Here is a 72,089-nt window from a genome sequence, read left to right on the forward strand (position 1 = left end):
TAGCAACTGCATCTATTCACCTGGCCACTGGCCACAAATACACACTGACCGTGGAGGTCATACATTCATGCTAACCATATAGGCCACCCACGCACCCATACTGCATGCTAATGATACATCGGGTTTGGCCTTTAGAGCTCTCTCTTCCTCAGCCACCCTTAACACTTATATTTGGGAGGTTCACTCCCCCTCGGACCTTCTGATATTCAATCTACGCCATTGACTACCCTTAGTTAGTTGAAATCTAAGCACTCCGGCGCGTTCATGCCACACACACACACCACCCAATTAGAAATTATACATTTCAATTTAACAGAATTCAACGCTTTCTTCTCATGTCTTGGAATCCTCATTAAACTACACTATCACTCCTGTCCTTTGTGACTCCCTAGTTGCCTCCCTTTCTATGCACATGGGGTTTTAAGACTATCCTATCATCACTGCCAATCGCCGGTTATTAGACCCTGAAAGAATGATCCACCTGAAAGTATTTCCACTCACCATCAGCACGTTCTAGTTAATCTATCACGCAGACATTCTTTTCTTCCTTTTTTTTTTGTTTTCTGCACCTCTCTGTAATATTCATCCCTCAATCGATGTTCTCTCTATTTGTCTCTTACTTTCATCCTCGCTAAATACTACTTACTTTAAACAGTCACTCCCAGACTTTTTGGTTAATCCCTCTCTGTTTTACACTTATGGTGTCACTCTTATAGTGTCATCCAAGTTCTTCCTCTCTGCCTATCGTTCGTCCCTAATCTCAACAAAAACCCCATCCATATAACACCCATCAGTATATATATATAATTATGATCATGATTAGTGTTCCTTATCGCCTGCTCTTGTCCATCTTCAAGGGGGCCGCTCCTAATATGATTAAATGAATTTACATACACTTTAATTCAAATTCAGGTTGAAAGAGCTTAAATGAACTTACCTTCTTGGTTTGTGAGCATAACAGGTCGTGTTGATTCCCCTTCTATTCTTTAACTTCCTTCCCAGCCCACGGTGTTTCCTTCTGTTGGCTCCCGCTCTCCCCTCCTCTTCCCTTCTCTTCGTCCTCCCCTCCCCTTTTATAACGAATTTGGAATTCTCGCGATCCTTCTACAAGATGCTCCATTCTGTTTTAATCGATCCCTCTTGTAACAGTTTTTGGAAGTTCGCACTCCTCTACAGAGGGCCCTATTTTGTTTTAATCAATCCTTCCTGTAACGATTTTTGGAAGCCTCTTTGGCTCTTCTGTAGGGTTTCATCATTATTTTCCCCAATTTTGGCAGTCTCACAATTTTGTGAAATTATAGATGTCGAGTCTCCATTCATTATAATAACATATACGCAACATTAATTTTTCATTACAATAATTTTCAGAATCACAAAGAACAGAAGTGGTAGTGTAGTTGTAACGGTCCCGAAAATTTAAATGAAGTATATGTATTAAAAATCTCAAATACGGAAGCGTAATAAAAATTTTGATTAACATCCCTTACACAATAACCAAAACGTACTCAAAACATGAGGAACAAACTAACTAAAAGAGATACTCGAAATAAAAACTATAAATATAACTATAAAGTCTTTAGGCGTCCCCTTCGGCGTCTTCTTGCGGAACGGGCTCGGGAACAACGTCTTCCTGATCTGAAATGGTTAAATAAGGGATGAGCTACACCAGCCCAGTAAAGACATCACACTATCTCACCGCCACGGAAGTAAAGGTGGGTAGAAAACAAAAATGACCAATTGAGCATAATTTATAACAAACTCGTTTATTAACATAAAAACCTTTACTGTCCACTTACCTCGATGAGATCTGGGCCGTCCGTACGCGTGAATCTGGGTCGTCCGTGCGCGCGGGAACGGATCTGGGTCGTCCGATCGCGCGCACGCGGATCGCCCACATGGCTCGTCCCCTGGTCAGCGTTTCCTTACCACGCAGCGTGTCCTGGTTGGCCGGGGCTGCTGACCGGGCCGCTGACGTGGCTGCTGACGTGGGTGCTGACGTTGCACAACTTTTTTAAATTGCGTTTTGACCCCCGGTTTCCAATTTTCTTTTCAAAAACACCCCCAGAATCCAAATTTTCACCCCTTTTTCCCAAAATCAATTTCAATTAAATTCAAATAATATTTTTACCCAATTTTATCATTATTATTATTTATATTTTTATTAAATTAAATTAAATTAAATCAAATTAAATTAATTAAAAATCTAAAAAATTCAAATACAATACAAAAAAAAGGAAAATAAAATAATAATAATAATAATGAGAATAAAAATTAAAATACTTTGGTATTACAACTCTCCCCCCCTTAAAGAAATTTGGTCCCCCAAATTTGCCTCTTACTCTTGGTCGAACAAATGGGGATACTGGGCTCTAAATTCTGATTCTGGTTCTCAGGTAGCCTCCCTGGGCGTGTGGTTCTGCCACACGACCTTTACAAAAGATATTTTTCGGTTGCGGAGTATTCTGCTCTTTCGGTCCGTGATACCGACTGGTACTTCTTCATAAGACAAGTCCTCTTGGAATGGAAGCGGTTCATGAGCCAAGACATGAGAAGGGTCCGGGTTGTACTTACGTAGCATGGATACGTGGAACACGTTGTAAAGCCAGTACAGGTGCAGTGGTCAGCCGCTTCTTTAATTCTGAAAAACTTCTTTCGCAGTCTTCATTCCACTCAAACTTAGCATTCTTCTTTGTGAGTCGGGTTAGAGGAGCTGCTAGATTGGAGAATCCTTCAACGAATCTGCGGTAATAACCCGTCATTCCCAAGAAGCTACGGATTTCCTTAACTGATGTCAGCTTCTCCCAGCCAAGTACCGCTTCAACCTTTTCGGATTCACTGATACCCTTTCCTTCGATATGATGTGTCGTAGGAAGGCGGTCTGCTCAAGCCAGAATCCACACTTACTCAACTTCGCATATAATCTCTTGTTTCTAAGGACCTACAAAACTTGGGCAAGATGGTGAACATGTTCTTCTCTGCTTTTTGAGTAGACAAAGATATCATCGATGAACACGATGATAAATTGATCCAAGAACTCTCTGAAGACCCTGTTCTTCATATCCATAAAGATTGTCGGGGCATTGGTTAGCCCAAATGGCATGACCAGGAACTCATAGTGTCCGTACCTAGTTCGGAAGGCTGTCTTGGGGATGTCTTCTGTTCTTTTCTTCACCTGATGGTAACCCGATCGTAGGTCTATTTTAGAGAAGACCTGTGCACCCTGCAGCTGATCAAAGAGGTCATCAATCCGGGGAATGGGATACTTGTTTTTTATCGTAACCTTGTTCAATCCTCTGTAATCAATGCACAGTCTCAACGTTCCATCTTCCTTCTTTGCAAACGTGATTCCGGCACCCCAAGGGGATACACTGTGTCTAATAAAACCACTGTCTTGCAATTCAGTGATCTATTTTCTCAGCTCTTCCATCTCAATGCGGCTCATGCGGTAAGGAGCAATCGAAATAGGCTGGGTACCGGACTGTAAGTCTATAGTGAACTCGACTTCTCTGTCCACTGGCAGACTGGGCAGTTCATCCAAAAATACATCTAGGAAGTCTCGCACTACCAGAATCTCTTGAATACAAATTTCCTTCTTGGGTTTGCCTAGTCAGAGAAAACAACAAGATTAAGGCACTAGAAGTTAAAAAAACTTGCCATCAAGGAATAAGTATTGAATAATTTTATTAATTTGTAAATGGCTCCTCGTTAGGAGGGTTAAATATAACTTTCTTGTTAAAGTAATCTATGGTGGCGTGATACACCGCTAGCCAATCCATTCCTAAGATTACATCAAAATTCCCCGTGTCTAACCCTATCAAGTCTATACTCAGTTTTCTATTTGCTATCTCCACGGCACAAGCCCTATAGATAACTTCCCCTAGTAGTGTTTCACCCCCGGCAGTAGACACAAACAACAATGAATCAAGTTTATCAGGTGATACATTAATTTTGGAAGCAAAAGCATGTGAAACAAAAGAGTGCGATGCACCAGTGTGAAATAAAACATGAGCAATATGGTCACATATAGTATACATACCCTGTACTACATCCGGGTCGACGTCGGCATCCTACTGGGTAAGGTTGTAAGCTCTGCCCTAGATAGGAGGCCTCCCTTGATTCTGGTTCCTCGGGCATTCTCTCGCATAATGCTGGGCACTGCCACAAATGCGACAAGTGTTGTTGAGGCGGTAGCAGGGTCGGTCCCCGTGATCTCTGCCGCAGTGCTGACAGATCTTCCCACGTGCTGCCCTTGGAGCCTGAGGAGGGGCCTGGATGGCTGGTATGGGCCTCTTATTTGGTTGGGCAGGCGCAGTAGGTGCTGGCTTGCGGAACGGAGCTGAGGGTCGGGAACTCCCTCCTAGCTGAGGACGGGTGCTGAAGCTTCTTTCCACGATTTGTGCCTTTGCTAGGACTGCTGAATATGTCTTGAGCTCCAGTACTAACAAGTGTTGCCTGATCTCCAAGCAGAGACCCCACTGGAATCTTCTGACCTTTCGGCCCTCATCCATCAATGTCTCCGGGGAGTATCGGCCCAGCTCTAGGAACTTACGAGCATATTCTGATACTGTCATGTTTTCCTGAACCAGTTGAACAAACTCCGTTTCCTTTAGGTGTCGGATGTGCTCGAGGAGATATTCCGCATGGAAAGCCACTAAGAACTGCTCCCAAGTGACTGGTGTAGGTAGGGTGGTCTGCTTGAGCTCCCACCAACGTCCTGCTTCCCCTACCAGCATGTAGGAAGCAAGGGCAGCTCTCTGCTCAGGAACTACTCCCAAGGTCCTGAAAGCTCTCTCAGTCTCCGCCAGCCAGTACTAGGCCTCTTCAAAAGATGATCCCCCTGCAAAGGTGGAGGGGTTCAGTCTCCTGTACCTCTCTATGTAGCCCGAGTCGATCAAGGAAGGAGCGGGGTCCCGTGGAGGAGGGACTGGACCCGGCTGGGGATAGACTGGGGGGTCCTGTGGTGGCACCTGCTGATATGCTGGGGGCACTGGGTCGTGCTGTGGCGGTGCCAGGTAGTACCGTGGCTGGGGCACCGGGTTGTACTGTGGCAGTGGTGCCGGGTGGTACTGTGGAAGAGCAGGCTCGTGCCGGGGTGGCTCGGGATCAGCCTGCTGTAGCAGAGGCTTAACCTACGGTAGTGGAGGAGGGTTGGGTAACTCCCTTCTCTCCTCTCGCCCTTGCTGGGCAGCTATGAATCCTTCTATCATTTCAAATAGCCTGTCTACATCCTCCCGAAGTGAATTATCCCGGGCTACTCGGTTTAAAGGGGGTCTTCCTCTCCTCGTCTCTCTGCACCTGCATTTCATAAGGAATGGTTGAGTAACGGTTTATCGATGAATATTTCTCTAATCATTATTGTGTAAGGGATGGGTCCGAGGAACGCGGCTCTGATACCAACTGTAACGGCCCCGAAAATTTAAATGAAGTATATGTATTAAAAATCTCAAATGCGGAAGCGTAATAAAAATTTTGATTAACATCCCTTACACAATAACCAAAACGTACTCAAAACGTGAAGGAACAAACTAACTAAAAGAGATACTCGAAATTAGAACTATAAATATAACTATAAAGTCTTTAGGCATCCCCTTCGCTGTCTTCCTGTGGAACGGGTTCGGGAACAACGTCTTCCTGATATGAAATGGTTAAATAAGGGATGAGCTACACCAGCCCAGTAAAGACATCACACTATCTCACCGCCACGAAAGTAAAGGTGGGTAGAAAACAAAAATGACCAATGGAGCATAATTTATAACGAACTCGTTTATTAACATAAAAACCTTTATTGTCCACTTACCTCGGTGGGATCTATGAAAACAATAACCTTATAATATCGTGAAATCATACACACTTTATAACATAACACATATCATACCTTTACATTTCAATCATCAGAAAACAGATTTCCTCTTTTACCAACCTGCTAGTATCCATGGGGATCCATAGGGGGACCCCGCTACACGTTAACCATTAACATTTACAACTTGATTCCAGGGCCGTCCCCATACCCCGTCCGGTATGGGCGCCAAAACCATGAACTTCAATACCCCGTCCGATATGAGGGTGAAACGGGCTGTCCCCATACCTCGTCCAGTATGGGCGGCAAAACACATAAGGTCTCCATATCCCGTCCGGTATGAGAGACCACGTTCCCAGTAGGGTTCCCTACGGACCCAGTCCGTCCACCATCTCCTAGGATATCTAGTCAGGCTGTTCACATTATCCATTTATCAATTCTCATAACTTTTTTTTCCTTTTTTCTTGATCTCAATCATCCAACCATACACAACATGTAAACCAGTAATTGACACCAAATAAGACAACACAGTATCGGGTTCACCATAATACAAACCATAATAAAAGAAACCATGATTCATGCATACGAGACCATAACATAATTACATCAAACATCATGCTACATTTAATACTGAAAATTAGATCAAACAATAACAGACCAACACTGTATCAGACTCGGGCCCCATTGGCAACCTAAATCAATTATACATCTATAAAGTCACACACTGCAGTTTAATTATTTATTTAGCTTTAATACCGTGATAGGAAATAGGGCGAGGGGTCCTTACTTGTTTCGGGGTCTGAATTCGACTCTACAGTGTGCCTACAGGTTGTCCCTAATTTTCCTGAATTTTTCTCAGAAAACTGAAACGCACTACCGGTACCTGCACGTATCCCAAAAAATTCCAATCAGACCTAAGGCCCCTTTCAGCCAATATCAGAATTCTGGCACGGTGGCTCCGCCGTGCTCCGGCGACGGCGCCGCCGCTTGCGGTGGCGATTCACCTCGGGTTGGCCGTTTTCGACTGAATTCGGCCACACTTGCATCGGTCCCTGTGATAAAATAACCCTAGGGCCCTCGGTGGGCCAAAAAATCATGAAAAATTAAAACTTACCGACGATAGTGCTCTCGGGTGCGGCAGCTCCTCCGGCGTGAGTCGCGCTTTAATGTTTGGCTCCGATCAACCTGTAGAGAAAAGAACGGTGATCACAGTGGTATAAAATTTGCATCGAACGGAGGCCGGGAAGGGCCTCATCGGAGGCAAAAACATAGGGGGGGCGCGGCAGCGCCGCTGGACTTCGGCTAGGTTTTTCGGCCGTTTAGCCAGTGGTTTGGCTCCAGTTTGGCCATAGGCGGACTCAGCATCGAAAAACGAGCCAGGAGAAGAAAATTTACCTCGATCGGCAGTCGGAAACTTCCCCAGTGCTGCGACGGGTGGCGGCGGCCGGCTCCTTCGGCGTCTGGTTCTTCTTCTCCGGCGAGGCACTGGCGGCTAGGGTTTTGTGGTCAGGTGTGGGTGGGGTTATTTATACCCTTTGCCTTTTAATCTCAACCGTCCATCAAGATTAAATCTGGACCGTCTGATCGCGATTTAATTGGGATTAAATCTGGACCGTCCATCGCGATGCAATCTCGACCGTCCGTGCCTGATTGAATCTGGGCCGTCCGTACGCGTGAATTTGGGTCATCCGTGCGCTCGGAAACGGATATGGGCTGTCCGATCGCGCGCACGCAGATCGCCCACATGGCTCGTCCCCTGGTCAGCGTTTACTTGTCATGCGGCGTGTCCTAGTTGGCCAGGGCTGCTGACCGGGTCGCTGACGTGGCTGCTGACGTGGGTGCTGACGTTGCACAACTTTTCTAAATTGCGTTTTGACTCCTGGTTTCTGATTTTCTTTTAAAAAACACCCCCATAATCCAAATTTTCACCTCTTTTTTCCAAAATCAATTTCAATTAAATTCAAATAATATTTTTACCCAATTTTATCATTATTATTATTTATATTTTTATTAAATTAAATTAAATTAAATTAAATCAAATTAAATTAATTAAAAATCTAAAAAATTCAAATACAATACAAAAAAAAGGAAAATAAAATAATAATAATAATAATGAGAATAAAAATTAAAATACATGGGTGTTACAGTAATTTAATGGGGATTTCGGGACATGAGAAGAAATCGTTGAATTCTGTGAAACTAGAGTGTATAATTTCTAATTTGGTGGTGTGTGTGGCCTGAACAGACTGGAGTGCTTGGAATTCAGTTGACTAAGGGTAATCAGCGGCGTGGATCGAATATCAGAAGGTCCGAGGGGGAGTGAACTTCCCGAACATGTGTTAAGGATGGCCGAGAAAGAGAGAGCTCTGAAGGCCAGGCCCGATGTATCATTGGCATGCAGTATGGGTGCGTGGGTGGCCTATATAGTCGGTGTGAATGTGTGACCTCCACAGTCGGTATGTGTGTGTGGCTAGTGGCCAGGTGAATAGATGCAGTTGCTGAAATGACCATTTGCAGGTAGAGAGACAACATGAGAGGTCGAACTAGAATTTTAGGTAGGAGGGGGAACCAAACCAAAATAGGATAAAAGAAAAGAGGGCAAAAGAATAACATGAAAATTAATAACTTGAGAGTGAACATAAAATTAAGAAATACAAATTAAGGGGAAATAGGTAATATAAATGTTGGAATTTGGGGTAGATGAAGGACACTTGACTGAAGTCGAGGAAAAGCACTCATCAGGGTGGATGAAATTACTACTCTATACTGCAAATTCTGGTTGCTGAAGATACTGTGCTGAACTTGTTGAACATCTTAGGCTCATTCTATTACTATATATATATATATTTTTCAGATTATGTAAAACATGAACAAAGCCTCGAAAATGTAAAGGTGACCCCATAAGATTAAAAAAAAGAGAGGTTGAAGTATGAACACGAATGAGGGAAATAGTGAGTGAAGGAATCCTTACAGCCCTAGAGATGAACTGAAAAATACAGCAGCTGAATTGTAATGCCCAGGCCAGAATTTGACCGGAATTAATTTTAACATTTTAAAATGTATAAAAATTTATTTTTAAAATTATTTTATTGTAATTTAATGTAGAATTATGAAAAAATAGGTTATGCATGAAATTGAAATTAATTTTGAGAAAAAAAGGCAAAAAATTAGATTTTAGAGGTGTTTTTAAATAAAAAATCAGAACAAAGGGGTTAGAGTGCAAATAAAAAAATTTGGCCACGTAAGACCACCCAGTCATTAATCTCGACGAATCAGAGCGTGCCGCGTGGCTTGGCAAACTGACTCGGTGCCACACGGAAGGCCATGCTAGCGATCTGCATGCCCCGCGATCGAACAACCCAGGAGTGATTCCATGCGCGTGGATGATCCGGATCCATTTCTCCCTTAGGCGTGATCGGACAGTAGAGATCAACATGATAAACAACCAAAATTTATTTCCTCCTTAGGCACAATCGGCCGATCGAAATTAATTGCGATATACAGTCCAGATTAACGCGAGATGAATATAAATATTTTTCATCACACTGAACTTGAACCCTAGCCACTAACCCCCCCCCCCCCCCCCTCCAACCAGAGAAGAAGAACCAGATGCCAGAGATGGGAGCCGACCGCTAACCGTCAACCACCGTTGCATCAGAGCCATTTCCGACTGCCAAAAAAAGGTAAAAATTCTTATACCTACTCGGAATTCAATTCTGAGCACCCCTGTGGCCATATCAGAGCAAAACGAACAACGGGTGAGCTGATAACCGCGGACAAAGTCCGGCGGAGCCGCTGTAAGTAAAACCCACAACATCCTCCGATGAGCCCCTTCCTGTTTCTCATTTTGTGTAATTTTTTTACCATTGTGTTCGTTGTTCTGTTTTTTACAGGTTGACCGAAGAAGAAATCCCAGCCACGAAGGTGAGCCGGCGGAGTCGCCACACCTAGAAACCCAGCATCAGTAGGTTTTTGTTTTTTGATTTTTTTTAGCCAACCGAAGCCCCCTAATGTATTTTTTTGCAAGGACACGTATAAAGTCAATGGCTAGGTCGAGGAAAACCGCAGCTGTAGACAGTGGTGTCGTCCCTGGAACACGATGGTGCCACCTTGCTAGAATCCCAAAATTGACCGTAAAGGATTTTTAACATCGATTTTAGGTTTTTTGGAGTGTTTTAGGTACGTGAAGCGTGTTTAATCTCTGTAGAAAAATTCATAAATCCGGGGACTGCCAGAAAGTACAGTAAAAATTTTGGTATTTTAAACATCGATTCGGGTAAAAATCCCTCACCCTATTCCCTGTTATAGAATTGAAACTAAATAATCAATGATATGCTATTTGAGAATAATTACAGGTCACTAATGGAGCCGAAACTGTTTAGTTATTTATTTATCCTGTTTAACTAATTATTTAATTTTACAGCTTTAAATATATGATAATATATTGGAATAGTTAAATGATTCAGTTGTACCCTCTTGATGAATATATCGCTTGTCTTGCGTGATTTATGATTAATTTGTGAAATTTGAAATTAATATGTAAATGAAAAATTACTTGACTATGTGAATTAATAAATGGTTGTCTTACTGGATATCTTAGGAGATGGTGAATGACTGAGTACATAAGAATCCTACCGTGAAAGTTACCTCATACCGGACGGGGTATCAAGGGTTGGTATTTTTTACGCTCATACCGGTCGGGGCATGGAAACGGCCCGATTCACCCTCACACCGGATGGGGTATCAAAAGATGGTATTTTTGGCTCTCATACCGGATAGGGTATGGGGACGGCCGGTTAGTTGACAAGTTTAGATATTGGGTTCACGCGTGGTGGGACATCTCTATGGAAACCTAGAGATACCAGTAAGCAAATAAAAAGGAAAGTTATTATTTTTGCTCACTTAAATATGAGATCATAATATTATTTGAGTTATTGTCTCTATAGATCGATTTTGAAAATCTTATAATGATAAATATGCAATAAATTATTTTTCTTATGCTAAATAAACTTACTTAAATTAAAAGCTCTATCAGTTGTTTTATGATTTTTACTAACCTTTAGTCTCTGTATCGGTGAGTAGTGTGATATTCTTATTGGGCTAGTGTAGCTCACCCCTCTCTTCTATTAACCATTTCAGATCAAGAAGATTAAGATTCAGATCCTGATTAGCAGGAGGACTGTGAGTAGGTGTTCCCCCGATCCTATCAAGAGCTAGTGGAGGATAACATCTCTACAATATTTATTTACTATTTTCATATGTTACTACGTTTTCTTTATGAACTGTTGTGAAAGAGACATTTTTGTATCCCTATTGGATATGCTAATTTATGTGTAAGGAATGTAAATCCTAATGTTATTATACGCTTCCGTATTTAATTTATGACTTTGTTTTTATATAAGTTTCGAGTCTTTACAGTTGGTATCAGAGTGGCATTTCTCGAAACCATTCCTTATACAAAGACTTAAAAACACCCAATACGAACCATCGCCCAACCCTTCCTGATGAAAAAAAATAAAAAATGTACCAGGACATGAGGAGAGGAGGGCCCCTACTGAATAGGGCAGCTCGAGACGGGTTGCTTCGAAAAGATGTCGATCAGCCATTCGATGAGTTAGAGAGACTCATTTATGCCCAGCAGACTAGGGAAGAGAAGAATGAGTTGTTTGACCCTTCACCACTGCCACAATATGAGCCACCCCTACAACGAGAGGATTTAATATCATCTCGATACAATCTTCTCCCTCCATCATATCATTTAGCATCGCCATAGTATAATCTGGTGCTCCACCATATAACCAGATGCCACCACAAGGTCACCTAGGCCTTCCTCAGTAACATCTGGTCCCTCTTCCACGAGACTCGGTTCCACCCATGATGGACCTGATAGAGGTTGACATAGGAGACTTTGATGTAACCCTATGAATGAACTGGTTAGCGGCATATCACGCCACCATGGATTGTTTCCATAAGAAACTTATATTTAAGCCTCCTAATGATGAGTCATTTATAAGTTAATAAAAAGCTTTGAATGTAATTCCCTCATTTCATAGTGTTTAAACTTTGTTGTCTTCTCTACATTAGGCAAACCTAATAAAGAAGTTTGTATTCAAGAGATTTCGGTTGTCCGAGACTTCTTTGATGTGTTTCCTGATGAACTACCTGGACTGCCAGTGGATAGGAAAGTTGAGTTCACTATAAATCTCCAGCCTAAAACCTAGCCTTTCTCGGTGGTCCCTTACCGCGTGAACCGTGTTGAGATGGAAGAGCTGAGGAAACAGATCAATGAGTTGCAAGATAGTGAGTTCATCTGACATACTATATCTCCTTGGGGTGTTGGAGTCACATTTGTAAGAAAAGGGGACGGGATGTTACGACTATGTATTGACTACATAGGATTAAACACAGTCACGATCAAGAACAAGTACCCCCATCCCAGAATTGATGATCTTTTTGACCAGTTGCAGGGTGCCTAGATCTTCTCCAAAATATATTTGCTTTCGGGATTACCACCAGGTAAAGATCAGGGTAGAGAACATTCCCAATACAGCTTTCAGAACCAGGTACGGACATTATGAGTTCCGGGTCATGCCCTCTGGACTAATCAACACACGAGTCACTTTTATGATGAATAGGGTTTTCAGATAATTCCTGGATTAGTTCGTCATTGTGTTTATCGATGATATTCTGATCTATTCAAAGAGCAGAGAGGAACACGTTCACCACCTAACTCAGGTTTTGCAAGTTCTCAGGGAGAAGAAATTATATGTCAAATTGAGCAAGTGTGGTTTCTGACTCGAGTAGACTACCTTTCTAGGACACATCATATCAAGGGATGGAGTATCAGTGAACCCAAAAAGGTTGAGGCAGTACTTGAATGAGTGAAATTTTCCTCAATTAAGGAGATTCGTAACTTTCTAGGAATGACAAGCTATTATTGCAAGTTTATAGAATGATTTTCTAGTCGAGCTGCTCCTTTGACGCGACTCACAAAGGAGAATGTTAAGTTTGAATGGAATCTGGACTGCGAAAGGAGTTTTACAGAACTCAAGAAGCAGTTGATTACTACATCCGTGTTGGCCTTACCGAGTGGGACAGGAGAATATACAGTGTACAGTGTGCCTCCTGTCTGGGGTTGGGTTGTGTTTTGATGCAACATGGCAAGGTCATAGTATATGGGTTCGGATAATTAAAGAGTCATGAGAAGAATTACCCCACCTATAATTTGGAACTTACTGCCATTATCCACGTCTTGAAGACTTGGTGTCACTACCTGTATGGGGAGATTTTTGAGATTTTTACTGACTATAAGAGCTTGAAGTACATATTCACTTAAAAGAATTTCAGCATGCGTAAGAGGTGTTGGATAAAGCTCTTCAATGATTATGATTGTAACATCTTGTATCACCCAAATAAGGGCAACGTAGTAGTTGACGCGCTCAACAGAAAAAGTGAAGGTATGTTAGCTCACCTAATGGTTCCTGAATGCAAGGTAATAAGGGTCGCACAACAAATACAGCTTCAGGACCTGAAGAGAGTTACATATTTGGTCCACCTAACTGTTCAACTTGAGTTGATCCAGAGAATAAAGGAAGCCCAATCCACTGATTCCACCCTAATAGCTCTCAGGAAAGATGCAGAACAGGGAGTAAATTCAGAATTTTGAGTCTCTGCAGATGGGTTACTCAAATTTTTTGGACAAAGTGTGTGCTCCATATAACAATGAACTTAAAAGGGACATCATGACAGAGGCTCATAGTTCAAAATTTGCCATGCATCCCGGAAGTACTAAAATGTATCAAAGTTGTGACCCGATTTTGATGGAACGGGATGTAAAGAGAGGTAGTCGACTTTGTTTCTAAGTATCTAGTGTGTCAGTAGGTCAAAATAGAGCATCAACGCCCAGGCGAGCTACTTCAGCTATTACTGATTTCAGAGTGGAAGTGGGAACACATCGCAATAGATTTTGTGACAAAATTGCTTAAGGCATGCTCAGAACATGATGCCATTTGGGTAACTGTTGACCGACTTACCAAGTCTTCTCACTTCTTAGCCATCAAGATGATCAACCCTAACAAGAATGTATATCCCAGAGATAGTCAGGTTACATGGAGTGCCAATGATAGTAGTATCCAATAGGGACCCCAGGTTCACTTCTCGGTTCTGGTCTAGTTTTTAGCAAAACATGTAAACAAAACTGTCTCTTAGTACCGCATTACACACTCAGACTGATGCACAATCAGAAAGGACGATCCGCACACTGGAGGATATGTTCTGAGGTTGTGTTCTTGATTCTGGGGTTCATTTGGGATAATCATTTACCCTTAATAGAGTTCGCTTACAATAACAACTACCAGGTAAGTATCGGTATGGCTCTGTATGAGGCGTTGTATGGCCACCTATGCAGATCGCCGATCTGCTGGGAAGAGGTGGGTGATAGAAAATTATTCGACCCAGATCTTATGGAGGAGACTACAACTAAAATAGTTAAGATCAGGAGAACATCCAGAGGCCTTAGAGCAGGCCTAAGAGTTATGCGGACACCTGAAGGAGGGATTTAGAATTTGAGAAAGGTGATCGAGTGTTCCTCAAGGTCATCCCCTTCAAGGGAATCAATAGGTTTGGTAAGAGGGAGAAACTAAATCCTCGGTTTATTGGGTCATTTGAGATCCTAGACAGAATTGGTACTGCCGCCTACAGACTGACCTACCTCCAGAACTATCCAGATTCCATAATGTGTTTCATGTGCCCATGCTACGCAAGTATAATTCAGACCCCTCTACATCTTGGCCCACGAGCCCCTTTCACTCCATGAGAATATGTCATATGAGAAGATACCAATGGGCATTATAAATCGAAAGAGCAGAGTATTCCACAACCAGAAAATTCCTTTCGTTAAGGTCTTATGACAGAATCACACACACAGAGAGGCCACATAAGAGCTAAAATCAGACTTCAAAACCCAGTATGCCCAACTGTTTGATTAAGCGAGAGGAAGACAATTTAAGTGACCAAATTTCTTTTAAGGGGGAGAGTTATAATACTCCAGCCCGAAATTTGGCCCGAGATTAATTTTAACATTCTAAAATATATAAAAATTTATTTTTGAAATTAATTTATTTAATTTAATGTGGAATTATGAAAAAAAAAAATAGGTTAGAAATGAAATTAAAAATAATTTTGGAAAAAATAGGTGAAAATTTAGATTGTAGAGTATTTTTAAAAGAAAAATCAGAACAGAGGGGGTTAGAGTACAAATAAAAAAATTTAGCCACGTAGGACTGCCCAGTCAGCAACCTCGACGAATCAGAGTAGCCCGCATGGCAAGGCACGTTGACTCGGTGCCAACAGGAGGCCACACTGGCGATTTGCGTGCCCCGCGATCAGACGACCCAAAAGTGATCCTGCGCACGTGGACGGTCCGGATCTATTTTTCCCTTAGACGTGATCGGACGATCGAGATCAAACACGATGAACGATCCAGCTTCGTTTCTTCCTTAGGCATGATCGGACGGTCGAGATCAAATCCGATGGACAGCCCAGATTAATGCGAGATGGGGATAAATATTTCGCATCACAATGAACCCGAACCCTAGCCGCCAGCCCTCTCGCTAGTGGAAAAGAACTAGACATCGGAGAAGGGAGCCGACTGCCATCCGTCGCCACACCGGAGCTACCTCTGACCGCCAAAAAAAAGGTAAAAATTCTCTTACCCACTCAAAATTCGATTTCGAGCACCCTATGGTCATATCGGAGTAAAACATATGGTGGGTGAGCCAGAAACTGATAGCAAAGCCCGGCGAAGCCGCCGCGAGCAAAATCTGCAATCTCCTCTGATGAGCCCCTTCCCGTTTCTCATTTTGTGCGATTTTTCTACCGTTGTATTCACCGTTCTATTTTCTACAAGTTGACTGAAGAAAAAATTCCAACCACGAAGGTGAGCCGGCAGTGTCACCGCACCCGGAAACCCCCCACCGGTAGGTTTCTGTTTTCTAATTTTTTGGGTCAACTGAGGCCCCTCAATGTATTTTTTCATAGGGATACATATAAAGTCCGCCAAAACTGGCCAAAAACGGCTAGGCCGAGGCAAATCGCAGCTGCGGGCGGTGGTGCTGTCGCTAGAGCACGGTGGTGTTGCCGTGCCGGAATTCCAAAATTGGTCGTAAATGATTTTTAACACCGATTTTAGATTTTCTAGGGTATTTTTAGGTACGTAAAGCATGTTTAGTCTCCGTATGAAAATTTAGAAAATCCGAGCACTGCCAGTAGGCGCAGTAAAAAGTTTGGTGTTTCGAACACCGATTCAAGTAAAAATCTCTCACCCTATTTCCTGTTATGGAATCGAAGCTTAATAATCAATAATATGGTATTTGTGAAATTTAGAAAACTTTGAGAATAATTACAGGTCACTAATAGAGTCGGAACCGGTTAGTTATTTATTTGTCTTGTTTAACTGATTATTTAATTTTATAGCTTTAAATATATGATAATATATTAGAATGGTTAAAATGATTCAGTTGTGTTCCTTTGATGCATATATCACTTGTCTTACGTGATTTACGATTGATTTATGAAATTTAAAATTAATATGAAAATGGGAAATTATTTGACTATGTGAATTAATAAATGGTTGTCTTACTAGAGATGGTGGACGGACCGAGTACAGTGAGAACCCTAATGTGAATATTACCTCATATCGGACGGGGTATCGAGGGATGGTATTTTTGGCACTCATATCGAATGGGATATAGGGACGGTCCGATTCACTCTCATATCAGACGGGGTATCAAAAGATGGTATTTTTGGCGCTTATACCAGACAGGGTATGGGGATAGTCGGTTAGTTGACAAATTTAGATATTGGGTTCACACGTAGTGGGATATCCCTATGAACCCCCAGAGATACCAATAAGTAGATAAAAAAAAAGTTGTTGTTCTTACTCACTTGAATATGAGATCATAATATTATTTGAGTTATTATTTTTATAGGTCGATTTTGAAAATCTCGTAACAATAAGTATGCAATAAATAATTTTTCTTATGATAAATAAATTAGTAAAAATCATAAAATGACTAATGGAGCTCTTAATTTAAGTAAGTCTGCAATAAATAATTTTTCTTATGATAAATGAACTTACTTAAATTAAGAGCTCCATTAGTCATTTTATGACTTTTACTAACCTTCAGTTTCTGTATCGGTGAGTAATGTGATATTCTTATTGGGTTAGTGTAGCTCACCTCTTCTTCCCTATTAACCATTTCAGATCAATAAGATCAAGATCCAGATCCTAATTCACAGGAGGGCTGTGAGTAGGTGTTCCCCCGGATCCTATCAAGAGCTAGTGGAGGGTAACCTCCCTATAATATTTATTTACTATTTTCATACATTATTACATTTTTTTTATGAACCCTGTGAAAGGGACATTTCTGTAATCCTATTGGACATGTTAATTTATGTGTAAGGAATGTAAACCCTAATACTATTATACCATTCCGCATTTAATTTATGACTTTGTTTCTATATAAGTTCTGGGTCTTTACATGAATACCAAAAGACACATTAGATGGAGAATCCAGGGAAGAGACAATAGATAATTATTAGAAACTACTTTTTCAATAAGTAGAAACAAAATTAGCCACGATTGTAAGTGCCCATGAATGTTATTATGACTCTGTTAATTTCACATATGCATACAAGTAGAACTCACCTTAACTGACCTGTATGACTGGCTGGTTGGGTTTTTATATTTGAATTGTAACATATAATGATAAAATTTATGTTCGTATAAAATTTTATGTGCAAATAATTAATGTATTATGAATTCTATTAAGTTTAATTGAATTTAAATTGCATTGAACTAATTTCATATGAGATAGTTTACCAACTCAATTTTTATTATTTCAGGTAAAATCTTCATTGTCTTTTTAGTTGAAACTATTGCAAATTTACGAATGAGTTTCGTACAAATTTTGGTTTATTTAGGTGTATTTTTTAAAATGAAAATTTATATTTCTCCATAATTTTTTTATTATATCGTAGATGAATGATTTATCCATTTAAGAATATATCTAATTTGAAAGATTATAAAACATCCAATGATTTTGAATATATCATGAATAGATATTGTATTTAACATTATTATCTAATTAGTAACAAGATATATTTTATAAATTATATCTAAATATTTTTTTAACTTTTACGATATATATATCAACCTAGACATCTCACAATTAATTAATTAAAACTTAAGTTGTTTATATTAAAATTACAATAGTCCAATCCAATCATTGCATTCTAATAAATTTTTTTTTTCTGTTTTTTATTTAAATTTGAAGACATTCAAATATAATTTAAATTTAAATTTTAAAAAATAAAATTATATTTAAATAAATAAAAAAATTGAAGCATAAATTGTAACAAAAAAAATTATGAACCGAATTATAATTATTGTATAAAATTAGAAACGCCCATAACAATTTTTATAAAAAGACACGATTTTTCGTGAGTGTATAAGGAAGAAACTATAAAGGCCCAGAACTTAAAAGAAAATAAATCATAAATTGAATAAGGAAGAAAAATAATAGAGTTAAGGTTTACATTCCTTACACGATAATTCAGAATACCCAATAGGGTTACAGGAATGACCATTCTAAAAGAACAAGCAAAAAATCAAAAAAATAAATAAAAAGTAAATAACTGGGCATCCTAGGATGATCTTCAATAGCTTTTGAAGGGAGTCTGGGTGGTGGGCTATTCATAGCCCCCTTGTGGATCGGGATTTGGATCTTGGTTCTCTTAATCTGAAATGATTAATGAAATGGTGAGCTACATTAGTCCAGTAAGAATATCACACTACTCACCGATACAGAAATAAAGGTTGGTAAAAATTATAAAACAATCAATAAAGCTCTTAAATTAAGTAAACTCATTTATCATAAATAAAACCATTTATTACATATTTACCATTGTGAGATTTTCAAAACTGACCTATAGAGAGAATAACACAAACAACATCATAATTTCATATTCAAGTGATCGGAACAATAACTTTTCCTTTTTATTTGCTTACTAGTATCCTTGAAAGTTCATAGAAATGTTCCACTGCGCGTGAACCCATATCAAACCTTGTCAACTAAACAACCGTTCCCATACTCCATCCGGTATGAGCGCCAAAAGTATCATCCCTCAATACCCCATCCGGTATGAGCGCCAAAAATATCATTTTTCGATACCCCGTTTGGTATGAGATAACGTTTATGGTAGGGTTCTCGATGTACCCGGTCCGTCTACCATCTCCCAAGATATCTAGTAAAACAACCATCAATTAATTCACTTAACCAAGCAATTTTTCGTTTCCATTTCAATTTTTAATTTTCACAAATTAACCGTAAATCACGCAATACAAGTAATACATGCATCAAGGGAACACAACTAAATCATTTTACTAATTTATATTATCAAGTATTTAAAGTTGTAAAATCAAACAATCGGTTAAACAGGACAAACAATAATAAATGTCTGGTTCTGCCTCCATTAGTAACTTGTAATTAATTATTGAAGTTTCCTAAATTATGCAAAATATTGCATTATTAATAATTAAACTTCAATTCTATAATAGGAAATAAGGTGAATGATTCTTACCCGAATTGGTGTCTGAAATACTTAACTTTCTATTACGCCTACTGGCGGTCCCCGTATTTTCTGAATTTTTCTGTGGAGATTAAAACACATTTTACGTACATAAAAAATACCGAAAAATCTAAAATCAGTGTTAAAAATATTTTTTTGGCCAATTTCAGGGTTTCGACACGGCGACACCACCGTTCATGACAGCGGTTTGCCTCGACCTGGCCGTTTTTGGCCAATTTTGGCCAGTTTCGGTCGGTTTTATACTCATCCTTACGAGGAAACACGTTGGGGGTCTCGGTTGGCCGAAAAAAATTTAAAAAATAGCAACCTACCAACGGTGAAATTTTTCGGTGCAGTGGCTCCGCCAGCTCACCTTCGCGACTGTGTGTTTTTTTTTTTTTGTTAACCTGTAGAAAACAGAACGATGAACACAACGGTGAAAAGTTCACATTAAATGGGAATCAGGAAGGGGCTCATCTGAGGCGGTTATGGGTTTTGCCTGCGGCGGCACCGTCGAACTTTGTCCATGGTTTTCGGCTCACCCACAATTTATTTTGCTCTGATATGGTCACAGGGGTGCCCGAAATTGAATTTTGAGCGGGTGAGAGAATTTTTTACCTTTTTTGACAGTCGGAAGTGGCTCCGGTGCGGCGACGGGTGGCGGTCGACTCCCTTCTCCAGCGATTGGTTCTTCTTCTCCGGCGGGGGGCTAGCGGCTAGGGTTTGAGTTCTGTGTGAAGCAAAATATTTATACTCATCTCGGACGAATCTAAGTCATTCATCGCGTTTGATCTGGCTTGTCCGATCGCGCTTAAGGAGGAAATAAATATGAACCGTTCATCGTGTTCGATCGTGATCGTCCGATCGCACCTGATGAGGGAACGGTCCGGACCGTCCACGCGCACGGAAAGATGTGTGGGTCATCCGATTGCGGGGCATATAGATCGCCAGCGTGGCCTCCCGCATGGCACTGAGTCAAAGCGCCTTGCCACATGGCGCACTCCAGTTCGTCGATGCTACTGACTGGGTGGTCCTATGTGGTCCAATTTTTTAAAATTGTGTTCTAACCTCTAGTTTTCAATTTTTCTTTCAAAAACATCATCCGAACGCAAATTTTCACTCATTTTTTTCAAAATTATTTTCAATTTCATCCATAACCTATTTTTTCATAATTTTAAATTAAATTAAAATTTATTAATTTCAAAAAATAGATTTTTATACATTTTATAACGTTAAAATTAATCTCAAACCAAATTCTGACATGGTTGTTACAAAAACTCTTTAAGTAAAAAGATATGACTCTTAGTAAGTATATAAAGGAGAAAAAAATTACTTCTGTTAATTAAGGAAGAAAATAACACAAAAAATAATAAAATATTACCATTCTCTTTCTCACATTGAGAAAAAACCATAAACAGACTTGAGTTTTATGATGTAAAAATTACCCGAAACTCTAATAGTATATAAGAGAAAACAGAGACAATTAAGAGCATTAACAATTAATGATTATTTTTCATGAATAAAAAAATAAGCATCTTATATTATTACTTCTGCATTCTAATTAATCCTAATTTTTTAACAATAATAGATATAAAATTTTAAAAATTATTTTAACAATATACCCTTAAATGAATAAATTCAATTTTGAGTGCACGGTTACAACTTCTTTGAAAGCAATAAGCAAAAGTGATCAAAGTATATATGGAAATTGACACTTTTTCTTTTTTTTTTCTCTCCCAAATTACCCATACTAGATAAGTAATTTTTTTTTTTACAATAGTATATTAGTATTGGCTAATTATATTTACCTCTTGAGAATTGTAATAATTTGAGAAATCTACATATATAGAAAAAGTTATAATCACTACAACATTGCACATTTTACTTAGTCAAGTAGATTAATTATACAAAGAAGAAAAACACATATAGGATTCTTAAATTACCCAAAAGAACAAAAGGATTATTAACCAAGTAATTACATGCTTTTGACTTTAAAAGAAAAAAAATCATTCAATGAATTATTCAAATTTGAAATTACTTATTGCTAATTTATGAGATTTTCAATTTTTTTATATAAAATATTCTTTAATTTTACAGTGATAAGGGTGTTGTTTCACCCATTTTCGTTCTTAAGAATATATTTTATACCACGAATTTAGTACATTTAGAATTTAATAATAAAATTAATAACAAAAATCATAGATGAAGAGTTAAAATATAAAACATATTTAGTTTATCAACAACAACTATTGATATATATATATATATAAAAATTAATTGATGAGTTACATTATATTATCATCACCAATAATACCCCTTAGAAATATATTAAACCATATGTATATTTAGAAATTCTTTGTGTGTATGTTCTTTTTTTATTCTTTCTTTTTCTTTTTTGGCCTATAACCTCTTCATTCTTTTTTGAAAATTCCCAATAGGACTCAACTACTCAAATTCACAAATTAGAAAGTCCTGAAAAAAAGGTAATTTCGCCTACTCCCAAATTGTCATTTATGGGTTACGATTAGGTTAGTATTTCCTTAATTAATATAATTAACTAAAAATGTTAAACAATTAAATATAAATAAACTTTCTTTCCCACAACATATTTATGTATATAATATAAAAGATAAATAACTTAACAATTTAATCCCAATCAAAGTGGAATATGGGCAAATCACAAAATAGGAAAGCCGAAGAAAAATTAGTAATTGGGAGTAGTAAAGTAATTTAGCAATGACCAAATATGGATATAATTAGGCTTATATATAAATATATACACATATATATAAAATAAGTATTCTATCTGTCAACTTTCGCTCACATATCCTAATCTTGCTCCCACTTTTCCTTCATTAGCCCTCAGAATCCCTTTCATTCAAGAAACATTGTTTCATCTATATACATACCCATATTATATATATATATATACAAGTATATTATGAATTCTGTTGAAGAAATAAAAGAAGGGCAGTTATAATAACCTTTTTTTTTATTTTTTTTTCAGAAGAGAACAATATATAGAGATATATCATATATGGGTAGAGGAAGAGTTGAGATGAAGAAGATAGAGAACTTGAGTAGCAGACAGGTCACCTTCTCCAAGAGACGCAATGGGTTGATGAAGAAAGCTAGAGAATTGTCTGTTTTATGCGATGCTGAGGTTGCTGTCATCGTCTTCTCTAGCTCTGGAAAACTTTACGAATATTCGAGTACCAGGTTACATACATCTATTTCTATCTGTACCCATCATTTTTATAAGAATTTTACTTAATTTAAACTTTTTGTATTTGATTTTTTAAATTTTTTTGAAAATATTATGAAATAAAAGGGGTTTTAGGAATTAAGTAAGTTAATCAATTTCTGTGTTCTTCAATTCCAGGAATCAATTTAGTTAAGGTTAAATGATAAATTAAGATAATTTCATAATTTGGAATCAATTAAGATTAATTAAGTATAGATTAAAGAAACCAAAAGTCCCGGGGAGGAAAAAAGAAAGCTGGGAAATCTGGAGAGTTTATAGGGAGTTGCAGTTTTTGTTTTGGCAAATTACGTTAGCAAAATAAATGGGAATAAGAAAGTGGCCCCATAGTTTAGTAAATTCTCCAAGTTGACCACATATTTTTTCCTTTTTCTGAATAAACCCCCAATTTTTCGTTGGATTAACTTTATGGCCCAAAATTTTTAAGAGCGCAAGGCTGATCTTAACTTGGATTAAATGGATTTTCGGCTCATCAAAAAAATTTACATGGGCTTTTGACCATTGCCGATATTGTATCTAAATACAATAAGGTTAAAACTGTAATATTACTATTTTATTTGGGATTGATATGTATATATTGAGGACTTGAGGGGTAAACTGTTATAAATTTTACTTTTAGGGTAACCCTTACTAATCATCCAAAAGGCTTGGCACAAACTAATTTCGCCATAATATAAATGTATTCACAAGTTATAACTATTGTATAAATTATAATTTATTTTATTTATTAATTTAAATTTAAATATATTTATTTTTTAAATATCAAAGTTTATCTTTTAAAAAAATTTGATGAAAATTTAAATTTTATTCAACTGAAAAAATTCCAACAATAGCATATATAGTTAACAGATTTTAATTAATAATTATTTTTGTTATTTTGAAATTTTTATCTAGTACAAATTGATTATATATTGTGTTGTATTGAAAAAATTATAACATAAACTATACCCTTATATATAATTTATTTAATTTTGTTTGTAAAATCTTTTATATGTTTTAATATAAAATCGTGTTGCATATAATTGAATTTAGTTAATTGGTCCTAATATTTTGTAGTATAATTTTTATATAAACATTACTAAATTACTATAAAAGGCTTTTTTTTAATATGCGTATTAAATATTTTTGTTTTTGTGAAGTATGGAGAGCGCTATTTCAAGATTGGGAAGAGGTTTGGAGTCCGAATGTAAAAAACAAAGTCACCCCATCACTCGTGGGACAGAGGTATATATATATATATATATATATACAATCTATTTCAATATTAACAGTTTAGTATAAATTTTCAATTTACTTATTTAATTAGGTTTTTCTATTATACTTGTTGACATCTATAAAATTACAATTTATTTTTACTTTTTATAAAATTTAAAGTTTATAAGAACTGAGGAATGATTTTAAGATATCATAATTGTAACGACCCCGAAAATTTAAAATGAAATGTGTATTAAAAATATCAAATGCGAAAGCGAAGTCAAAATTTTGATTAACATCCCTTACACAATAACCAAAACGTACTCAAAACATGAAATTACGAATTAAATAAGAGAGATAATCGAGATAAGAACTATAAATATAGCTATGTAGTCTTTAGGCGTCCCCTTCGTCGTCCTCCTGCGGAACGGGTTCGGAAACAATGTCTTCCTGATCTGAAATGATTAAATAAGGAATGAGCTACACTAGCCCAGTAAAGACATCACGATATCCCACCGTCACGGAGGTAAAGGTGGGTAGAAAACACAAAAAGACCAATGGAGCATAATTTACAACAAATCCTTTTGCCAATAATAAATCCTTTACCATCCACTCACCTCGGTGAAATTCATAAAACAATATACGAAAGCAATAACATTATCATCATCATGAAATCATATAAACTGTATAACATGATATTTATCACGCTTTTTATAATTCAATCATTACACAACATATTTTCCTCATTTACCAGTCTACTAGTATCCATGGGGATCCATAGGGGTCCCGCTACCCGTTAACCCTTAACACTTGAAACTAGATTCCAGGGCCGTCCCCATACCCCGTCCGGTATGGGCGCCAAAACACATAAGGTCTCCATACCCCGTCCGATATGAGAGACCACCATCCCAGTAGGGTTCCCTACGGACCCGGTCCGTCCACCATCTCTCAGGATATCTAGTCAGGCTGACCACATTATACAATTATCAATTTACATAATCTTTCATTCTCCTTTTCCTCAGTCAGCATCATCAATTTACATACAAACAAGCAAACAGTAATTTATGCCAAACAAGACAACATACAACATCGGTTTCTCAGTCATTCAACCCATAATCAATAAAACAGTAAAATATGCACGCGAAACAATGAAATGAAAACATCAGACCTCATACTGCATTTAAAACTGTAAAATATGTCAAATAACAGTTAACCGACAAACACACTAGACTCGGGCTTCATTAGCGACCTTAAGCAATTTCACACATTCGTTGATTCAAGAAATACCGTTTTATCATTTTTGAACTTTAATACCGTGATAGGAAATAGAGTGAGGGGTCCTTACTTGTTTCGGGGTCCGAACACGGCTTCACAGTGCGCCTACAAGCTGTCCCTAATTTCCCCTGAATTTTTCCCGGGGAACTGAAACGCACTACTGGTACCTGCACGTGTTCCAAAAAATCCCAAATTAGGCCCAGGGCCCTTTTTTAGCCAATATCGCAATTCCGGCACGGCGGCTCCGCCGTGCTCCGGTGACGGCGCCGCCACAAGCGGCGGCGATTCGCCTCAGTTTGGCCGTTTTCGGCTGTTTCTGGCCAAATTCGGCCACATTTGCATCGGTCCTTGCGATAAAACAACCCTAGGGCCCTCGGGGGACCAAAAAATTACGGAAAACTGAAGCTTACCGGCGGCGATGCTCTCGGGTGCGGCAGCTCTCCAGTGAGGTTCGTGTTTTGGTGATTCGGCTCTGATCAACCTGTAGAGAAAAGAATGGTGATCACGGTGATATAAAAATTGCATCAAACGGAGGCCAGGAAGGGCCTCATCGGAGGCAAAAACCGAGGAGGGGCGCGGCTGCGCCGCTGGATTTCGGCCGTGTTTTTCGGCCGTTTGGCAGGGATTTTAGCTCCGATTTGGCCACAGGGAAAATCAGCGTGGAAAAACGAGTCGGGGGTATGAAATTTACCTCGATCGGCAGTCAAAAATCTCCCCGGTGCGGTGGCGGGTGGCGGCGGCCTTCTCCGGCGAGGACATGCGGCTAGGGTTTTTGTGGTCAGGTGTGGGGGTTCTATTTATACCCTTTTGCCTTTTGATCTCAGCCGTCCATTTTTGATTGAATCTGGGCCGTCCGTGCGATTGCATCTGGGCCGTCCGTGCGCACGCTTGATATGGGCCGTCCGATCACGCGTACGCAGATCGCCAACGTGGCCCGTCCCCGGTCGACGTGGTTTTGCCACGTGGCAGGTACTGGTTGGCCAGGACTACTGACTAGGTCTGCTGACGTGGCGCTTTTTTTTTTTTAAACTTAATAAAAATATTTAATAATAAAATAATAAATTTTTCCAAATTTTATGGACGTTACAATAATTATTATTTTATTACATTTAGATATTATATATATATTGAAATGCATACATTTGGATGCATGCAAAATGTTGCACAAATTAAATGATAAGTAATTAATTTGTACGACTGGTTATTTCATGTCAAGTTTTGTCCTCTTGTATATGTTTTTTATTTTTATTTTAAAGTTTTTGAAATTAATTAATTAATAATAATTTAGATATATATTAATATATTATCGTTTGATAGGTACATCATGAACATCAAATAAGTTTACCTGAAACGAACACCTTAAAAGAGGAGGTAGTTAGATTAAGGTCGGCATACATGTAAGTTATTATATATATATATATATATATAAATTGATAGTTATTAAATTTAATTATTGTAATAATTTTATGAATTAATTAATTTGTGATTTACATTAATAAACTCACAAAATGAATTTGTATTTGCAGGAAAATGAATGGGAAGGAATTGGATGGATTGAGTTTCAAAGAACTGCAGCAATTAGAGCATCAATTAAGTCAAGGGTTACTATCTATTAAGGACAAAAAGGTACCATCATACATATATATATATATATATGTGTGTATATAATTCAAAATTAATAAATCAAATTACCTGTCAAATGGTTAATTAATTAAGGTTATGTTATTATTTTTTCCTTATAAAATTAAATCAATAGTTATAACAATAGAAGATCTATGAATTAAAGCCCATATATATATATATGCACATAAACTTATATGCATATATATATATATATAGGTAGAAATGGTGATTGAAATTCTTGTTTAAGCAGGAGCAAGTTATACTGGAGCAGCTTAAGAGATCAAGGTTACAGGTAAATTTCTAAATTATATTAAAAGGGAATAAGTTTCATTTACCAAATTTTATTATCTTCTTTAATTTATTTATCTGTTATATAATTATATATTCTCAGGAACAAAAGGCAATGTCAGAGAATGAAATATTACGCAAACAGGCAAGTGCTATATATGTATGTATGTGTGTGTATATATATATATATATGTATGTATGCTACATTTATGTTTATAATGTTATTAATATTATTGTATAAACAATGCAGATAGAGGAGCTTGAAAGAAAATCAAAGCCAAATAGCCAGGAATTAAATCAAGGTTGTTTGGTTAAGGAGATAAGAGCATTCTCATTAACAGTCTCCAAACCCGAATATGATATCTCCTCAGCCGATGATTATGATCGCGATGATCATTCCGACACCTGCTTGCATTTGGGGTAACGCCAATTTTAATTTATTATTATTATTTTAAGATTCAATGTCGAATTCTAAATGGGCAAAAGATTAATCCTTGTTTTTAATAATTAATTTGAAATTTTTATAATTAACAGTTGGAGATTATAAGAAACACAAATATTATATGGTGCAATCGGACTAAAATAATTATAATTAATTATTAATTGTAGTATATTAATCGATTTATCATTAATGTGTAACTTTTTGATCAGATTATCAACAAATTATCATCGGAAAAAGATCAAGGTAGATAAAATTGAGAGTGTAAGTACTCCTTGCAACAACTAGCATATACATATATATATATATATATATATGTATTACCCTATATTTGTGATTTTTGTTCTTCTGAATAATTTAATAGTGTGTATTTTCTAATAGTTAAACATCTATAACCTTTACTCACAGGGTATGAGTATAAATTCATACCACTTCCTTGAAACAATGGTGGTCGGTAATTTATAAGATTAAAATATTTTATAATTTAATTTATAATCCAAATTTTAAAATTAAATAATTAGTGTGAGTAGTTAAACAGCCCTCCTAGGGATTCATATGGCCGCATGTTTTTATCTGTGGATTATTTAATAATTATATAACAATTAGATTAATCTGCATGATATCAGTAAAACTACTAATTGTTTCCACGTGGAATAATTTGTGGCCATTCTATGAAGCATGATAATTATTTAAATTAATGATAATTATTATAATGATTAGTTTAGTAAAGCAATATATATATAATTTTGTAAAGAGGTGTTTAGGTTTCCAAAATTGATAGGGACAAATTGCAAAGTGGCCTCTCATCAACATAATTTTTGCATTGACTTTTGATAATCACGCACGCTTCAAATTCTTTAAATTAAAAAATTAATTAAGAAATATTAATGGAGCTATAAGTACGTAATTTCATTATTATTTAAATTAAACAATTAATTAATTAGTATGTTAATATTCAGTAAATATTGAATATTGAATAAATATAAATATTAAATAATTAGTAGTTTTTTTTTTTTTTTTTTATTGCTGTAAATGTAAGTACTGTTTGGGCATTGACTTTGGACTATTTTTTTCTGTCCCTTCCAACTATTTGGGTCTCCACGTTGTTTCAATTTTCAACCACTCTTGATAACAGTCACGACCTCATTGATTCTCATCCGACGGTCAGAATTAAATTAATAATATTTTTTAAGTAGAAGAATAATGTAAGTATAAGTTGGAAACCATAATATTACTTATAAATAATATTAATTCAGTAATCAAATTATAATTTTTTAAATATTAATTACCTACCACTTAAAATATTATCATAATGAAATTAACTTCAAATACCTTTATGACGTGTGGTTCTTATTAATGAAAACACAATTTATTTGGAGTATTGGTTAAATAATTACGTACATCTCTTTAATTAATATATGTAGACAAATTTAGTGATTACATTTTTTTTCAAAAACTTATAAATTTTATTAACTAAATAATATATGCACATAATATTAACACATTAATTTAATAAATAAGATCATAAAATTATATTTAAAAATTATAAATTTAAATTTCAATAATAATATATAATTATTATTTTGCGTCTACGTTACAAATTAATAAATATTTAATTTAATGAAATATTTGATATATAAATATCTTACAACCATAACCAAAATATCCCAAATATACGTACACATATATATATATATATATATATATAAAGAGAGGGCTGAGGTTTGGTCGGAAGAGAGAGAAATATCAATAATGACGATGAGCACAAGCCTCCATAGTCTTCCTTTATATTGGCCTGTTTAAAAACAGTAATCATCATCTTTGTCGGCCGCTTTCTTCATTCTCTCCTTCTGCTTCTTCTTCTTCTTTAATTTCTCTTTCATTCTCTTCGTCATTTCTTTTCTTTATCGCAGACCTTTCTCTTCTACCGTCCCCCACCTTCGCCGGACATCGGTAGCCTCATGCTTCTCAATTCTTTTCCGCACAAAAACCCATCAACCCAACCTCTCTTCTCTCTCTCTCTATATATATATATACATATATATATATATTATAGCATATATAGATATATACCATGAGCAGACATCACCAAGAAATGGCTCTGCAGAGAAGCACCACCACATACAGAGCCAACAGAAAAGTCACCCCTTCAACTTATACCCGATCTACTTCATCTATTGCCTTTCTCCACTCCCAAGAAATCGACTCCCATAACCTCATCCTTCGTCCCACGCAGTCCTCCCCCATCTCCTCCTTCCAACGCCTCAACAAACTTCACTTAACATTCTCCTCCGTTCTCCGTTCTCTCTTCAGCTTCGTAGCCTTCCCCACCATCATCTCTCCCACCACCTGCAAATGGATCACTGTACCATCTCAACTCTCTCTCGGCCGCAAAGTCACCGGAACTCTCTTCGGCCACCGCCGCGGTCATGTAACCTTCGCAGTCCAGGACGACCCACGGTACGACCCCGTCCTCCTTCTTGAACTCGCCATGTCCACGTCAACGCTGGTGAGGGAGATGTCTTCTGGTCTGGTCCGGATTGCTCTGGAATGCGAGAAGGTTTCGCAGAACGGCGGTCGGTCGGGAGGGAAGTTGTTTCATCAACCCTTGTGGACCATGTACTGCAACGGGAGGAAGTGTGGGTACGCGGTGACGCGCACGTGCACGGAGACGGACTGGCACGTGCTGGGGATGGTTCGGAGCGTCTCGATCGGGGCAGGGGTTATTCCGGCAGTGGAGGACGGGCGGAAGAAGAACGGTGTTGGTGGCGATGGTGAGTTGGTTTACATGAGAGCCAAGTTTGAGCGAGTCGTTGGGAGTCGTGACTCAGAGGCGTTTTACATGTTGAATCCGGATAACAACGGAGGCCCTGAACTCAGTATTTTTCTACTTCGAGTGTGAATGTAGAAAAGTATTAATAATTTTAGGTAATAATTAAATTAATAGTTGAAGATGATTAATGGTTGTTTGGTCGCTTGTACGATTTATTATCTTCTCTCTCTCGTTTTTTTTTTTTTTAAATTTTCATTCATACGTATCATATGGATTGGGTCTCACCCTTGTTTTCTCTTGTTTAATTAACAACTGTAGAAATAAATTTTACGACGAAAAAAAAGTAAATAAATTTATTTTGAATTTAAGGATTTTACAACAAATTATATATATATATATATATATATATTCATATGCATGTGAAGTGGATATATAGGATTACTCCATACACTAAAAGCAACAAAATGGTATTTTATCGATTAATCTTGCTAACTTATTAATATCTACAAAGTATATGAGGAAGGAAAGTAAGGAAATATCTTGAATCCCTACAAGAGGCGCAAAATTGGATAGTTGCCATGCGAGAGAAACCCTATTAGGGGTTCAAAAAAATGTTCCAAAATAATCGACTTAGAGGAAAAGAAGTTATTTATACCTTGATTAAATTAGGTACACGAACACCATAGCTCTATAGTTGCATTTTCTTCTTACGGGTTTAATAAGATGGTGCGTTTTGATTTCTTCAATAAAATGGGTTTACGCACACAATCCATGCGTCCAACATAATGTCCAATAATTTGTCCATTGTCATTTGTTAGTTACATATAGTTACTGCACTTCTATATTAAATTTTCTCTCTAATGAGATGACAATCTAGCTCAATATTTAGTTACTTTGTGGAATATAGGATTAACAACTATATATATAGTTGCTGTATTGTCACAATAAAATTTTGTCCCTTCCTCATGCTTTACTTAAAGGTTATTTAAGAGATATATGATATATGTGAGTTCACAGTATACACTGACCATAACTCTGTATTCTATTTCCACTGATGATTTAGACACTGTATATTGTTTATTAAATTTCCAAGATACTAACGAATTTTCAAGCAATATAAACTATCATGTAACATATTTTCTAGTGTCATGGAAACCTGATAAGTTACTGTTAGTGTAGGCTTTAGTTTAATTTAGACATATTAGAATAAAACAAATACTGTTTGGACATTCCTTTAACATACTTCAACTGTAAATGCCCCAAAAATACCAACAAAAAAAAGATGATAATTTAAGTGCGGAAGCAAAATAAAAGGGTTAAGGTTTACATTCCTTACATAATAACTTAAAAATATTAAATAGTATTACGAAATTCACTTTTTTGAAAGAAACATAAGAAATAAGGAAATAAATATAAAAGAGAAAATATATATCATCTATTCGCAATCTTCATACGGATTGGGCTCCAGAACTTGGTTCTCTTGATCTGAAATGATTAAATAAGGAATGAGCCTACACTATCCTAGTAAAAATATCACATTATATCACCGATACAGGAATAAATGTGAGTATAAAAATAAAAACAATTAATGGAGCGCTAAATTTAGTAAATTCATTTATCAATCATAAAATTATTTACTGTTCATTTACCACAGTGGAATTTATGAAAACAACCTATGCAGATAATAATATCATACGGATCATAATTTCATGTAGGATCGGCAACATAGCACATATCATAAATCTATACACATCATCAAATAACTAAATAATAACTGTCACCTTTTCACCAGCCTACTAGTATCCATGAGGATTCATAGGGATGTTCTCACTACACGTGACATCTTTCCTTTAACAATCTCAACTACAGGTCGTCCTCATACCCCATCCGGTATGAGCACCAAATTATTAAACCTCAATACCCCGTCCGGTATGAGGGTGAAACAGACCGTCCCCATACCCCGTCCGGTATGAACACCATATTATCAAGTCTGTATACCCCGTCTGGTATGAGACAACGTTCACGGTAGGATTCTCTATGTACTCGGTCCATCCACCATCTCCTAAAATATTTAGTAAGGCTGTCGTTCCATCTGTTTATTTAATCACACAACTTTTTCATTTTGCTCCGGTCAACCTGTAGAGAAGAACATGGTGATCACAACAGTGAAAAAATTACATAGAACGGAAATCGGAAAGGGCCTCATTGGAGGCGTTTTGTGAAATTCCCTGCAACAGTGCCACCGAGCTTTGCCGACGCTTTTCGGTCAATTGGCTGGTCATTTTCTTCTGATTTGGCCACGGGTGAGCTTAAAATTGAATTTTGAGCAAAAGAAAAAGTTTTTACCTTTTTTGGCGGTCGGAAAGGGTTCCGGTGCGGCGGTGGGTGGTTGCAGCTCCTTCTCGGCGGCCAGGTCTTCTTCTCCGGTGAGGAGTTCTGGCAGCTAGGGTTAGGATTTGGTGCGAATGGGGGTTATTTATATCCGTCCGCTTTTGATTTGGGTCATCCATCGCGTTTGATCTGGACTGTCCGATTGCGATTAAATAGGGAGTGAATCTGGACCGTTCCTCGCGATCCAATCTAGGTCATCCATTGTGATCCACTCTGAACCGTCCGATTGCGTTCAAATCTGACTGTCCGAGCGCGTGGGAATGGATTTGGGCCGTTCGATCGTGGGCACGCAGATCGCCCGCGTGGCACTGCGTCAGCGTCTGTTACCATGCGGCGTGTCCTGATTCACCAGGCCTGCTGACCAAGCGTCTGATGTAGCGAAACTTCCCAAAATTATATTTTGATCCATTTTTTCTGTTTTTTCTTTAAAAAATACTCCCAAAACCTAAATTTTCACCCCTTTTTTCCTAAAATTATTTTCAATTTAATTCTCAATCAATTTTCCTTCATTTTTATTCTAAATTAAATGAAAAATAAATTATAAAAATTATATTTATAAATTTTAAATTACATACAATTTATTTTAGGATGTTATAACTCTCCCCCCTTTAAAGAAAATTTGGTCCCTCAAATTTGTTTCTCACTTTCAATCAAACAGTTGGAGATATTGGACTCTAAAGTTTGATTCTATCTCCCACGTAGCCTCCCTCGGTGTGTGATTCTGCGATATGACTTTTACAAAGAGAATTTATTGGTTGCGGAGTAATATGCTCTTTCGATCTACAATGCCGATCGGTACTTTCTCGTAGGATAGATCCTCCTGAAGTGGAAAAGGATCGTGAGCCAAGACATGAGAGGGGTCCGGGTTGTACTTGTGTAGCATGGACAAATGAAACATATTATGGACCTTAGAAAATTCTGGAGGCAGTGCTAGTATGTAGGCAGCAGTACTAATTCTGTCTAAGATTTCAAATAGTCCAATAAATCGGGAGTTCAGTTTTCCCCTATTATCGAACCTACTGATTTTCTTTAAAGGAGTGACCTTAAGGAACACCCGATCGCCTTTCTCAAATTCCAAATCCCTCATCCGGGTGTCTACATAACTCTTCTGTCTGCTCTAAGCAGTCTAGATGTTTTTTCTGATCTTAACTATTTTGGATGTAATCTCATCTACCAAATATGGGCCAAACAGTTTTCTATCACCCACTTCTTCCCAACGAATTAGTGATCTGCATGGGCGCCCACATAACGCCTCATACAGAGTCATGCCAATACTCGCTTGGTAGCTGTTGTTGTAGGCGAACTCTATCAGGGGTAGATGGTCATCCCAATAGCCCCCGAAGTCAAGAACACAAGCTCGGAACATATTCTTAAATGTGCGAATCGTCCTTTCTGACTATCCATCGGTATGAGAGTGGAATGCAGTACTAAGAGACAACTTCGTTCCCATGGCTTGCTGAAAGCTATACCAAAACTGAGAAGTGAACCTGGGGTCTCTGTCGGACACTACTGTCACTAGCACTCCATGTAATCTGACTATTTTCCAGATATACATTCTTGGTAATTTATTCTAAGGGATCGGTCATCCTGATGGCCAAAAAGTGAGAAGACTTGGTAAGTTGGTCAACAATTACCCAGATGGCATCATGTCCTGAGTGTGCTTTAGGTAATCCTGTCACGAAGTCCATGGTGATATGTTTGCACTTCCACTCTGGGATTAGCAATGACTGAAGTACCCCGCCTGGGCGTTGATGCTCTGCCTTGACCCGTTGACATACCAAACACTTAGAAACAAAGTCAGGTATATCTCTTTTCATCCAATTCTACCAAAATCGGAGTCGCATACTTTGGTACATCTTAGTGCTTCCAGGATACATGACAAACTTTGAGCTATGGGCCTCCGTCATAATGTCCTTCTTTAACTCACTGTCACTTGGAACACACATCCTGACTTGGAACCTAAGCAACCCATCGGCGGAGACTCAAAATTTTGAGTTAGCTCCTTGTTATACATCTTTCTTAAGGGCTGCTAGGGTGAAGTCGGCGAAGTGAGCTTCCCTTATTCTCTAGATTAACTCAGGGTGAACGGCTAAGTGGCCCAAATATGTGACTCTCCTTAGGTACTGAAGCCATATCTGTTGTGTGACCCCTATTTGCTTGCATTCTGAAACCATTAATTGGGCTAATATACCTACATTTTTCCTGCTGAGTGGTCGGCTACCACGTTGCCCTTACCCGGGTGATAAAAGATGTCGCAATCATAGTCCTTGAGAAGTTCTATCAACCTTCTCTGATGTATGTTGAGATCCTTTTGAGTGAATATATATTTCAAACTCTTATGATCGGTATAAATCTAAAAGGTCTCCCCATACAATGGCGCTAAGTTTTAAAGGCGTGTATGATTGTGACAAGCTCTAAGTCGTGGGTGAGATAATTTTTCTCATGACTTTTCAATTGTCTGAACCCATAGGTTATGACCTTCCCATGCTGCATCAACACACAACCCAGACCTAGGTAGGAGGCATCACTGTAAATTGTATATCCACCCGATCTGCTCGACAATGGCAACATAGGTACAGTAGTCAGCCACTTCTTTAGTTCTAAAAAACTTCTTTCACAGTTCTCGTTCCACTCAAACTTGACATTTTTCTTCGTGAGTCGAGTCAAAGGAGTAGCTAATTAGAAAATCCTTTCACAAACTTGCGATAATAACCCGCTATTCTCAGAAAACTATGGATCTCTTTAACTGATGTCAACTTTTGCCAACCGATAACTACTTCAATCTTTTCAGGGTTCACTGACACTCTATCTTTTAATATGATGTGTTCCAAAAAGGTGGTCTGTTCAAGTCAGAACCCACACTTACTCAACTTTGCATACAGCTTCTCTTCTCTAAGAACTTGCAAAACTTGAGTAAGATGGTGGGCGTGTTCCTTTCTGCTTTTTGAATAAATCAAGATGTCATCAATGAACATGATAACAAACTGATCCAGGAATTGTTTGAAAATCTTGTTCATCAAGTCCATGAAGATGGCTGGAGCGTTAGTTAATCCAAAAGACATGACCAGGAACTCATAGTGCCCATACCTGGTTCGAAAGGCTATCTTAGAGATGTCTTCTGCCCTAATTCTTACCTGATGGTAACCTGAACGCAGGTCTATTTTGGAGAAAATCTGGCACCCTGTAACTAATCTAAGAGGTCATCAATCTTGGGGAGGGGATACTTGTTCTTGATTGTGACTCTGTTCAGACCTCTATAATCAATATATAACCTCAACATCCCATCTCCCTTTTTAGCAAAGGTGACTCCGGTGCCCCGAGGGGACACACTATGTTGGATAAACCCATTGTCCTGCAATTCAGTGATATGTTTTCTCAGTTCTTCCATCTCAACATGGCTCAAGCGGTAAGGAACAACTGAAATGAGCTGGGTACCTATATGAAGGTCTATGGTGAATTTGTCTTCTCTGTCCACTAGCAGTCCGAGTAATTTATCCGGAAACACATATGGAAAGTCTCGAGCTACCAGAATCTGTTGAATGCAAATCTTTTTCTTGGGTTTGCCTAGTTAGAGAAAATAGCAGGGTTAAAGTACTTGATAATAAGAAAATTTTTCGTAAGGGAAAGATGCTAAACAATTTTATTAATTTATAAATGACTCCTCATTAGGAGGATTGAATACAATCTTCTTGCTAAAATAATCTTCGGTGGCGTGATACATCGTTAGTTAGTTCATTCGTAAAATTACATTAAAGTCCCATATGTCTAATTCTATTAGGTCCACACTCAATTTCCTATCTGCTATATCAATGACACAGGCTTTGTATACAGCTTCTTCCAATAATGTCATACTCCCAGCAGTAGATACAAACAATACAAAATCAATTTTATCAGGTAATACATTAAATTCTGATACAAAAATAGGTGAAACAAATGAATGTGATACACTAGTATCAATCAAAACATGAACAAGATAGTTATAGATAGTGTACATACTTTATATCACGTCCGGGTTGGCTTCTGCATCCTGTTAGATGAGATTGTAAGCTCTACCCTGGATAGGAGGTCTGTCCTGATTCTGGTTCCTTGAGCACTCATTCGCATAATGTTGGGCACTACCACATATGCAACAGGTGTTGTTGAGGTGATAGCAGGGTTAGTCCCCATGATCCATACCACAATGCTGACAGATCTTATCGCGTCCTGCCACTGGAGCCTGAGGGGGAGCCTGGATCACCAGCCTGAGCCTCTTGTTCTGTTGAACAGGCGCAGTAGGTACTGGTCTGTGGGGTAGAGCTGAGGGTCTGAGGTTCCCTGCTGCCTAAGAGAGGGTGCGGAAGCTCTTCTCCACTAGCTGTGCCTTAGCCAGAACAGTCGAATAAGTCCTAAATTCCATCACAAACAAATGATGTATGATCTCTAAGCAGAAACCCCACTCGAACCTTCTAGCCTTCCTGCCTTCATCCAACAATGTCTTAGGGGAATATCAGTCCGATTCTAAAAACTTGCGAGCATATTCTGACACAGTCATGTTCCCTTGGACCAATTGTATAAACTTCATCTCTTTCAGATGTCAGAGATGCTCTGGAAGGTATTCTGCACGAAAAGCTGCCAGAAACTGTTCCCAAGTAACTGAAACAGGAAGGGTGATCTGTTTGAGTTCCCACCAGCTGTCTGCTTCTCCCACTAGCATGTAGGTAGCAAGGGTGACTTTCGGTTCGGGAGTCACTCTTAGAATCTTGAAGGCATTCTCTGTCTCTGCTAACCAGTACTCGACATCTTTAAAAGAGGATCCTCCTACAAAAGTAGATGAGTTTAATCTCTTATACCACTCTATGTAGCCTGCGTCAATCATGGGAGAAGCTGGGTCCCGTGGAAGAGGGACTGGGCCATGTTAAGGATGGACTGGGTGGCCCTACGATGGTATTTACTGATACGATGGGGGCACTAAATTGTACTGTGGCGGTGCCAGGTGGTACTGTGGCTAGGGAACCAGATCATACTGTGGTGGTGTCGGGTGGTATTATGGAGGACCAGGGTCGTACTGGGGTGGCTCGGGATCCTCTCGTTGCAGGAATGGCTCAATTTATGGTAGTGGGGGAGGGTCAGGTAGCTCCCTCATTTTCTTCTGGCCCTACTAGGTAGCAATGAGTCTCTACAGTATCTCAAATATCCGGTCAACATCTTCTCTAAGTGAGCCATCAGAGACTGCTCGGTTTAGTGGGGGTCTTCCTCTCATCATTTATCTGTACTTGCATTTCACAAAGAGCGATTGAGTGATAATCCATTGTTTTAGTGTTCCCTAAGAATTTTGTGTAAGGAATGGATTCGAGGAATACAGCTCTGATACCAACTGTAAATACCCCGAAAATACCCACAAAAAATAGATAATAATTTAAGTGCGGAAGCGAAATAAAAAGATTAGGATTTATATTCTTTACACAATAACTTAAAAGTATTAAACAGCATTACAGAATTCACCCTTTTAAAAAAAATACAAGAAATAAGGAAATAAACGGAAAAAATAAAATATTTATCATCTACTTGCAATCTTCTTGCAGATCGGACTCTGAAACCTAGTCCTCTTGATCTGAAATGATTAAATAAGGAATGAGCTACACTAGCCCAATAAGGATATCATATTATATCACCGACATAAAAATAAAGGTGGGTATAAAAATAAAAACAACTAATGGAGTGCTAAATTTAGCAAATTTATTTATCAATCATAAAATCATTTACCGTTCACTTACCGTAGTGGAATTTATGAAAACAACCTATGTAGATAATAATATCATACGGATCATAATTTCATGTAGGATCGGCAACATAGCACATGTCATAAATCTATACGCATCGTCAAATAACCAAACAATAACTGTCATATTTTCACCAGCCTACTACTATCCATGGGGGTTCATATGGATGTCCCCACTACACGTGACCCATTTCCTTTAACAATCTCAATTACGGACTGTCCCCATACCCCGTCCGGTATGAGTGCCAAATTATCAAACCTCAATACCCTGTCCGGTATGAGCGCCAAATTATCAAACCTCAATACCTCGTCCGGTATGAGAGTGAAGCGGGCCGTCTCCATACCCCGTCCGGTATGAGCACCAAATTATCAAGTCTCCATACCCCGTCTGGTATGAGACAACGTTCACGGTAGGATTCCCTATATACCCGATCTATCCACCATCTCCTAGGATTCTAATAAGGCTGCCGTTCCATTTGTTTATTTGATTGCACAACTTTTCCGTTTTTCTTTAGTCTCTATTTTTTAAATCAACTATGATCACATAAGCAAACAAACATGTATCAGGGAATGCAATCATATCTCAAATTTTCAATTAAACAGTAGTCACGTAAGACAACAATTTATGCATTCAAACCATAAAATTGTTATACCAGATACCATCATGCTTTTAGACTATAAAATAAATCATCAGAAATTAACAGTGAACAAATTCTGGTTCAGGCTCCATTAGCAATCCGTAATTAATTATGCACATTTATTTAATTTGCATAAATATCATATTATTATTTATTTAGACTTCAATTCTATGATAAGGAATAGGATGAGAGATCCTTACTTGATTTGGTGTCCGAAAAATTAAGCTGTTCGACTGCGCCTATGGGCGATTCCCGGGTTTCCTGATTTTTTTTTTTTGAAATTAAAACGCGATGATAGTACCTACAAATATCCCAAACAAATCCAATATCAGTCCCGGGGCCCACTTGGCCAATTTTAGAATTCTGGCACGGTGGCTCTGCCGTGCTCCAGCAACGGGCGGTGGTGGTCTGCCTCGGATCGGCTGTTTTCGGCCATTTTCGATCAAATTCGGCCGATTTTGCATCGATCCCTGTTAAAAAATACGTTAAAGGGCCTTGATTAGCCAAAAAAATACAAAAAACTGAAACTCACCAGCGATAGGGCTCTCCGGTGTGGCGGCTCCTCCAGCTCACATTGCGGTTGAGTGTTTTGCTCCAGTCAACTTATAGAAAAGGACACGAGGATCACAACGGTGGAAAAATTACACAAAACGGGAACCAGGAAGGGCCTCATTGGAGGTGTTTTGTGAAATTTCTCGCGGCGGTGCCACGGGGCTTCGTCGGCATTTTTTGGCCAACTGACTGGTCGTTTTGCTCTGATTTGGCCGTGGGTGAGCTTAAAATTGAATTTCAAGCAAAATGGAAAGTTTTTATCTTTTTTGGCGGTCGGAAAGAGTTCCGGTGTGGCTTTTGGTGGCGGCGGCTCCTTCCCGGCGGCCAGGTCTTCTTCTTCGGCGAGGGGTTCTGGCAGCTAGGGTTACGATTTGGTGCGGATTGGGGTTATTTATATCCATATGCTTTTAATCTGGGTCGTTCATCACGTTTGATCTAGACCGTCAGATCGCGATTAAATAGAGAGTGAATCTGGACCGTTCATCGCGATCCAATTTGGGCCGTCCATCGTGATCCACTCTGGACCATCTGATAGTGTTCAAATCTGACCGTCCGATCGCGTTTGGGGAGGGAACGCATCTAGACCGTTCGTGCACGTGAGAATGGATCTGGGTCGTTTGATCGCGGGTAAGCGGATCGCCTGCGTGGCACTACATCAGCGTCTGCTACCACGCGACGAGTCCTGATTCACTGGGTCTGTTGACCGGGCATCTGACGTGGTGAAACTTCCGAAAATTGTATTTTGCCCTCTGTTTTCTGATTTTTCTTTCAAAAATACCCCCGAACCTAAAGTTTCACTCTTTTTTCCCCAAAATTATTTTTAATTTAATCCTCAATCAATTTTACTTCATTTTTACTCTAAATTAAATGAAAAATAAATTATAAAAATTATATTTATAAATTTTAAATTACATACAATTTATTTTAGGGTGTTACATCAACACTTCATATGTTGCATTTGAGTGCAAGTCCCTAGAATATTTTCTAAATTGACTTAGGACTTAGATTGAATATGTTGAATTTTATCTCATTAATGCCACTTACGCGAAGTTCTCCTATCAAACACACCTACATTTTTCAACAAATATAATGCATGCTTCACCTGGCATATATATTCTCTCCTTTTAGACTTGCCCACCTCAATATTGAGAATATACTTTAAAATCTTAGATCTTTGATATTGAACTCACTGTCTAATTTTCTTATCAGTTTATTAATAATGTTTTCATCATTATCAGCAACAATAATATTATCAATATAAATAAGTAGGGTTATTAAACTCTTACCATTGCTCTTTATAAAAAAACTATAATCTGCTCCGAATTTATTGAAACTTGATGACAAACTATGAGAATTTAGCATATCACTGTCTCAAAGTTTATTTGAGCCTGTATAAGCTCTTCAACAACATGCAAACTTTTCATTCCTTTTTTTGGAGTGTCCTGGTGGTAATTCCATGTATATTTTGTTATGCAGACTTCCATATAGAAACACATTATTAACAATCAAACTGATGCAAATGTCATCCCTTCACTATAGCAAACACTAGAAATATTCGAACATATTCAATCTTAACCACGGGTGAGAAGATCTCATGCTAATCTAGACATTCTCTTATGTGAAACCCTTGACTACTAGTCTTATTTTATGTCTTTTAATGGATCCATCTACTTTGAACTTCACTTTGTCAACCCATTTGTAACAAATGGCCTTTTTCCCTACTAGTACATTAATAACCTTTCATGTTTTATTTTTCTTTAGAGCTTGAAGTTCATTCATCATTACTTCTCTCTAGTTTGCATCTTTGCTAGCTTTCTCATGTGATTTTGGCTCTATTTGGGATGTGACATTGAGCACATATCTTTTGTGTCCCTCCTTAAGCCTATCATATCCAACTATTATTGATATAGTTATTGCTGCATTTGTTTGACATTCTGCATTTGTATTTTATGGACCTTGATTTTGGCTTTGTATCTACTCAGATATATAATCTATTAAATATCTAAATGTTCTTCTAACTTTGGTAGATTTCCCTCTTGATATGCTACCAATAATGATATTACTTTTTTCCCTAGTGTTTAGACCTCCCTTTTGCTCTTCATGATTTTGCTCTTTATTTGTGATCATTTGTTCTATCTCTGTCCATGAATCCTCTTCTTTTTTAATTGAATTTCTAATTATATCTTGTATGGGCGAAGTTGTTGTCTATGGGATCATTACAAAATTATCCCCAAACAACAACAAGGAAGATGTTTGTTCTCTTGATTCCTTGTTCTTGCATGGGCACATTCTCTCATGAAAAATTACATTCTTCATACAATAATCTTACATGTTTCTTCATCAAGCAACTTGTATCCATTAGTTCAAACAAGTAGCTTAGAGAAATATATTTTCTGGCTTTAGCATTAAAGTTATGTCTATTTCCTGTCAAAATAGATGTAAATATCAAACATCCAAATACCGTTAAGCAATCATAACTAGGTTTCTTTCCATATAATACCTTAAAATGTATTTTGGAACCTATAATAGGTTGAGGGATTCTATTTATTAGATAAGTTGCAGTAAGTACAAAATCACTTCAATACTTGATATTCAATTCACTTTGAAATTTCAGTGCCTTGAAGTATTGAGTATCTGCTGATATTTCCTCTCCAATCTTTCTTTTTTTTTGGGGGGGGGGGGGGGGGGGGGGGGGGGGAGGGGCGGTCTCTATACAATTTATGTGATGCACAACTCCCTTATCATTATAAAATTTTCCCATCTCAAATTCTTTCCCATCATCACTGTTGATCACTCTTATTTTCCTGTAAAATTTGTTTCAACAACTACACATAAATGCTGTAAATAAAGGCTTGTTTCGGTCTTAGTTTTCATTAAATATATCAATGTGCATCTACTGCAATCATCCACAATTGTCAAAATATTTATAACCATCATAAGAAGTTTCACTACAAGGTCCCCAAATATCATAATACACCAAATTAAAACATTCATTGACTCTACTACTATTGTCAAAAAAAGGGAACTCTATACATTTTAGTTATAAGAAAAACATAACATAGCTCGCATTTTTCTGATTTTGATACATTTAAATCAACAACTAACTTGGAATGTGAAAGATGCACAAATATGTAGTGTCAATTATCAAAAGCTTCTTCCTTCTTGTTGGGGCCTGAAATTGTTGCTACTACAAAAAAATTACTTACTTGAATTCTTCAATTATTAAATTCTCTGAGTTGGCATAACTCATTCTTAATTTCTTTTGCTTTAAGTGATGTGAAATCCAGGATCAACTAACGTGATAAAAAACTTAGCATATAATGATACAGAATATGAGATCAAAACATACAATCCAAAAACCCACATATAACATTAGCATGCAGAAACTTATCCCTAAATAAACTCTCCTTACTTGACCCGCACTCAACAGAGGAGTAAAAACAAAGGTAATAGGGATAATTAAGTTTATTAAAATGTCACAAGGAAAACCTTGATAAGTTCAAATTAATTCAAGAAAAAAATTGATGAAAATATCATAAGTTACCTTGATAAGTAGAAATTAATTTCCTACTCAATAAGAAAGTTGAAGATACCTCCTAAGGAACAACTTAGCCAACAACTAACCAAAACTAAAAGCTTAATTTTATTGATCTCAATTTTTCATTATTACAACTAGAAATTGATGAGCTATTTATATTGTAGGCCATGCGAATAATAAGGAAAAATAATTTCTTAAATTAATAGCAAAATTACATAAGAAAATAAATATAAAATAGAATAAAAAACTTGCAAAATTAAAAAGATTGCTTTCTAAAATAAGATGAATATAATCTATATTTTTAATTAGAGATGATCTTAATTAATTATGGAGATGACTGAGGAAAAAATTAAGAAAGATTATGATAAGTTTGGAAAATGATTAATTGCTCTTATAATCTCCCAAAATCCATGAGATTAAATCTCTCATTAAGGCATGAGATTTGTTTTCCTCTTTCTATTGATTTCCTATGCAGTTTAGGAATGAAATTTACTCATTGGCTGATTCTCCCTTTAAGAAGAATTTTTTTTCCCGTTCTTGCTCATGTCATCCCCTTTTGCTTCACAAATGATTTATCCTCAAATTAAACACTTCTTATGTCGCGATTTCACTAAATCTGCTTTCTTTGAGAAAATATCATCGGATGGGATGTTGTATAAGGTCATTGAAAATCTGTAAAGAATGGTTAGTAACAAAAATAATACTACCTCACGTGTTACACTCTTGTGCTTCATTCACTCTCATTCGTTCAAGTTAAATGTCAAAATTGAATTCTTCTCGAATCAAGGTAACCAAGGTCTGTTTCTGAACTTCAAAAATTCCTAAGAAAGACAGTGGCGAAACAATTCTAGAAGTAATAAGTTCAAACACGCAAATAAAGATAATGTATGTTTTATGTATGACACTAAGTAACTAGGATGCAAATTAGTTACTTAAAGATGTAATGAAATAAAACTACAAGAAAAAAAAGAAACTTAAAGCGCAAGAAAGACAACACAGATATGAATTTTTCCTTGTTTTTGTTTTTCTTTATACGTAAGAAATGGTGCAATGTATATTTTTTTTAATAAGAAGAATAAAAAAAGATGCAAGAGAGTAAGATTTATCTTGAGTCTAAGTTCTGATACTAACTGATGTGAAACCTGTAGTCAACTAACGTGATAAAAAAAATCCCACATATAATGATGTGAAACCCGATATCAGAACATGCATCTAAATCTCACATATAACATTAACATGTCGAAACTTATCCCTATAAACCTTCCCTACTTGACTCCCACTCAATAGGATAGTGAAAACTAAGGTAATAAGGATATACCTATTTATAGTGTAGGTCATGCGAATAATAAGAGAAAAAAATAATCTCTTAAATTAATGACAAAATTACATAGAAAAATAAAAATAAAATAGAATAGGAAACTTGCAACAATTAAAATGATTACTTTTTAAAATATGATAGATATGATCTCCCTTTTCAATTAGAGAAGATCTTAATTAATTATGAAGATGATTGAAAAAAGAATTAAGGAAGATTATGATCAGTTTGGGAAATAATTATTTGCTCCTATAATCTCCCAAAATCCATGAGATTCAATCTCCTATTAACGCATGGGATTTGTTTTCTTCTTTCTCTTAATTTTCTACGTAGTTTAGGAAGAAAATTCACTCTTTGGCTAATTCTCCCTTTAAGAAAAAAAATATTTTCTCTTTCCTTGCTCACATCACTAAGTGTTTTTTAGGTTATAAGGTCCTAAATGATGCAATGTTTTTGTGAAAAAAAATTGAGCAACATAATCTTGTGCCAATCTCCTTACATATATCAAATTAAAATTAAATGAAGGAACACACAATATATTGTTAAGTATGGACATATCACTTAACTAATTGCTCCTACATGAGACACATCTACCATTTCTCTATTTGGTAAAACCACTTTAGAAGTAATATTTAAAATGATCTTAGTGTATAAGTGTGGTGCATGGACAATGTGATATGATGTTTCTATATCTATAGTCCAAGCTTTCATATACATTCGATGAACTATCATTAAAATATGCACATATACAAGAGAATTAAGTTGGCTCCTATGAGGATTTAAAAGTGCATTTTACCATGTTGACTGTGTCCTTATTCTACTGAATGAATGAAATCAATTGATTGTATTATTTTTTTTTTGTCAAAAGATGGTATTCATCTTCATTTTACTACCTAAATGATTCATTAGAGGACACCTGGTTAACAATTGACTGTGTGGATTTTTTTCCTTATGGTTTTTACCCCTTCAATTCTCCCTTCGCTCTATAACATGTTTAACCCATGTGCCCTGTTTATATTGCAACTAGAGGATATAACCTTATTTTGGTTTGTTTTGTAGTATATTTCCAGTGAGTGACCACTTATCTTGTAATATATACATTAACAATTATTTTTGTTTGAGTTTGAGTTCTTACTTATCTTGCTCTTCTCTCTTATATTTAAGGTCATGTCTCTATTAGTTATGAAATCTGCATAGAACTCTCTTTTTCTCCTTCTATTTTATGATAGAAAATACTTCATTCATATTAGGAAGAGGTCTCATCATTTATATATGAGTTATCATTCCTTTATAGGAGTCATCTAGACCAATTAGAAACTTCATTGCATAGTCACTATCTTGGTATTCAACAACAGTTCTAAACTTCCATATGAATAGTTTAGCTTAGGTTCATAATTGATCAGTCATCAATCAACTTCTTCAGTTTCAAATAGGATTATTTCTTAATTTTGCATGAGGCTGACAATGGACTGTTTAACCTCAAATACTCTTGGTGCATTTTCTGAGAGTATCTTTGCTTAAGATCAAGCCACAAGTGGTGGCTTTGTCTGTATAAAATGTGTTGGTGTCAATCTCAAGTGACAACGCATTTTGTATCTATGTGATTACGATATCATTCCATATAACCATTATTCTTTGGATGGATCAGCCGGATTTCTCGGTCTAGTTAGGGTTCTATATATAAACTCTAGTTTGTTTTGGATTCTTAGTGTTCGTCTCATGGATCTAGCCAATGTGTAATAGTTATTTCCCTCGAGTAATTAAAGAATTAAAATGTTACTCAAGTTTAGTACCTTTTCAATATAATACAGATTACTAGGGTTTGAGGAATCTAGATTCTTGCTAGTTGACTAGGTGGGTTTCAGTTCACGGTGGTTTGGTCCAAATTTTTACTTTATATTCCTAACTAAGCTCTGATACCATGTAATAAATTGGTATTTTACTGTCTAATCTTGTTAACTTATCAAGATCTACAAAGTCTACAAGGAAGAAAAGAAGAAAATACCTTGCATCCCTTGCACAAATGTAAAACCAAATAGTTGCCATGATAAAAACCCTATTAAGGTTTCAAGTTATTATTTTGGAACAATCAACCTAGAGGAAAACAAGGCATTTATACCTCAATTAAATTAGACACACTTACATCACGACTGCATAGTTGCATTTTCTCCACGTGAGTTTAATGGAATGCCACGTTTTAATTTCTTCAGTAAACTGGGTTAGGGGGCACAACCCATGGAGTCCAACCGAGTATCCAATGACATTAACATATTAAATATGATGCGTTAATACTTATTGTTTAAAATAGTATATAATCTAAATGCTATAAATAATAGTACGTGTATAATTTATTTTAAAATTAACGAGTCTCAAAGAAAATTAATCAAGTTCATGCATACTATTGACTATGGAGGAGAAGTGTGTATGTATTTATGTAAGTATCTATATAAAATGAAGAAAAGTGATGGGCCAACCTGTACTCATGAATATCTGCTTTAGAAGATATTATAAGAGTATTTATTTTAGCATAAAATAATATTATTTGTATAATTAATAGAGTGCTTCTGTATTATTGATCGGAAGCATAAAAGATATATAAAATACTCATGTACATACAAAAACATATAGGTGGGTAGGATCATGAGAATATCCCAACATGCTTGCATACATCTACGTATCTATATATTAATATAAATATGTCTGATTTTTATTTTGATAATCATATTTTGGTCAGTGACAAAAAGTACATTAATAGGAAATAAATGATCAGTACTTTGCATCATAGAGATTTGAAGACGTGCGTGCAATTAATTATTCATCCCATTCGTATATTATTGAATTTAGCCTTGTAATTTATTTTGTTAACGTTGGTTCAAATTCAATTTTCATACAGATAATATATTAGTATAATCAAGATATAGGGTTTGACTAAAAATAAATAATAATTTTTATATATAAAAGTTATATATTTATGGAATCACTAAAAAATTTTTGGTAAACATTATCTAATCGGAAGCGAGTTAGACCGAATAATGCTCACTTTAATAATTTATTTATTAAAATTTTAAATTTACAGTTTAACGTTAAAAATTAAAATACTAAGTATATAAATTATATTAAGAAAATTAAATTCATCTCACTCAATTTCAGCCTCCGTCAAAATAGTTCGGTTTGATTTAATTATGAATCAATCCATAAACAAAACACAAGCAAGATAGATTTAAAGAAAATAACGAAAATAATTTTTGTAACTATTTTCAAATTTTTTTTTTATTATTTACTAAATTATTTTTAAAAAATATTTTTATTATTTACTGAATTATATAATTTAAATAAAAAATATATAAACGTACAAAATGAAAACTGTGCAAATCCAATCAGACAAAAACCTAATAATTTATTTTGAAAAAAATAATGAATGTTTATATATAACTATAACATATGGTATATTTTACTGTTTCTACTAATAGCGGTGGCTCTGGCCTGGGCGCCCGGAGATACTCCCAGTTTTATTATATTTGTCTATATTAACAAATTAAATTAAAATTTTCGTTGGTTAAACTAGTTTTATTTATTTATTTTTTAATTGAACCGACTGAAATTGATATTACAAATTTAGAGGGCCATTCTTTTTAAGGCAAATGATAAAAGAGTATATAGAACATATAATATACGAACTATAAAGGTAATTATAGAGTTTAAACTGGACTACCAACAAAACAAAACCCCTAAACCCTTTCTTCTTTCCCCTTCGCCATTTCTGCTCACGCAGACTTCGCCGAAACGGAGGAGTGAGAAGGGAATTCAAGAATTATAATGGAAGTGGGACTGAAGAGGCTGGTGAAGAAAGGAATCGGAGAAATGGGATTTACGAAGGAAGGCGGAGCAATCAACTGGTTTCCCGGCCACATGGCTTCCGCCACCCGCGCCATTCGCGAGCGCCTCAAGCTCTCTGACCTAGTGATCGAAGTCCGAGACGCTCGTGTATCTACCATCTATGCTTTCCTACCTTTATAAATTTATATATATACATATATATATATATATATACGTATTTGTGTCCAGATACTTGCTTGTGACTAAGTATATTTGCATATATATATATATGTATATGTTATGTATAGATACTTATTTGCGACTATTTGTTGGTTTTAGATCCCTCTGTCGTCTGCAAATGAAGACCTGCAGCCTCAGCTCTCTGCCAAAAGGCGTGTAATTGCTCTCAACAAGAAAGATTTGGCTAACCCTAACATCCTCAATGTACGGACGCCATTGCTTTTTGGCTTTTTGCTATCCTTATCAAGCTGCTTTCAACATTATTTGCTTCGTTTTGTTGTGTTATTTTTCTCTATGGAAGTCAGTATCAGAGTTTCTATTTGATCGTTTCATTGCTGCAGAAATGGGTTCGTTATTATGACTCTTGCAAACAGGATTGCATTTCCATAAACGCGCATAGCAGGAGTTCTGTAAGGAAGGTAAGTTCATGTACTGCTGCTTTTTCTTGGCAATTTGAGACCCCTGTTTGGTTCAACTTATGTTTCGTTTTCAATTAATTATCTAAAAAGATTATTAATTCTTAATTATAGTCTGAATTCCGGCATCTTAAGCTCAAATTAGCAATTGAAATCTCACCCAGGGAATTTAAAGTGCAGGTTAGGAGTTCAAAACTAAAACATATTCGTCTTGATAATTAAATATATGAACGGGAATATGAAAATTAAAATTAGAAATTAGTCAAGAGTGGAATGGGAAGTATCAAATGGAGTCTTAGTGTTTTTCATCTTCTGTTTGTATTAGTAAATGTTGTTTCATTTTTGCAAGTCTACAGTGCCTTCATTAGCCTTAGTACTTCAATCAATCAATTCTTATTAAGTTTTTCATTTGTGAGCAGTTTTAGTTGATGATTCAATAAGACAAGATCAAGGTTCTGAATTTACCTTAATTTCAAGAAAGAAAAACGTTATGAAAGAATGGTTCACAGAAAAGAAATGGAAAACGTCATATACATTATATTATAAGAAGAAAAAACATTTGTTCTTTATTCACTAACTATTTTTTGAGTTGTGTGGAAGGAAAGAAACGCAAGAGTTTTTGAGAGCATAGAGACTAATATTAAAAAAAATAAAGATAGGTGGATCTATACTTTTGGTTTTATTTTGTTAGGTCGTGACATTAAAGATTGGGATGATTTTAGGTTGGTCATGGACTACATAATAGAATTGTAATTTATACTTTGTACATGAGCGGTACCCTGTTGGTATCTTTGTGAATAACATTTATAGTCTGATATTTCAAAAAAACATATGGATTCAAAAAAATTCCATGGATAGGAACAAAAGACAAGATATCGAAATAGTTCTGATGGTTCAATAATATTATTATATTACTTCAATTTGGAGTTCTTAGTTACTTTGACTAGATAAATATTAGCCATGAATTACCGTTTTTCCAGTGTTTTCTTTCGTATTTGATAAGTCATGCATATGTTTTCTTGAAGAATAAAGAATTTTGGAACATTTTTATCTCTCATTTCATCAAGAAGAAACTGAATAATGTTCTCGATTCTGTGGCTTTGCATATGTTAGATATGGGCATGCTATTGGGGGATATCAAAATTTTAGTTTCTTTTGAGTATAGTTGAATTTATTCTCTATTTGTTTCATACATACTACTAAATTTATCTAGTGCTTCGACTCTGTTGATATTCGTTCACCTTGATTTCTTGTGTTTCTTGTAGCTTCTTGACCTTGTGGAGTTCAAACTTAAGGAAGTGATAACAAGAGAGCCTACTCTTCTTGTTATGGTGGTTGGCGTCCCTAATGTTGGGAAATCAGCTTTAATCAATTCAATACATCAAACAGCATTATCCCGCCTTCCTGGTAATGTGTTAATCTGTTGTATTGGTTGTATAAGATAAAGATTCTTCAATAATTATTTTCTTTGCCTGATCGGTTAATCGTGTTACCACTCATCATGTGGTTAATCTGAAGTCCTGCACTTCTAGCATTGACAGTTCGCTGTTACACGTAGTGCAGGAGAAGATGAAAAAGGCTACAGTGGGTCCATTGCCTGGTGTAACAAAAGATATTTCTGGATTTAAGGTTAAGTACTTTTCTTCTAAACTGTTAAGATTTGTCTTCCTCTTCCCATCTCTTTTTACATGTTTGTCTATACTGTATGTCTATTCAATTTTTGTGGGCCAGGTATGTGGGTGTATTTTGTTTATCTAATGATGAACTTTTTTAACGTTGCTTCCCAGCCTGTCACTCCAAAGACAAATTCCTAATGATTCAGGGTCTTCCTTGTTTCAATTTTTATTTATAAAAAATATTACCATTTTTTCTCCAATATATTTCCTTAGTTCTATTTTTAATCTTTGTGTTCATACTTTTGGCTTCAGTATGTAATATGCTTCATATCATGAATAACAATAAATGAGAAACCCTGTTGTAATGTTCTTCATGCCATCTTAATTTTCAGATTGCCCATCAACCTAGCATATATGTTCTAGACAGTCCTGGTGTGTTGGTTCCAAGTATCCCAGATGCGGAGACTGGATTGAAGCTTGCTCTTGCAGGTTCAAACCTTTCTTAAATTGATTTTTCTTTTCGTTCATTAATCTTCTTACTAATCTTGAACATTTTATAATGATCATATGAGCATCGTTTCTGTTGGTTAGGAATAGATTGTTAGAAATAGCTGATCACTTCAATAATGTAACTGAGCTTGATTTATAAATGCTGAATAATTGGTTAAAAGGAAACTAAGAACTGATATCTTATCAGGTCTCAATTATAACATCAATACTTCTTTTTCTGAAAGATTTCATGTATTCATACGAATATGTAGGCTCTGTGAAAGATTCTGTGGTTGGTGAGGAGCGTATTGCTCAGTACTTACTAGCAGTTTTGAATATTCGAGGCACTCCCCTTCACTGGAAGCACTTAAATGACAGGGTAGAACAGGCTTGTCGTGATTCTGAGGACAAACATGAGTATAATCTAAAGGATCTGCGACCTAAAAAGAGAAATCCGCCTAATCTGTCTGACATGCTATACATTGAGGTAAAAAATCTCTCTGATATGATATGGTGGTACTTGCAACCCTTAGTGATTGTAGTCCAGATGCTTTATCATCTAAACGAAAAGACAAGGAGTCGTGATATTCTTAATCTTGTGTCACTCATATTTGGTTTTCCCTCTCCGAGTTATTAACTATTTCGGTGTATTATCTGAAAAAAAAAACTATTTCAGTGTACTTCAAGGTTCTTAATATGGTTAAGAGCTTGAATCGTGGGCCTGCTTAGTTTGAGAATGTCTCCAGTGACAAAAGATTTCTCTGCTTAGCGTCTTTAGTGTATTTTTAATCATTGTAAACATTGTGCATTTTGTACCAAAAGGCTTCCTAGAGAAGTTTATCTAGCTCAATTCTCTTGGACGAATCCGATTTGCATTAGTTGTTGGTAGAGACTTGTGGGATCTGTTCTTGCATATCTTTTCTAAGGTATATCCTAACTGGCTTGTTTCTTCACTTGCAGGATCTTGTTTCACAAGTTCAACGAGCGCTATACATAAGCCTGTCAGAATTCAGTGGCAATGTTGAAGATGAGAATGACTTGGCATGCCTGATAGAGCTGCAATTTGAGGTTTTGCAGAAGGCACTAAAGATACCTCAGAAGGCATCGGAAGCTCGATTAATGGTATCAAAGAAGTTCCTTACATTGTTTAGAACGGGTAAGCTTGGTCCTTTCGTTCTTGATGATGTCCCTGGTACTAACTCACAGGGATAGTCTTTTCAGTTTTCTGTTTTCTTAATTTCATATTCTCTCATGTAAATATATCCTTTCAGATGGAAAACTGAGAGATCTCATATTATTATTATGATATTATTAGAATCTTTTAAATTAATTATTAATGTTATTACTATTATTATTTTTATATTGTAATATATATGAATTAGGCATTTCTGAGTAGGGGTATAAATGGACTGGGCTTGGATAGATTTTATTCTGAAAATCATCATACTTTGTTTTTGAAAAAAAATTAAATTTAACTCAAATCATTTTACTGCAAAAACAGAACAAAACTAAATCAAAATAATTTAGTTTGTTTGGTTTCAAACTGAATATTATGTCTTTGGAAATTTTATATTTTATATTTTAGAAAAGTAGAGTGCATTCATAATAATCTTATAACATATTTTTCACAAGAAGAAAAAAAGTTATATATAAAGTTTAGTAAAATAATAGTATATATATTATATATATATATATATATATTAAGATCATCAATAACAATAATATAATATTTTACTACATATTTTATATTTTTTTTAAAGTGCAAATATAATTGGAAGTTTGATTTGGTTTAAACAATTTTGGGACCAAACTAAAATTGTATTAAAAAAATGTCTTTGTTTCCCATTACGAATGATTAAAAAGTTAAACCATCTTATAGCTGTGAAAACAACTTACACTCCCATTTAATTGTGAATTTTATGTAAATTTGCAAAAAAAATTATTTATTTATTCTCATTATAAATGAGCATAAATTATAAATTAATTTTATAAATGGATTTTTTTTTTCTGAAGATATCTTTAGAGTCTTATTATTATTATTGTTTTTACTTTTCTTAATAACTTGACGTAAATTCAACTCTTACCCTTTGTTACAAATACAACTTTTATTATAATAATGCTACTTTTTGGATGAAAATGTTAGGTTTTATCATGCAACAAAGTCAATCACTAGCTTCTATTTAAGTATCTTATGTTTGGTAATACAACTATTTTTTTTTATTTTTATTTTTAAAAAACATGAGCTTAAATTACGGATAATACGCACGTTATTAATAGAAAAGACAAAAAAAAAAAAAAATTTGTTACACTAAAAAGTTTGTAGCATTTGTTATAACATTTATTTGATGGCACATGCTATATACAGCATTTGTTCTAATATTTATTTGATTGCACATGCTGTTGCAAATTTTAGTTGAACAAGATGAAAACTAATGGGTTTCAATTATTGCCAAACTCAGCTCAAAAATTACAACCATATTCATGGGTGGATTTCTTTTTTACATAAACTATGTATTCTTATACTATCCATCAATTATCTAAGTCAACTTCTAATAACAATAACAATAATAATATTTATAAAAATATATAATGAAGTGTTATGTGAAGAGTGATGTGACATACCACTTCCCTATCATACGGAATGAGGATAATATATTCAACTATTCTATATCAACGCATCGTATCGAGAAAAATTCAACCAATACTGTAAAAACTCTTGCTATAAGGCAAACACAATTCTTTACAAGATATACAACTTTTAACCAATATCAATCTAACAAATATAAGAGAACACATGAGAATCAACTATCATTTTAACACATTTAATTGTAACACTTCATATCAATTTCAATACTACTATTCTATCTCCCTTAAGTATGGAGTCCCGTAGCTAAGCACTCCGGTTCTGATTCCTATTGCACTGCATTTGAAAATGAAGATAATAAGTATACATAACCCAATAAGAATAATTTAGAATTTAAAACTAAAATATGAGAATTAGTTAGACTCCATTCCCAACATTTTATTCTATACTCTGTTGCTCATTCTTTCAAACTCTCTACACCTCCTCTCCACCTATGCTTCTCTCACACTCACACTAATTCCCATTTGCTACTATTGTCTCTAACCTCGTCCCGTGCGACTGGTTGGCACAGCTTGACGCCCTTCTTACTCTACCTGTAACACCCGGACTTGAAAATTGGTCCGGAATAATTTTACGGGTTATGAAATATATATAAGTAAATAAAAAAATTTATTTTATTTTAATTTAATTGAATTTTTTTTAAAAATGAATTCAGAACGAAGGGGTGAAAACTTGAGTTTGGAGGATGTTTTTGAAAAAAAATTAAAAATAGGAGGTTAAAATGCAAATAAAGAAAGTTCGGCCATGTAGGACTGCTTACTCAGCAACCTTGACGAACCGAAGTGCGGCGCGTGGCAAGGCGCGCTGACATCGGTGCCACGTAGGAGGCCACATTGGCGATCTGCGTGCTTTACGATCGGACGGTCTAGGATCGATCCTGCCTACGTGGACGACCTGATCCATTTTCACCTTAGGCGCGATCGGACGGTCGAGATTAATCGCGATGAACGGTCCAGATTTATTTTTTTCTTAGGCGTGATTAGACGGATAAAATTTATCGCGATGGACGGTCAAGATCAATGTGGAATGGTTATAAATACTTCGCATCACACGAAAATTGAAACCCTAGCCGCTAGCCCCCGCCAGAGAAGAAGAACTAAACGTCAGAGAAGGACGTTGACCGCCGTTGCGCCAGAGCCACTGCTGACCATTGACCACCAAAAAAAGTAAAATTTCCCCCTACCCGCTTGAAGTTTGATTTTGAGTATCCATGTGGCCAAATCGGAGCAAGAAGAACGGTGGGTGGCCGAAAATCGCGAGCAAAGCTCGGTGGAGCCACCGTAGCTAAAACCTCAAAACTCTTTTGATGAGCCCCTTCCCGATTCTCGTTTCACGTAATTTTTGATTATTGTGCTCACCGTCCTTTTCTGTTCATGGTAGCCGAAGAAAGAATCTCAACCACGAAGGAAGATTGGCAAAGCCGTCGCATCCGGATTCCCCCTGCTAATAGGTTCAATTTTTTTTTGAGATTTTTCGGCTAACCGAGGCCTCTAACGTATTTTTCTGCAGGAATATGCCCAAAACCAATCAAAACCGGCTAGGCCAAGGCGAACCACCACTATGGACAGCGGAGCCGGCATCAGAGCATGACAACAACGCCATGTCGGAACCCCAAAAATTGGCCGGAATAAGTCTTGGACACCGATCTTAGATTTTGGCGGTATTTTTAGGTGTGTGACGAGTGTTTTGAATTCCACAAAAAAATTTAGGAAAGTTGGTACCCGTTAGGAGGCGTAATAAACAGCTTAACATCTCGAAACGTCGATCCGGGTAAGGATCCCTCACCCTATTCTCCGTTATAGTAAATTGATGCTTAACGATGTATAATTTCATGTTTTATGAAAATTTAGAAAATCTTAAAAATAATTACAAGTCATTAGTGGAGGCGGAATTGATTAGTTCACAATTATCTTGATTTCTTATTTATTTTCCTGTATTGTCCTACTTGCTTGATTTTTGTATAGTACATGTTCTTAATTTATAACTTCAACGGTTTTATCGACTTATCTGGTTATTTTGGTTATATACCGTCAACATGAATGTAGTTCAATTGATCTATGAATGTAATATGAGATATTAGTATGCGTTGTTAGTTGCTAATTGATGAAAATTTATATGTGAAAGACTTATTGGGCATCCAGAAAAAAGGCGGACATGCCCAGTGCATAGGAAACCCTACTGTAAACGTTACCTCAGTCAGACGGGACTGGAGACGGGGCTGGGAAGTCCCTTACCGGGAAGATTTGAGAGATATGATTCACCCTCATATCGGATGAGATATCGATGTGATGAAATGTTTGGTGCCCATTACCTGATGGAGTATGGGGACGGTTGGTTAATTGTTAAAATTGGTTATTGGGTTCATGAGTAGGGGGAATACCCCTATGGATCCCAAAGGTATCAGTAAGCAGGTAAGAAAGCAAAGTTGTTATTTCTTGTTCTCTTATGTGTGAAAGTGAAGAGTGATATGGATATGGGTCTTCATAGGTTGTTTTGAAAAACGCATTACTGTAAGTTCAAAATAAACAATCTTTTTTATATTAAATGAATTTACTCAAATTAAGTGCTCCATTAATTATTTTATAATTTTTATCAATCTTCAGTTTTCCGTATCTATGATTAGCGTCATATTCTTACTGGGGTAGTGTAGCTCACCATTTCATTAACTATTTCAGATCAAGAGAACCAAGATCCAGATCCCGATTAGCAAGAAGGCTGTGAGTAGTTCACTATCCAGACTCCCTTTAAATGCTATTGAAGGTTGTCATAAGATGTATAGTTATTCACTTTTCGTTTCATTTCTTTAATTTCCGTTTATATTTTAGAAAGGATATTCCCATAGTCCTATTAGGCATTCTAAATTATTATGTAAGAAATGTAAACCCTAACTCTATTAATCGCTTTCGCATTAAATTTATAAATTTATTTCCCTTTAAGTTTTGGTTTTTTACACTAACCTAATACTCCACTATGGCCTTATTGACTCCTAGATACAGAACACAAACCCACCCAACACATTCGGCATTACCGCCACACCAAATACCATAACAACCCAAATAACTAATAGCCCCCACAAATACCACCACTTGACATGATCAGATTCGACCGTATTTTTCTTTTTCCCACATTCACACCACCCATTTTACACCTCACCACTTTGTACAAATAACAACCCTTGAAGGCCATCCACGCACACACGTGCTGCATCCATTGTCTCACCACAACAGTAGACGCCCCCAAACACATATCGACCCCTTAAGGGCCACACTCACACAGCCGTGCCTCTTCACTCTACTGATACCTCCACACACCGACACCTGCTTCACTTCAACCACATCTCGACCACTGAGTGGACACACGCACATGATGTGCCTCTTTACCCTATCGACATCTTGCGCACCAGCAAACACCCAGGCACCCACCGGCCACTGAGTGGCCGCGAACACACACACACACATACACAGACGTACCTTCTCACCACATCGGTACCCCAAATCCCCTAAGTATCAGCCAAAGGCCTCCCAAACAGACACACTTGAGCTAGTAAGTGTCAACCAATAGATGACCTCATCCCTATCCATCTCCCTCACCTCTCGGTTTGCTCAGTTTCGCTCATTCCTAGCAGTCTTCTCTCCCCACACAGCCTAGCCGACTCCACCTATAACCTTCTCTAATCCTCCTCCTTATATACTCATTGAAATCCTTAAATATCAGCCTACTAGAACTCCCCTCTCTCCCCTACAGCTCACGAATGTATCACTTCTTCCCTGTTTCTTACTCCCGAATACAATTCCACCTCAAAGAACTTCCTTACTCCATATTCCCTATACTTGTAACCATAGGTTAACCTACAATACAGAAATTCAATATATATTGCCACAAATCAGTTTTGAAACTTCAAATTCTTCTTACCTCTTGCTTCCATACTCTTCACTCTCACCAAATCTACTGTGACCTCACTTCTTTTAGAACTTCTAGTCAATCGCCTCCCACATTTACCTCCGATCACTCCCTCTCACAATCATCTCTCTCTTCTCTCCCATACTCTTAGTTTTTCCTCTTTTCTTTTTTTTTTCCCTCTCTTTTTTCCTCTCTTTGTTCGATGCCCTTTTGTACCTCACCCAACTTCACATCCTAACCGTTAATTATACCCATCCCATCCTAACCGTTTATCTTACTCCTTTATATACCTGGCTATTACAATATCCCCCCCCCTTTTAAAGAAATTTGTTCCCTCAAATTTTGTTATACTACATTACCTGGAAAAAGTTATGGATAGTTGGTTCTCATCTCGTCATCCCATTCCCAAGTTGCCTCCTCCTCCGAGTGATGTTGCCATAACACTTTCACCATTAGTATTGTCCTACTTCTCAATTTTCTCTCTTGTCTCTCCATGATACACAATGGTTTCTCTTCATATGTCAAGTCTCTCTCTAAGGATAACAACTCATGATGTATAATATACGTCGGGTTAGGTTGATACTTTCGCAACATTGAAACGTGAAATACATCATGCATCCCCACATACCTCGGGGGAAGTGTTATTCAGTAGGCCACTGCACCCACCCTTTCTAGAATCTCAAAAGGCCCGACAAAATGGGGCTTAGTTTTCATTTCTTTTCGAATCTCAATAAAGCCTTCATGGGTGACACCTTCAATAACACATGATCCCTCACCTCGAACACTAGATCCCTTCTTCTATTATCCGCGAACCCCTTCTGTCTACTCTGGGTTGCTTGCAAGTTTTTTTTTCTTATTACTGATATCTTAACAGTCATCTCCTCCACTAGCTCTGGACCCAACAATTATCTTTCCTCTACTTCGTCCCAATAAACCGGCGACTTGGAGGGTCTACCATAAAGAGCCTCATAGGGGGCCATCCCAAGATTAGTATGATAACTATTGTTGTAAGCAAACTCTATCAACCGTAACATCTCTTCCCAATTCTTACCCACATCCAAAACACATGCCCGTAATATATCTTCAAACACCTGTATAGTTCTTTTGGCTTGTCCATATGTCTGAGGATGAAAAGTAGTATTGAAATTCAGTTTCGTACCCACTACTAACTGTAAACTTCACCAAAACCTTGAAGTGAACCTAGGGTCCCTATTTGAGATAATGGAGACAAGGATTCCATGCAGTCTAACTATTTCCCTCACATATAGCCGAACAAGATGATTTACTAGGTCTGAAATCTTTAGAGGCAAAAAATCTGAGAATTTGGTAAAGCTTATCTACAATCACCCAAACATTATCCTGATTTCTGTGGTTATTTGGTAAACCTATCATAAAATTCATTAAAATGTGCTCCCATTTCTACTCCGGTATAAGTAACATTTGCAATAACCCCCCGAGTTTCTGATGTTCTGCCTTTACCTGTTGACAAGTCAAACATCTTGATACATACTCAACAATATCATATCTCATCCCATGCCACCAGTAATTCTTCTGTAGATCTCTGTACATTTTAATACTCCCTGGATATTTAACAAACCTTGTGTTGTGTGCTTCCTTGAGAATTTCTTTCCTTAAGTACTAGTCGTTGGGTACACACATCCTGCACCTATATCTAAGCACTCCATCCCTAGATAAGTAAAAAATCACTTGAATTCCCTTACTTCATCCCCTCCTTGATCAATTGTAAACCGACATCGGTCATCTGACACTCTTTAATTTTCTGAATTAGAGCCAGTTGAGTTCTTAAATTGGCTACATATTTAACTTATTGCAGTCCCTGAATTTCCACCCTTTACATGGTCCCCGTAATTCCCACTCATTCACCCTCAAATGGGTCAACATCCCGGTATTTTTATGGCTGAGATCATCAGCTACTACATTTTCTTTCTTGGATGATAACGGATTTGGTAGTCAAAATTTTTCAACAAATCCATCCACCACTTTTGTCGCATATTGAGCTCTCGTTGTGTAAACAAGAGCTGTAAAGTCTTATGGTCAGTATAAACATCAAATGTCTCCCCATACATGTAGTGCCGTCACTACTTCAGAGCATATATCACTGCTGCTAATTCCAAATCATGTATAGGATAATTTCTTTCATGTACTTTTAGTTGTATGGATTCATATGCAATTACCTTCCTATACTGCATCAATACACACCCCAAATCCAAACAAGAAGTATCAGTGTAGACTGTGTAGCCCTCACTTCCCGAGGGGAGGGCTAATACAGGAGCAGTAGTGATTTTCTGTTTGAGCTTACCAAAATTGTTCTCACAATCCTCTTTCCATTCAAATTTTGTACCCTTCTTTGTTAATATGGTGAGTAGGGTTGCTATGCTCGAAAACCCTTTTACAAATCGACGATAGTACCCTTACTAATCCCAGGAAACTTCTAACCTCAGTTACAGTGCTAGGTCTATCCCATTTTACTTATGCTTCTACCTTTGCTGTGTCCACTAAAATTCCTTATTTTGACACTATATGCCCCAAAAAAGATATATGATCTAACCGAATTCACACTTACTAAACTTGGCATATAACCTGGCCTTTTGCAGCATCGTCAATACTCTATTAAGATGTTTTGCATGTTCCTTTGAATCTTTATAGTATACCAGTATATCGTCTATAAAAATAATTACATACTGATCTAGGAGGGTTCATCAAATTCATGAACACTGTAGGGGCATTTATTAGTCCAAAAGGCATAAAAAGGAATTCATAATGTCCATACCAGGTGGGAAAAGTTATTTTCATGATATCTTCTACCCTGACCTTCAATTAGTGATACATGGATCGTAGGTCTATTTTTTAGAATACATGCACTTCTTGTAATTGATCAAAGAGGTCATTTATCCTCAGAAGTGGGTATCTGTTATTTATTGTTGCTTGATTTAAATCTCTATAGTCAATGCACATCCACATAGTCCCGCCCTTTTTCTTTACAAATAATACGGGTACACCCCATGGCGATACACTTGACCTTATGAACTTCTTATCTAACTATTCTTATAGCTGTTTACTCAGTTCTAATAATTCTGATCTAGCCATCTGGTATGGAGCCTTGGAGATGGGTTGAGTAACAAGTTGTAACTTTATAGTAAATTCAACTTCTCTGTCCGTCAGTAATCCCGAAAGATCGTCTAGAAATACATCAGAAAAATCTTGAACCACTAGTATCTCCTGAAGTGTGACCTTTTTCCTCCCATTCCCTATCAAACATATTCATTCGGACTTTGTTGTACAATCCATATAATTCAAAAGATTATGCATTATTTATAACTCGTGAGTAACGAACATAAATTTAAAGAAGACCAATACTAAGCAACTGTTTTATTATATTCCTGTAACAATTTACATGAGCATACCTTCATTATCCTTTCCCCCGCCCTTTTTTTTTTATATGGAGAAAGGTTCTTCAGTAGGGACATCAAAAGTAACTTTCTTACAAAAGCAATCCACATAGGCATGGTGTGCAGCTAGGCAATCCATCCCCAATATCACATCGAAATCCCTAGTATTTAACAAAATTAAGTCCACTTTTAGTTCCTTCCTCGCTATGTCTACCTTACATGACCTATACATCACATCAGTGTACATGATGCCACTAGTAGGCGTAGATACATGAGCATGCTCTTTAACTTCACTGGTTTTACCTTTAATCTAGATGTAAACCTATATGAGGTGAATGAATGTGTTGTCTCTGGGTCAATTAGAACTTTAGCAAGAAAGTTTGATATATAAAATATACCTTGAATAACCTCTGGAGTGGTCTCCACATCCTATGCTGTCACAGCGAACACTCTACTCGAAACCATTGCTCTATTATGCTCCCTGGGTATAAGGCAGTCCCGCACCAAATGCTGTGTACTACCACATTTATAACATCTTTGACTAGAATCCGAACTTGGTTTATCCCCATGCCTCTTGCCACAATGCGTACACTTTGTATTCTTGGGTTGTATCTGATTCCCTGGGGTCAAATCCTGTACTATCCTCTGCCTCTTCTCTGTTTAGACGGAGAGTGGCGGTACTCGCTTATAACTAGGGGGTCCTTTATTATACTCCATCTACTCTCTATATAGAATTTCAACTAACTGTGTTTTCTCTAGTATTGCTTGATAAGTAGGTAGGGCAAACACTGCCACTTGGTGATACAACTCTGGTCTCAGTCCTTTCTCCAATCTTCTGGCCTTCTTCCATTCATTCATCATAACTTTCGAAGCAAAGCGGCCCAATTCTATGTACTTCTCTACATACTCTACCACTGACAGCCTCTCTTGACGTAGATCTACAAATATAATCTCTTTCCTCTGCCTGAGAAAATATGGAAAATACTCATTATTAAAAGCTTTTAAGCACACTTCCCAAGTCATTAGAGGGACTAGGGCCCTTTTTTTTAGATTCCACCAATTTCAGCGGCTCCTCTTAACATAAAAGTGGCTAGCTGTACTTTTTGTTTAGCTGTTACCTCTATTACATCAAATAATTTCTCAGTTTCTTTGATATAATCCTCTACAACTAGTGAGCTGAAACTTCCATTGAATGCAGGGGGATTTAATCTTTGATATTTCTCAATATTACTCGTATCCACCCTCCCTTGGCCAGTATTCTGGTGTACTTGAAAAGATGGTTCTGAACGTGGTTTTCTCTCCCTAACATTATGGCCAGACTCTCCACCACTCTACACAATCGAATGAAGTCATCCTGGTGACTAGGGGCTGTCCTATAGACGGTAACTAGGATGGTCTAGGATGAGTGGTCAATGGCACTACTGGGAATGGGGGCGGCCCTTGGAAGGCGGAGAGTCGTACCTGCTGGAAGGACGGAGCCCTGTAAGACATCACCGGTACTCCCTAAGGGACCAGTGTTGATCCTCATCAGGGTTGGCCCCTATCCCTTTTCAGTGCCTCTCCTTGTCCACCTGTATTGTAACGCCTTATGTTAGTTTTCTTTCCCTTGATCTATAACGATGTTATAATCTATTATATGAATCTTTGTCCATAGGATGATGCTTTGATACCAACTATGACATACCACTTCCCTGTCCTATGGAATGAGGATAATATATTCCACTATCTTATATCAACGCATTGTATCGAGAAAAATTCAACCAACACTATAAAAACTCTTGCCATAAGGCAGACACAATTCTTTACAAAGTATACAACCTTTAACCAAAATCAATCTAACGAATATAAGAGAATAAATGAGAATCTGTAATACCCTGACCCGAAAATTAGCCTGGGATAATTTTTTTTTATTTATAAAAATTATATAAATAATTAATATAATTTTACTTCAATCTAAATTTCTTAAATTTTAAGAAGAAAATGGATTTGGAACAAAATTGAAAATAATTTTGGAAAAAAAGAGCGAAATTTTGAATATGCAGGGTGTTTTTGAAAAAAAATTAAAAATAGGGGGCTAAATTGCAAAACAAGAAATTGTCACTTGGGATGCCCAGTCAGCAACCCGAGCAAACCAGAGCACGTTGCATGGCAAGCAGGCTGACATCGGCTCCACGCAGGAGGCCCCGCGGGCAATCTGCGTGCCTGGACGATCTAATGGCCCAGATTTCATCCCGCACACGTGAATGATCTAGATGCATTCCCTCTTTAGATGCGATCAGACGAATGAAATTGATCTTGATGGACGGTCCAGATTCATCCACGCAATCAGCCTAAATAGGAAATTATCGAATGACCCTCCTCGCTCCATGTGTCCCCGAATGGACGGCCCAAATCGACACACGATGAGTATTTAAACATCGCATCATAGGAGAACCTAACCCTAGCCACCTAGCCCTCGCCAGAGAAGAAGAAACAGATGCCGAAGAAGGAGGCCGATCCCCGGCCACCGCCGCATCGGAGCCACCATCGACCGTAAAAAAAGATAAAATTTTCCCCTTTGTGCTCAGAATTCAATTTCGAGCCTCCCTATGGTCATATTGGAGTAAAAGAGACGACAAGTGAGCCAAAAATCGTAGGTAAAGTCTAGCGGAGCCGCCGTGGCTAAAACCCTAAATTCTCTCCGATGAACCCCTTCTCGTTTTTCGTTTCATACAATTTTTTGATCATTTATTCACCGTCCTTTTCTGTGCAGGTTAGTTAAAGAAGAAACCTCAGTCGTAAAAGAGGACCGGTAAAGTCGCAACACCCGAAGACCCCTCCCCTCTACCGGTAGGTTCGATTTTTTTTTTTATTTTCTGGCCAATCAAGGCCACCTAATATTTTTTTCTATAGGGATACATAAAAAATTGGCAAAAACTGGCTAAAACTAGCTAGGCTGAGGAGAACCACTACTGTGGGCAATGGAGTCAGCGTTGTTGTCGTGCTAGAACACTAAAATTGGTTGAAAAAGATTTTCGACACCTATTTTGAATTTTTGGGGTATTTTTTAGTACGTGTAGAGTATTTTGATTTCTGTAGAGAAAATTCAGGAAAACCCAAGGCTGCCAAGAGGCGTAGTGGGTAACACAACGTTTTAAAATACCAATTTTGGTAAGAATCCCTCACCCTATTCTCTGTTATGGTAAATTGAGGCTTAATAATCAATAATACTGTGCTTTATGAAAAATTAGAGAAACCTTAAAAATAATTATAGGTCACTAGTGGAACTGGAACCGATCAGTTTATATTTGCCATAGTTTATCTGTGTTGCCTATTCATTGTCCTATGCTACCTAAATTGATTATTATTTTTCCATGCCTTAATTATTGCTAATAATTATTTTTTCATTTATTGACTGCGTAATCGTTATTTTCTTGATCGAATTGACTGATTAAAAATAAAGGTCCTGAGTACATTTCTTTGTTATTAAGGTATGAAATTATATTCTTTGTATAAATGCCGTTTAATTAATCAGTGAATATGAAATAAGATATTGGTATGCACTTGGTGGTTGTTTTGTTGATGGTGATATTTATGTAAAAGGCTTACCGGATATCCTGAGAAATGGTGGACGGGCCTGGTACATAGGGAACCCTACTGTGAATATTATTTCAGTTGGACGAGACTGGGAAGTCCCATACCAGAAGGGTTTGGAAGATATAGTTCATCCTCATACCGGACAGGGCATCGAGGCAATAGTATATTTGGCATCAATTACGGGATGGGGTATGGGGACGACTGTTTAATTGAGAAGTCTGATATTGGGTTCACACATGAGGGGACATCCCTATAGACCCCCAGAGCTACCTGAAAGCAGGTAAAAAAAAATTATCTTTTCTTGTTCACTTGTGTGTGAAATTAAAAAGTTGTATGAATATTGGTCTTCAGAGGTTTGTTTTTGGAAAACTCGTAATGGTAAATATGGAATAAACGATTTCCTTCATGATAAATGAATTTACTTAACTTAAGGGCTCTATTAGTTGTTTTTATGATTTTTACCAACGTTTGATTTTTCGTATCAGTGACTAGTGTAATATTCTTATTGGATTAATGTATCTCACTCTTCTATTAAATATTTCAGATCAAGAGGAACAAGATCTAAATCCCGATCAGTAAGAAGGTTGTGAGTAGTTTACCTCCCGGACCCCTTCAAGAGTTAGTGGAGGTTAACCCCTAGGATATCTATCTAATTTTTTAAAATCATTTATTTATTTCTCTTTGTGATTCGTTGTAGTAGGGATATTTTCGTAGTCTTATTAGATATTATTATTTATTATGTAAGGAATGTAAATCCTAACTTTACTGTTCGCTTCCATAATTAGATAATAAATCCTTTTTTTTTAGTTTCGGGCTTTTACAGTTGGTATCAGGGTTGCGTTCCTCGTAACTATTTCGTACACAAAGACTTAAAAACACCAAATACAAACTATCATTCAACCATTTGTTATGAAATACAGGTACAAAGATATGAGGAGAGGGAGGCCCTTAGTAAACTGAGCAGCCTGGGATAGTTCGTTTCGAGAGGATGTTGAGATGCTGGAGAGACTCAGCTCTGCCCAGCAAGCTTGGGATAGTTCGTTTCGAGAGGATGTTGAGATGCTGGAGAGACTCAGCTCTGCCCAGCAAGCCCGGAAGGAAAGGAGGGAGCTGGCTGACCCTCCCCTCCTGCCACAGTTTGAGCCACCCTTGTAGTAGGAAGATCTGGAGCCACCCCAGTACAACCCTACTCCTCCACCATATCATCAAGCACTGCCATAGTACAATTTGGTGCCTCCATCATATCATCCAGCATCTCCACAGGGCCACCCGATTTCTCCCTAGCACAATCCAATTCATCTTCCACGGGGCCTAGTTCCACTCATGATGGACTCAGACTATATTGAAAGGTACAAAAGACTAAACCTATCTATTTTTACAAGGGTGTCCTCCTTCGAAGAGGCCGAGTATTGGTTAGCTAAGATGGAGAAGGCATCGCAACTCTTGGGGTGGTTCTTGAACAGAAGGTTATACTTGGCATCTACATACTTATGGAAGAGGCAGGTCGCTGGTGGTAGCTCAAGCAGGCTACTCTGCCCGTTCCAATTACTTAAAAATAGTTCCTAACGGCCTTGAATGCAGAGTACATCTCACAACACCTCCGACATTTAAAGAAAATAGAGTTTGCACACCTAATCTAGGCTAATATGACTATGTCGTAGTATACCCAAAAGTTCCTAGAGCTGGACTAGTATTCCTCCGAGAGTACGATGGATGAAGACAAGAAGGTAAGGAAGTTCGAGTGGGGCCTCTATCTTGAGATCAAACAGCAGCTGTACGTATTTGAGCTCAGTACCTACTCAGTTGTTTTGGCCAAAGCACCAGTGGAGAGGAATCTTCGTATCTTTCCTCAAGCAGTGGGGAATCCCAGACCCCCGATCTCACACCGTAGACCAGCATCCACTGTACCAGTTCAGCAGAACAAGAGGTTTAGGCAAGTGACTTAGGCTCCTCCTTTAGATCCGGCAACAGGACGCAGTAAGACTTGTTAGCACTGTGACAAGGATCATGGGGACCGATCCTACTATTGTCTTAACAATACCTGCCATATATGTGGGAGTGCCCAACACTACGCGAGAGGGTGCCTGCAAAATCAGAATCAGACCAGACCTCCTATCTAGGGTAGAGCTTACAACCTCACCCAGCAGGATGTTAAAGCCAACCTGGATGTGATATAGGATACGTACATTATCTGTAATCATCTTGCACATGTTTTTATTGATACTGGTGCTTAACATTTATTTGTCTCACATACTTTTACATAAAACCTGAATGTATTACTCGAGAGACTTGATTTTATACTATTTGTGTCTACTCTTTGAAGTAGGACACTACTAGGGGAGGTTATATAAAAAGCTTGTATCATAGACGTCGTGATAGAAAACTGAGTGTCGACCTGATAGAGATTGACATTGGGGACTTTGATGTAATTATAAAAATGAACTGGTTAGCGGCGTATCACACCACCGTAGATTATTTTCACAAGAAACTTGTATTTAATCCTTCGAATGAAAAGTCACTTACAAGTTAATAAAGTTTTGAATATTATTCCTTCATGAAAATTTTCTTATTACATAGTGTTTTAACTTGGTTGTCTTCTGTACATAGGCAAACCTAAGAAAGAAGTTTGCATTCAAGAGATTCCAGTAGTCCGAAATTTCTCAGATATGTTTCCTAATGAACAACCCAGACTACTAATAGACAGAGAAGTTGAGTTCACTATAGATCTTCAGCCTGATACCTAGCCTATCTCGGTTGCCCCTTACCGCATGAGTAGTATTGAAATGAAAGAGTTGAGAAAACAAATCAATGAATTGCATGATAATGGGTTCATCTGACATAGTGTATCTCCTTTGGGTGTTGGAGTCACATTTGCAAGAAAAGGGGATGAGACGTTAAGATTATATATTGACTACAGGGGATTGAATAGAGTTATGATCAAGAACAAATACTCCCTCCTCAGAATTGATAACCTTTTTGACCAGTTACAAGGTGCCCAAGTCTTCTCCAAAATAGACTTGCATTAGGGTTACCATCAAATAAAGATCAGGGCAAAGAACATTCTCAAGACAGCCTTCAGAACTAGGTACAGACACTATAAGTTCCTAATCATACCATTTAAATTAACCAATGCACCAACTATTTTTATGGACTTGGTGAATAGAGTTTTCAGACAATTCTTAGATCAGTTCGTCATTGTGTTTATTAATGATATCTTGATATTTTCAAAGAGTAAAGAGGAACACGCTCACCATCTGACTCAGGTTTTTCAGGTTCTTAGAGAAAAGAAATTGTATGCAAAATTGAGCAAATGTGAGTTCTGGCTCAAGCAGATTACCTTCCTAGGGCACATCATATCAAGGGAAGAAGTATTAGTGAATCTTGAAAAAGTTGAGGCAGTACTTGGTTGGGAGAAATTGATATTGGTTAAGGAGATTTGTAGCTTTCTGAGAATGATAGGTTATTACTGCAGGTTTGTGGAAAGATTTTCTAGTCTAGCCGCTCCATTGACCCGACTTACAAAGAAGAACATCAAATTTGTGTGGAACAAGAATTGCGAAAGGAGCTTTACAAGTAGTTAACTATTGTACCCGTGTTGGTTCTACTGAGTGGGACAGGTGGATACACAGTGTATAGTGATACCTCCTACTTGGGATTGAGTTGTATTCTGATGCAGGATGGGAAGGTCATTGCTTATAGGTCTAGACAGTTAAAGGGTCATGAAAAGAAGTACCCCACCCACGACTTGGAATTAGCTGCCATTATATACGTCTTGAAGACCAGATACCACTACTTGTGTAGGGAGACTTTTGAGATTTACACATATCATAAGAGCTTGAAGCATATACTCACTCAAAATGATCTTAACATGCGAAAGATGCATTGGATAGAGCTCTTCAAGGACTATAATTGTAAGATTTTGTATCACTCGAGCAAGGGCAATGTGGTAGCCGACGTGCTTAGTAGAAAAAGTACAGATATATTAGCTCACTTAATAGTTTCTGAATGCAGGATAATAGAGGCTACACAACAGATATGACTTCAGGATTTGAAGAAGGTTACATGCTTGGCCCACCTGACTGTTCAACCCGAATTGATCCAGAGAATAAAGGAAGCCCAATTAACCAATTCCACCATAAGAGTTCTCAAGAAGAATGTAGAATAGGGAGTAAATCTAGAATTTTGAGTCTCTACCGATGGGTTGTTCATATTTTAGGATAAGGTGTGTGTTACAGAAGACAGTGAACTGAAAAGAGATATCATGATAGAGGCTTATAGCTCAAAGTTCACCATACATCTCGGAAGTATTAAAATGTATCAAAGTATGCGACCTCAGTTTTGGTAGAACGGGATAAAAAGAGAGATAACCGACTTTGTCTCTAAGTGTCTTGTATGTCAACAGGTTGAGGTAGAACATCAATGCCCAAACAAGCTACTTCAGTCATTACCGATCATGGAGTAGAAGTTGGAACATATCATAATAGATTTTGTGACAGGGTTGCTTAAGGCACGCTCAGGACATGATGCTATCTGGGTAATTATTGACCGACTCACTAAATTCTCTCATTTCTTGGCTATCAAGATGACCAACCCCTTGGACAAGCTAGCAAGAATCTATATCCGGGTGATAGTCAGGTTACTTAGAGTTCAAGTGATAGTGGTATCCGATAGAGGCCTCAGGTTCACTTCTTAGTTTTGGTCTAGCTTTCAGCAAAGCATGGGAACGAAATTGTCCCTTAGCCCTACATTCTACCCTCAAACCGATAAACAATAAGAGAATATGATTCGCACACTAGAGGATATACTCCAAACTTGTGTGACTTTGGGGGACATTGGAATTATCACCTACCTTTGATAGAGTTCGTCTACAATAACAACTATCAAGCAAGAATCGGCATGACCCCGTATGATGCATTATATGGCCGACCCTGTAGGTCGCCGATCTGTTGGGAAGAGGTGGGTGGTATAAAATTGTTTGGCTCGGATCTTGTGGATGAGACTACAACCAAGATAGTTAAGATGTAAAAGAACATCTAGACAGCTCAGAGTAGATAAAAGAGTTATACGGACACCCGGAGGAGGGATTTGAAATTTGAGAAAGGAGATCAAGTGTTTCTTAAGGTCACCATTTTCAAGGGAATTAACAGGTTTTGCAAGAGGAGGAAATTAAATCCCCACTTTATTGGGCCTTTTAAAATTTTAGATTGGATTGGTATGTTCGCTTTCAGACTAGCACTATCTCCAAAGATATCCAAAGTTCATAATGTGTTTTATGTGTCTATGCTACGCAAGTACAACTTGGACCCCTTACACATCTTGTTCCCCGAGTCCCTTTCACTTCAGGAGTATCTATCCTATGAGAAGGTACCGGTAGGCATTGGGGATCGGAAGAGCATAGTATTTCACAACAGAGAGATTTATTTTATCAAAGTCCTATGGTAGAATCACACGCAGGGAGATGTCATATGGGAACTAGAATCAGACTTCAAAGCACAATACCCCCACTTGTTTAACTAAGAAAGAGGGTGACAAATTTGAGGGACCAAATTTTCTTAAGGTGGGGAGAGTTGTAATACCTGGGCTCGAAAATCGGCCTGAAATAATATTTTTTATTTATAAAAATTATATAAATAATTAATATAATTTTATTTCATTCTAATTTTGTTAAATTTTGAGAAAAAAATGGATTAGAGACGAAATTGAAAATAATTTTGAAAAAAAAAGGGTGAAATTTTGAATTTGGGGGTGTTTTTAAAAGAAAAATTAAAAACAGGGGGTTAAATAAAAAAAAGAAAGTTGACAACATGGGACGACCTAGTCAGCAACCCGAGTGAACCAAAGCATGCCGCATGGCAGGCAGCCTGACATCAACTCCATGTAGGAGGCCACGCAGGTGATCCACGTGCCTGGGCAACCCAATGACCTAGATTGCATCCTGCGCACGCGAATGACCCAGATGCATTCCCTTTTTAAATGCGATCAAATGAACAATATTGATCGCGTGGATGGTCCAGATTTGTCCACACAATTAGCCTAAGTAGAAAATCACCAACCGCCTTTCTCGCTCCACGTGTCCCTGAATGGATGGCCCAAATCGACACGGGATGGGTATTTAAACATCGCGTTGTTGGAGAACCTAACCCTAGTTGCCCAGCCGTCGTTGGAGAAGCAGAACAAGACGTCGAAAAAGGAGGTCGATCCCCGGCCACTGCATCGGAGCCACCGCCGACTGCCAAAAAAGGTAAAATTTTATCTTTCGCACTTGAAATTCAATTCCGAACCTCCCTATGGCCATATTGGAGTAAAACGGATGATAGGTGAGCTTGAAACTATGGGCAAAGCCTGGCAAAACTATTGTGGCCAAAACCCTAAACCCTCTCCGATGACCCCCTTCCCGTTTCCTGTTTCACACAATTTTTCAACCGTTGTGTTCATTGTCCTTTTCTGTGCATGTTAGTTGAAGAAGAAACCCTAGCCGTGAAGGAGAACTGGTGGAGCTACTGTACCCAGAGACCCCCTGCCGGTAGGTTCAATTTTTCATTTTCTGGCCAATTGAGACCCTCCAAAGTATTTTTTCACAGGGATACGTATAAAATTGGCCAAACCTGATCAAAACTAACCAAAATCGGTCAGGCCGAAGTGAACTGCCGCTGTGGGTTGTAGAGCTAGCGCTAGAGCAGGGCGATGCCCGCGTGTCAAAACCCTAAAATTTTTTGGAAAGGATTTTTGACACCACTTTTAGGTTTTTGGGGTATTTTTTGGTATGTAATGAGTATTTTGATTCCTCAAGGAAAAATTTAGGAAAATCCTGGCTTGCAAGGAGGCATAATGGGTAACATAGCGTTTTAAAACATCGATTCCAGTAAGAATCACTCATCCTATTTTTTGTTATGGTAAATTGATGCTTAATAATGAATAATGCTATGCTTTGTGAAAAATTAGAAAAATTCTAAAAATAATTGCAGGTCATTAGTGGAGCTGGAACCGATCAGTTTATATTTGTTCTAGTTTGTCTGTGTTGCCTATTAATTGTCCTATACTGTCTAAATTGATTATTATTCTGCCATGTGCCTTGATTATTACTTTTAATTATTTTCTCATTTATTGACTTCCTAATCATTATTTTCTTGATACAATTGACTGATTGGAAATAAAGACCTTAAATACGTTTATTGGTTATTAAGGTATAAAATTATATTATCTGCATAAATGTCGTTTAATTAATCTGTGAATATGAAATGAGATATTTGTATGCGCTTGGTGGTTGTCTTATTGATGGGGATCTTTATGTGAACGGCTTACCGGGTATCCTGGGAAAGGGTGTTCGATATGAGGGTGAACGTTACCTTAGTCAGATGAGATTGGGAAGTCCCATACTGGAAAGGTTTGAGAGATATAGTTCACTCTCATACCGGACGGGGTATCGAGACAATGGAATATTTGGCGCCCATTACCGGATTGGGTATGGCGACAACTGGTTAATTGATAAATATGATATTGGGTTCACACA

General features: G+C 37.1%; 3 protein-coding genes across 3 annotated transcripts; all 3 read left to right on the forward strand.

Moving 5' to 3' along the window:
- Positions 1 to 22,240: 22,240 nt before the first annotated feature.
- LOC110824954 (agamous-like MADS-box protein AGL18) lies at positions 22,241 to 27,887 on the forward strand. Its single transcript, XM_088209883.1, has 8 exons — positions 22,241 to 22,645; positions 23,828 to 23,912; positions 26,475 to 26,554; positions 26,684 to 26,783; positions 27,031 to 27,072; positions 27,172 to 27,228; positions 27,319 to 27,488; positions 27,720 to 27,887. Exons 1-8 carry the CDS (start codon positions 22,464 to 22,466, stop codon positions 27,793 to 27,795), a joined length of 792 nt encoding a protein of 263 aa, XP_088066009.1. The 5' UTR covers positions 22,241 to 22,463; the 3' UTR covers positions 27,796 to 27,887.
- A 1,324-nt stretch (positions 27,888 to 29,211) lies between these two features.
- Positions 29,212 to 30,482, forward strand: MIZ1 (MIZU-KUSSEI-like protein (Protein of unknown function, DUF617)). The gene has a single exon (XM_022056019.2). The coding sequence runs from the start codon at positions 29,582 to 29,584 to the stop codon at positions 30,407 to 30,409; it is 828 nt and encodes a 275-aa protein (XP_021911711.1). The 5' UTR covers positions 29,212 to 29,581; the 3' UTR covers positions 30,410 to 30,482.
- A 17,671-nt stretch (positions 30,483 to 48,153) lies between these two features.
- LOC110825382 (P-loop containing nucleoside triphosphate hydrolases superfamily protein) lies at positions 48,154 to 52,409 on the forward strand. The gene is made up of 8 exons (XM_022055828.2): positions 48,154 to 48,456; positions 48,628 to 48,732; positions 48,870 to 48,947; positions 50,210 to 50,351; positions 50,503 to 50,573; positions 50,953 to 51,049; positions 51,322 to 51,536; positions 52,010 to 52,409. The coding sequence occupies exons 1-8, from the start codon at positions 48,289 to 48,291 to the stop codon at positions 52,259 to 52,261; spliced, it is 1,128 nt and encodes a 375-aa protein (XP_021911520.1). The 5' UTR covers positions 48,154 to 48,288; the 3' UTR covers positions 52,262 to 52,409.
- The last annotated feature ends 19,680 nt before the right edge of the window (positions 52,410 to 72,089 follow it).

The sequence above is a fragment of the Carica papaya genome, chromosome 8 (assembly GCF_054855325.1).
Source record: "Carica papaya isolate Zhongbai chromosome 8, ASM5485532v1, whole genome shotgun sequence".
In the NCBI taxonomy this organism is placed as follows: domain Eukaryota; kingdom Viridiplantae; phylum Streptophyta; class Magnoliopsida; order Brassicales; family Caricaceae; genus Carica; species Carica papaya.

Excerpts from the sequence above, each read along its gene's own strand:
- MIZ1 (XM_022056019.2), top strand. The coding sequence starts at position 29,582 with ATGAGCAGACATCACCAAGAAATGGCTCTGCAGAGAAGCACCACCACA.
- LOC110824954 (XM_088209883.1), top strand. The coding sequence starts at position 22,464 with ATGGGTAGAGGAAGAGTTGAGATGAAGAAGATAGAGAACTTGAGTAGC. Across the intron at positions 26,555-26,683 it reads AGATTAAGGTCGGCATACAT|GAAAATGAATGGGAAGGAAT; the intron begins GTAAGTTATTAT and ends TTGTATTTGCAG. Across the intron at positions 26,784-27,030 it reads TATCTATTAAGGACAAAAAG|GAGCAAGTTATACTGGAGCA; the intron begins GTACCATCATAC and ends TTGTTTAAGCAG.
- LOC110825382 (XM_022055828.2), top strand. The coding sequence starts at position 48,289 with ATGGAAGTGGGACTGAAGAGGCTGGTGAAGAAAGGAATCGGAGAAATG. Across the intron at positions 48,948-50,209 it reads GCAGGAGTTCTGTAAGGAAG|CTTCTTGACCTTGTGGAGTT; the intron begins GTAAGTTCATGT and ends TGTTTCTTGTAG. Across the intron at positions 51,050-51,321 it reads ATTGAAGCTTGCTCTTGCAG|GCTCTGTGAAAGATTCTGTG; the intron begins GTTCAAACCTTT and ends ACGAATATGTAG.